Source organism: Aegilops tauschii, chromosome 2 (genome assembly GCF_002575655.3).
Source record: "Aegilops tauschii subsp. strangulata cultivar AL8/78 chromosome 2, Aet v6.0, whole genome shotgun sequence".
Lineage (NCBI taxonomy): Eukaryota > Viridiplantae > Streptophyta > Magnoliopsida > Poales > Poaceae > Aegilops > Aegilops tauschii.
Window position 1 is genome coordinate 81,581,492 of NC_053036.3, and position 72,089 is coordinate 81,653,580.

The following is a 72,089-nucleotide window of genomic DNA, read 5'->3' on the forward strand; positions in this document are numbered from 1 at the left end:
TTCCGGCAGAGAACTGTTTGCGTTAGGCCACCTTGCACAAACGTTTTCACACAAAAAACTGTGTGTGATATACATACAAACGGAAATGTTTTTCTGGGATTCACCGTGTGGGATGTACATATGAACGGAAACGATTGGGTTTCGATGCCTCGCCAGATCGCACATGAGCTCATTTTGCCCCAGCCAGTGTGCCAGGAAGGCCTATCCCCAGCGGTTTCTGGGTTGTGTGGGAAGGACCCCCCCTATCGCCCACACTCACTTGGCGACGGTTCCAAACGCCGTCGCGGAAAGGGGTTAAAAACCGTTTGTATAGCAGGTCTCTGCACTAGTGTTAGTATACACGTGTGCTTCAAGGTAGCACCACATCATGCATTGTCAAGCAGAAAGTTTCATGAGCTTCATATGTTTCATACTAGTGGGGAACTCACACTATAGAACTTGGCTTGTATATTCCGATGACGAGCATCCTCAAAAGCTTGAGGTCTTCATGAGCAAGCAAGTTGGATGCACCCCCACTTAGTCCGTAGGAGAGCTTTCACATATTCATAGCTCTATGTGCATCCTAGTTGCATGGCGATCACTACTCCTTACATTAACATCGATCATACGGCCTTCTCCATTGCCCAGTGGTCAGCTGCGTTGATGCAATACTTTCTTTGTTTTTGACTTCTCAAAACCCCAACCATTTTTTATTATTCCCTTAAGTGCGAGGGATAGGCTTGCTCTCAGTGTTGCATAGGTAGTTGAGCGGTTGAATAACACGGACATATGATCTTGCTATTGTACCTGGTATGCCTCGGGTTGGAGTTTTCAAGCGATCATTGACGCAATATTTTTTTGTCTATGGTTGTCATGGATGTGTTCCTAACATAATATTGACCTCCTCTCTAAACCGTTGGCAATGGGAATTTGGGCTCCAAAAATATTTTCCTCTTTCTCAACCTCCAAGGCAATGGAACTAAGAGGATAGCTTGTGTTACTCCCTTGCTGGTTGACTTTTGCATACTTGCACGATGAACATGGATATCACTTTTCGGTTTGGTTTAATGTATGCTTTAGAGTTGGTAGCATTGAGATTTTTGTAGTCCACCTTCTTACTCGAGGACGAGTAAGGTTTAAGCGTGGGGAGGTTGACGACTCTATATTTTACGCATTTTTAGAGCTCATTTGTTGCATGTTATCTTTATATATCATGTCCCATTGAACTAAATAGTTGTCCATTATGCATGATTACCGGTATTTACACTAATCATTGTGAGCATTGCACATTTAGTATTTTATTTATTGTTATTAGTTTTCTTTGTTTTCTTGTGTCTATAGGTGTTTTGGAGCAACCTAGGACCAAGCACGATGAAAGGACCAAGGATGGGATCGATGCGAAGTCATTCAGGGGTCAGACTTAGCCATTTCGAAGGTTGGAAAAAGTCATTTTTTCAAAGTCCTACAAATCAGGATCTAAGACCATAAATGGATCAATGTTGTTCATATGAATCTAACGAGCCCAAGAACGTCAAATTCTGAGTTCATATGAAGATTTTGGTGGCCTTTTTACTAGAGGAGGACAGATTGAAAGACGGCGTTCCGAACGACCGCATGTGGTCGTTTCAGCAGTCGTTTGACGTGCACACAGCTCCAAAAGTTCCCCTTCCATATGGAATGCTTCACCGATTTCGTCCCCGCTCGATCCCACGAGAACCTTGGCTCATAAAGAAGAGATTGGGAAAGGATTTGGCTCATTGAGAGCCCTTGGATGAAGCCCATCAAGAGAGGAGGCTAGGGAGGCTCTCTATATATGTCTCCCTCAACCCTAGCCGCCGCATACACCACGCAATTCACCAAGAACACATCCATCTCATCTCCGTTGCCGCTCCACCATCAAGAGAAGGAGCGACAACGTCAAGGAAGGAAGGAGGAGGCACCACCACCATGAGCACCAGCCTTCGGGCCGGTGCCCTCGCACCAGCGCCGCCACCACCGGTGGCGCCCCCATCTCCATCACCATCATCATCATCACCACCACGCTGCCGCCATCACCGCTATGCCTTCTCCCTTCACCGGCTTGTAACTTGTCCCTAGCCTTCATGTGTCTGATTGAGTAGTTGTACTAGCTCTTGAGGATATGGTTGAACCCTTTATGGTATTTGTTGTGATCCAATATTAGGTGTGGAGTACATGTACGAAGAGAAGAGGTGCATGCACATACTCCTTTTCTCATACACATGCGCTGGTACACGGGGGAGCACATTTCCATAAGAAAAGGTCGCCCGCGTGATAAAAGCAAAACCAACCCAGGCTAGACTAGCATGTTGGCATTTTTTTAAGAAGAAAGCCCCGTGAGCACCAAGCGCTCGAGCCGAGACTCGAACATTGATGGGCTGGCTGCAAACCCCGTGAGCTGTGATAAATTTGACGCGTGTAGAAAGGCTTTAGATGATGTGGCACTCGTACTTTCGGTATGTGCAAAGCACGTAAGTTGGAATTCCAATTACACGACACTACTTCACAGAAAAAAATACGAGCAAGATCTTGTTTCCGGTGATGTCTCTCTTTTTCCGGTCAATATTTTTATGATTAGAATGATGTAGGGGCACCCATGAGGCCACATGGCACATGTGGAGGTGTTTTGCGGGCTTCTTGTGTGGGTTGATCGCACTGATGTGCTGCTGGTTTCAGAAGAATGTAGACACAACTGGGTACAATTAGGTTACTGTAGATGTGAATCCCAACCACCTAGACCATTGGATCAACATTAATGAACGGCTGATAGCACGTCACACGTGAACGATTGAAAATTTCAAAACTGATTTATAGAAATAGCCAGCAACGGGATCCTCTGTTAACCTTGCTCTGAGAGCTTGCAGGCGTCCGACTCCACCACGTACGCCTTCGACAACGTAGGCCCACATACGCCTCGGACAAACGTATGCACATCGTAGGACAAACTCCCACGCCTCCCAACCACGTGACACATGTGGTGAGAAATCAAAACAATTCAAAAAAAAACTCCCACGCCTCCCGCGTGGGAAAAAAATCCGCCCTCTCCTTTCTAATCGGGATTTCTATCGACCAATCTCGTCAAGGAGCCAAACCAAGTGTTACACTTTACAAGTTATAAGTTAGGCGGTAAACTAACAGCATGTCACGTTCGCTTCACATGAACACACGCTCAGTCTGGTCCGCCGCTCACCGAAGGGACGCCCATCGACTTGTTACATCATTGACATGTGCGACCGCATGTGAACAGTAGCAAACCAAGAGGCCAAGCTCCCCTCGCTTACCGTGCGCCAAAAGCCCGGCCTTTTTAATAAGATTACTCCAAGGAGCTGAACATGGCACTTACGAACATTCGTGTGGCAGTTTCATGTGTAGGGTGAGGGGCGTGGTGTGGCAGTTTTGTGAAATGCCATGGAATTTCTTTTAAACTATTGTTTGCATCCAATAACTGCCACCGCGAGATGCAGATCTTACGGTTATTGGGGCGAACGACGGGAATAGGCTCGTGGCGAACTATTGACTAGTCTCTTTTTCACACGCATTACATAGATACGCCTTGAATGCAAATGATGGAGAAGGTAGCAGTTCCCGAAACGTTGAACGGTCAATGATGCATCCTCCTTCAATTAGCATGCAGAGGGAAGTAATGCGAGAAGCTGCATGGAGCCAGCATGATATGAATGCAACGCAGTTTGCACTCTCATATGAAGGCTCCCCTCCACTCCAATCCATCTACCAAATCATACGCAACTAGACTAAGCGCAACACTGCCCACTCCAATCCTAAGATCAAGTGACCAGAAGCCAGACTCACCCATGAAGGCGATGCACATGAGCGGCAAGCGACTGTGGCTGCGTCTCCAGACAGTTCTGGTGACCGCCGGCGTCATAGCCCTTGTCGACGTTGGTTTCACCTCTCACATGGACGAGATGATCGTCCGCTCCATCCGCAGGCTCACCGTCGTCAAGCGCACGGATGACCTTGTCATACTCCTATAGCCCACGTGCCTAGGCTCCTCGTTGCCTACCACCCTCATCGGCCTCCATGGTGACAATCTCTTTCACGCACTGGTGGCCCTGCAACTGCTCGATGTCGCGACGAAGAATGTCCACCTCGAGGTCGTGCTCGCAGCGCAGTGCCTCGCCCGGCAAGAAACCGTTGACCTACACATCCATGTCTACGAGGGAATCGTCTACATAGGCCACTACAGGGCCAGGAACGACGCTAGGCCATTGGCCTTCTTTGACCGGCTAGAAGCCTTGGACGCCTTTATTTACAAGCACGTTGACCTCGCCACAAAAGCTGTTGCTCCTCAGTCGGCGGTCGGCGGCCCGGCGCACCGAGTCGAGAAGGAGGAGGTAGTCGATTGATGCACCTTTCTTTTGCCTCCTGTAAGCACCACTGTATCGCGTCGTCCTGGCCTTAATTGTTACTATATCTCATTATTATTCCAGTCGTTAAAGACATGTTTGATCCTTTGCTCACATTTGGCGTCAATTATATGTATCACTTTGTCCTGGTTTATTGGTCACCTTCGTGTTTTGTACAAAAATTTGACTTTAGATTTAACCAACAATATGTTAATGCATGTCACAAAAAATAATATCATTGGAAACTATGTTCAAATACGAATCCAACGATATAATTTTTTATGACATTCATTAATATTTTGTTAATTAAAATCTATGGTCAAAATTTAGCACAAAGGGACCAACAAACCAGGTCAGAGGTAGTACTTACCTTTTGCATCAACTTCGTAATTTACGTACGATGCATGCATGACCCAACCTACCAAGCTACTCCTCCATTCCTAAATATAAGTCTTTTTAGAGATTCCTATACAGACTACATATAAAGCAAAATGGTTGAATTTACACTTCAAAATATGTCTATATATATTCGTATGTAGTTCATATTAAAATATCTAAAAAAGCTTATATTTAGGAAAGGGGAGTATATATGGGCGTGACGACTAAACTTATAAATTCAAAACTAAGTGTTACACTTCACAAGTTCAAAACAAGAAACTCGAACACGTACAACACAGCTGTCCCATTCGCGTCGCACCCCACACGGTCGTTCCGGCCCGTCGGTCAACGCGCATTGGCTTGACATAGATCACTAACATGTGGTACTGATGTGAGCAAACCGATGATGCACCAAACTGGCAAACTCCTCGCTTATCGCGCGGGAAAAGCCTCGCCCTAGCGATTTTAATCTATCGATCGCGCCAACTCTAAAATATTTTTATCTATCAATCGCGCCAAGGAGCAGAACCAAATGTTACAATTTCTACAAGTTCAAAAGAAAAAGTCTGTCGCGTTCGCATCGCACCCCCACACGGCCGGGAGTACTCCATGATCGGTCCGTACGACGCTCGAGCTAGCGAACGCGTGTTGTCTAGCATTTTCACTGTCATGTGAGACCATAGTTGAGCAAACCGACTATCAGCAAATCTCCATCCCGGTCGCCACACGTCGGTTGAGTTAGAATTATAAGAGATGAACGAGTAGGGAGAAGAACTAGTTGTAGCACGGACACCAAAAAAATTGTTCTCAGATGGGACTCGTGTTAATAGAGTAGGAGCACTCCGTAAATGTTTGTACTACCAGTGTACTACTACTCCTACTCTACTAGTACAACTAATACTCTACTGTACGTACTAAATTTGTAGAGTACCAGTACTCCGGCACGTGCAAAGCACGTAAGTTGGAATTCCAATTACATGACACAACTTCGTAAGAACAAAATACGGGCAAGATCTTGTTTCGGGTGATCTTCTTTTTTCTGTCAACGTGTAGTGATGCGTGCATGAAGGTTTTACGTTAATTTATTATAAAATATTTTGGCAACTGATTGATTTGGTAGGTATGAACGTGCTATTTACGGTTGAGCATGTTATTTTGGCAACTAATTTGGTAGGTTTGGTATGTATGGCTATGCGTGTGTTTGGCCAGTGATTAAAAGAGGGAGGGGATAGGGCCAAGAGGGAGGTGGAGGGGTGGAGGTGAATGTACGATGACCAACTCCCCTTTAATAGTATAGGTTGATCTTTTTTTTTTCAAAGGTTCAATCTAGCCCATTACAACCAATATCATTTAAACCTCATATATCTACCACTTCTCGGAAGCTTGTCATTTGCGCAACATCCCTCTCATTTGGTTCCATTTGCTTCTCTCGGCGCATAACCCCACTAAAGTCTCCTATACATACCCACGACAAAGTTTATTCTCCCATCAATCTTGTCATTATGTCCCATGTTTTTGCCTCTCCATAAAAACAAAGTCAACCTCTAGTGTTCCTTCCCCGTTCCCGCTAGCATCAATGTGGTACCGAGAAAAGTTCTTCACACAATTTTTTTAAACCACGCCGCTAAAAACACTCCAATACCCCTCCTTCTACCATTCGCTACAACAAAGCCACCTTCAAAGCCCAACATCACCGTCAAGCCCTCCACACTTTGTCTAAACAACTGAGTCTCCACAATATATACCACCTACGGCGCACTATGTCGAATGAGCTCATGGAGCTCATGAATCGTCCTGGGATCACCAATCTCGCGGTAGTTCCATCATAATATTCTCATTGGCCTTGGCGGCCCTCCTCCCGGGAGCTCGCTCCTTTGTAAGCTCGTTAGCATCTCCCCCTTCTCCTCCCCCTGTCTCCTTCCCTTTACTATCGACTCCTTCCTTAGTATGGTTGTGACATTGGCATCTGGTAAAACTGAATGGGACCCTCAATCTGAAGTACCTTACCTGAAATAGTACCTAGAGGAACAACCAACTGCCCCAAGAATTAACAGTACCATCTTGCAAACGCTTTTGTGGACCCCTCGGTATAATTTCACTTCCTGATCGGGCGTCCCGTGCAAGAAATCTGAGTTATTCGTATTGTTTGTGTCTGGATCAACATCATTTGGGTTTCACGCACCTTCTCCTCCCCCTTCCTCCTCTGCCACTTGCACTTCGGCTGCCTCTCTCACCTCCGCCCTTCCTTGATTCTGCCCCATTGCCAGACCATAAAACTTCACATTAGCCACACATCCCATTCAAATTTACTTGGATCATGAATTCCATCTCCACACTCTTCAACCACATGTCCCATTAGGCCACAAAAATAGCAAAAGTTTGAAAGTTTTTTCATAGAACACCGAATACTTTTTCTTCCCCTCTAAGGCTATAAGCACAAATCTAATCAAAGGAACTTGAACATCCAGAAAAACTCTTGCCCTCAAATATTTCGAGGTGTTGATGATACCCTCATCAACTCAATTGTAATTGGAGGTTCCCCCCACTTTCCTCGTTACTCTATCCGCTAGCTCTTTCTTCCTCATCAAACCACCGGGAACATCCTTAGACTCTAGCCCAAAATGGAATTTTGTCTAACTTATAATCACTGACATTGCTAAAACCATCGCACTATTGAATTACCACAAACCGCCATCCATCACCCTCTTCCAATCCCCCCAAACATCTAAACTGAACTATGAACAAATTGCACCCATTGTTCTAAATGCGATCTGCCAGGCCAACGACCAGGCTGTACACATCGTGTTGAACAACACGGAGTGTCTGAACAAGCGGGTGGTATGGGCCCTAAAGATTGCCAGCCATCCGACTTCTTTCACCAAGTTCCTCTTAAATCAAAGTTTGCCCCTTCTTCCGAGTACAAGTTGAGGCCCTCAAATTCGTCTTCAAGGTTTGGGATCGGCCCCATGCATGATCCGCCCATTCCTCTTCCTTACGACCCTCACCTCCACTTCCTTCTCCTTCACCCGACACTCCCTTCCCATGATCTGCTGCCGATGTCTTTCCTGCATCTCCATCCGCTTCCTTCCCTAGTTCACCCGCTTCTACCTCCTTCAGTCCACCCCCTCCACCGCCACCATCAAGGAGCGGTGGTTCTCCCATGCAACACGCCCAGATAACGCCCCTAACCTACAAGACTCCTGCCCGTCGGGGAGAACTCTCGCCGAACGTGAGGATTTTGGTGGACTCTGGCGGAATCGCCGGTGGATGGTGAAACCCTAGAAAACCCTAGGGGACAAAAAGTAGGGGAGGACTAGGTACATACATAAGTGGAAGCCCTAGCACATCCACTTATGCCTACCCAATGAGGGAAAACTCCTTCCAACTCGCTCCGTGCCCATGGGCCATGGCGCAGAAAGGCCATCAACAGTTCGCACGGACGGCAGCGCTGCACTAACACACGCAACCCCACACACACGCGCATCCCGCCTCCCCCGCAGACACTGACAAGGCGGTCCACCACTCCTGGGCCCCATCACCCCTCCTACGGACTACGCGTCGCTGCCCGATTGGCCCCACGCACGGCGGCCATCGACGAGCCCCCGGAGGCCCGAAATACCCCAAACAAAAACGCAAACGCAGCAGAGAGGAGAGAAGAGAGAGGAAAAAACTTATCTGCCCCTCTAATCTCCCTTACCCCCCGTCTCGTGATAGATAACCACCCCTCTCTCTCCGCGCCGCCGCCGCCGCCGCCGCGGCGCCCGCGCGACCCCTCGCCGCCCGCACCTCTCCGGTGATCGCCGCAGCCTAGCACCCCACCTCCCCCGCCTCCGATCCGATTTTCTCCCCGGAAAAATCACCGAAATACGGCAAAAAATCCCCAGCAATCCGCCGTGTTCCCACTTTTGAATAAATCGCACGGGTGTTTTCCGCTGCCCCGCCCGACCGCCGCGCCCCCCGCGCGGCCGCCGGCGCCGGCGATCGCATCTGGCGATAACCGTCCCCGTCGGGCCACCCCCCGCCTCCCCGCGGTCCAAACCTCCGCGTCCTGCCGGGAAGACCACGGCGCGCGGCCTCCTCCTCGCCCGCCGCGGCACGAGGTGCGTCTCCTCGCTGCCCCTCGCGGGTTTTGGAGGGGATTTGTGAAGTTTTTTTGGTTATAAGGCGTGGGCACGCATCACGCACACCGGTTCGGGCGCCCCGCACCCGATCCGCGCCGTGGCCGGCTCGATCTGGCTGCCGCCGGCGCCGATCTATCGGGCGGCGCGCGAATCGGTCGGGATTTAGGGTTTCGGAATCCAATTCGAAGCTCGCGCGCTCGAGGCTGCTCAGCGCCTTGCTGCGCTGCTTCCACTGCTCGATTTCGATTAGAGCTCCGCACACTTGTTTCTTCCCCGCCATAGTTTGGTTCATTTGGTGCTTTACAAAACGACCAACCCCTAGCAAAAGCTTACTAAAACAATAGCATCCGAGTTCCGATGCTCGTTTAGGGCATCAGACTTTGGCCATGAGCTACCCAACTGAGGTTCTAAATCAGCTTCATTTTATAAACTGCAGGGAGCAATAGACTGCTGAAGCGTTCCCAGTTTCTTCATGTTGTGTTGTCATAAATTGTGATGGCATTCTTCAGTAATTCTGGGAGCAGGGCTGATTCGGGGGGGTACAACTTGAACGAGAAGGCTGATGACGAAGGCGCGTATGAGTCAGTCAGGGATAGGGATGCTGACTTGAACTCGGGCCAGTTGAACTTGAATGAGAAGGCTGATGATGCCTACCACAGTGAGGAGGAGCAATACGAAGCTGGCCAGTCAAGTCTGAGCCCTTCTGAGATTAAATCAGGGCAGAATGCCCCGAGAGTAGGTGGCCCTTCTGGCCCATGGGGTACAAACTTTTTGAAGGACTGCAGATCCACGGAAGGGGAAGAACCGTCAAATAGTGATAGGGGAATGGAAGACGGGTCTGCGGCTAGCTCACATGATGACATGGATGGTAGTGGAGAGGATGATGAGCTAAACAGAGGGCACGGGGATGTGCCCGCTGAGGAAATGCTTTCTGATGACTATTATGAGCAGGACAGAGAGGAGCAGAGTGATTCATTGAATCGTCGTGGGATGAGCCACCCAAGCTGTTCCACTTCTGGGGTCGCATCAAAATCTGTACCCTCAAGACAAAAGAAGTCGACAAAGGGCAGTGCTTATGACGACGATGACGATGCGTATAATGATGAGAATGACAATGACGACGATGATGACGATGACGCAGATGGTAATATTTATACGTGCAGCCTTGTTCTCAGCCAAATTTTCTGTTGCATTTGCTAATTTTCTCCATTCGCAGAAGATGGTCCAGCTCATTGTTGACTCAAAATTTGCTTCTTCCTTTTTTGCAGAAGATGATCCAGATGATGTGGATTTTGAGCCAGACAGTGAAACCGACAAGGCTGCTGTTAAGGTCATTTACCAACTGGAATTTTTATTATCGCACGCGTAACTTCAGCAATTTATTGTATTGTCTACACATTATGCTACATGTTATTATTTAGGTTAGCTGGTGCAGTGGAAGTTTGTTGCCGATGTTTTTTAGAACTACATGACACTGCCGCTAACTTCTAAGTTGTATGGTTCATAATTTATTTTGTGAAGATGAACTGACCAGCATCTGTTTAATTGGCATGGTGAAAAGAGTGCCCTAGCTGATCCAACTTGCACAAAATCGATCGATTCTTCAAAAGAGGAAATACATAAAAGTACTCCAAATTATAACCTGAAGATCAAATAAGTATTCTTTGAGAAATTTGGAGACAGAAGAACTACAGTAAATAGAGTCATGTTTAAACCAGAGTTACCGGATTCGCTGGGCGAGGCCTTGAACTTCGATCCAGATCCAGATCCAGATTGGGGTTCGATCCAGATCGGAAATCACTGCCCAATTCGCCGAACTAGAACTGATCTCAAGTTTCCTCCCGATTCGTGGATCTCAATTGAACCCATCGATTCAGCAGCCATTACGGGCTAGATACTACTGCAGCTCCTCTCTTGCCAGGGCTGTCCAGGTGACGATGGTGGTGGAGACATGGCTGTCGGCCCGTCGCAGCTCCTCATGTGCAGCGGCGATACATGCCTGCAGGCTCCTCTCCATCCACCAGAGCACGAGCGGCACGGGAGAGAGAGCAGGGAGGGGGGCGTGTATTAAGGTGGAGACGAACTAGCATTAGAACAGAGGAAAGATGCGTGCCTGAAGCGAGGTAGAAGAAAGATGTGTGCGTGTGTGGCGGCTGGGGTCACAAGGACTAGGACGTCAGGATGTGAACCCAGCAGGTTAGGTTTTCATTCTCCGGTGGGCCTAATGGGCTGTTCCTTTTATTACGTATGGATCAGATGTATAATTAGATATGTGGCCCACCTAGTCCGTACATCCCCATAAAGAGAAAAATACACTGTATAATAGAGGTGGCGAATCATAATCGCCGGGTTCACGAACCCCTTCTCCGATTCGCAAATTAGAGATGTGTACCCTCCATTGAATCCGATCGGCAGATGTAGCGAATCCCGAATCGCGAACCAAGCGAATTGCGAATCAGGGTCTATGGTACAAACAAGAACCAAATATGGTGCAAATGCACAGAAGCTTGGAAGAAGCATATGCTTTTGTCTTCCATATTTTTAAAGAAAGTAATAATAGAAGACAGTTGCCTGTGGCAGCTGCATTAATGCATTCATTCATAAACTTCTAACCAAATCCTTGAGTTGTTCAATTCAATACATTTCTGTAGTTGAATGTCATGGTTGCAGTTCATGTACTTCGCATTTTCTTGGGTGACATTATGGCTAATAGCACATCATTGTAGCAATGTTCTGGGGTGTATATTCCTTGTGTACTGTGAACATACGAGGACACATGCATATTCTTGCTCCTCTAGTCATGCTTTTCTTAATCAGTTTAGTCTTTAGGGTTTTTTGTTGGAAATTTTGAACTCATTCAACAGTTGTGTAGATTTTCTTCTTCTGCAATGCTGATTTTTTTGTGGTTTGTGGTCATGATAGCTTTCACACTGTTCTTTTATTAGTATTCCAGTTTAGCTATATGACCTTTTTGTTCGTTATTATTTAAGCTGACCTTGTGAAACTCGAATTTCAGGAGAAGCTTGTGGACAGTGAGAACTCAGGCGAAGAAGAAGAAGATGATGAGCTTGAGCTCTCGGATGATGATGATGATTTTATTGATAGTAGGAGGCAATCGAAACGACTTAAGGTCGGAGGAACTAAAACTTCCCAGCGAAAAAAGCTTCCTATGCAGGCTCCACGCAAACGAGGTGTATCTTTCACAGACGAAGAATATTCTTCAGGAAAAGACTCAGATGCACCCAACAGTCCTGATTTTAGTCATCGACCGAAAAAACCTGTCAGGTTGCATCTGAAAACTGTGGGCCATAATGATGTTTTCTCAAATGTCAATTCCCATAATGAATCCCGAACTTCGGGGAGGAGGAGGACACAGAGAAATATCTCATATGCTGAAAGTGACAGTGACGATAGTGAGGAGAAGTCAACTAAACAACAAAAGGTTAGAGTTCAGTTTGAATTATGTATCGAATTATTTATGTCACCGATATGTCTGAGGTTTAAATTAGATGAAATTTGATTACTTTTTCCATGTGCTGGAGTAGAGTAGTTGGTGACTACAAAATGCCTAAACTTTTGCAATATCCTTTTTGTTTCAGTCCTTCCTTAAGGGTTACCCCCACTATTAGTTGGCATTGACTGTTTATAAATCTATTTTATGTATGCTGTGTGCACCTTTATAAATTTTGATCTCAGATCACTAACATATTTCCAATGTATCTAGATCTTGAAGGAGGATCAAGATGAAGAAGATGGAGAAACAATTGAAAGGGTCATTTGGTATCAGCCAAAGGGTGTCGCTGAGGATGCACTGAGGAATGTTCAATCGACTCAACCTACTGTTATGAGCATGCCATTAGATTTTGATCAACAATGGGATGATGTAGAGTTCTACATAAAATGGAAAGGGCAGTCTTACTTACATTGTCAGTGGAAGACATTATCCGAGCTTCGTAGTGTAAGAGCTCACCTGGATATATTCTGCTTACAATTTCTGTTTGTAATATTTGCTGTTTGTGTTTTATCTCTTTAGCCTATTTCTTTAGATATGTGTTCACTTTACCTTTAAAATGACAGGTTAGTGGATTTAAAAAAGTTCTAAATTACATGAAAAGAGTATCCGAGGAGCAGAGGTACAAGAGGTCACTATCGCGCGAAGAGGTAACAAAAAACTTTTGGCTTTTGCACTTTTGCGTTTTAACTCTTTGACATGAAGCAAAGCACGGTAACTGTCAGTTGTACTTCTTATCCAGACAATAAATAGTAACCAAACATTTGTCTTGAAGAGTGGAAAAGAAATGTATGTGCATGCTTAGGAAAATAATATTCACCATGATATGTTAACTACTATCAAGTACACCCTCCGTTCCAAAATATAAGGCGTATTAATTTTTTCAAAAAAGTACTTCTATAACTTCAACCAAGTTTGTAGAGAAAAATATCAACGTCTACAATACCAGATCCTTATCATTAGATTCGTCATGGAGTATATTTTTGTATTTTATTTATTTAGTATTGTAGATGTTGATATATTTTGCTATAAACTTGGTCAAATGTAGATACATTTTACTTATGGGAAAAGTAACACACCTTATATTTTGGAACAGAAGGAGTAACAATTAATGGATAGCATGTCACTGCATTTTTATAAATATCGAGATCTGTATTATGTGGTTCATAAATGACTGAAGTGTTTAATATTTCTAGTCTTGAACAAAATGTCGACTATTTGATATATTTATTCATCAACTCTATGCCTCTTCATCTATCAGGTTGAGGTGCATGATGTGGGCAAGGAAATGGAGTTGGACCTTATTAAGCAATATAGCCAGGTTTCACATTAATCCCAACTTTAGGCTATTAATAAACACACTTATTTTTGTATTTGTACTCTGTCTTAAGTATCAATCTCCAGGTTGAACGGGTATTTGCTGATAGGGCAACCAAAGTGGATGGGGATGTTGTGGTGCCAGAATATTTAGTCAAATGGCAGGGACTTCCTTACGCAGAATCAACCTGGTAATTTTTATGACTTGATTCTGGGTTAGTCATTTTCATAGCTATGATAATACTTTGCATGTGGATGTTTATTTGCGCTGACCCATTGAATGGAATGTCCATGGATATGTTAGAAGTGATAAGATATCCATATATAAATTGTTTTGTTGACCCTGTACAGCTGTATCCATGCTTTTCTGTTGTATTCGTGTTGCCCACATTATCTGTCGCCTTGCAGGGAAAAAGATACGGATATTGATTTTGCTCAAGAAGCAATAGATGAATACAGGGTAGGCATTCTATGTATCTAATCCACCGGTATTTCATAGCTACATAAGTTTGTATGTTAATTGGGTTTACACTAAACAACAGGCCCGTGAAGTTGCCACTGCCATACTGGGGAAAACAGTTGATTTCCAAAGGAAGAAAAGCAAAGGTAGCTTTTCTATGCATAATCTGTGCTTGCATACTTGATGACTGAACTTGATAGTTTTTTTGGCTTTGAGGACTAGTGTCTTCCCTGTGGATTGGAATTTTTCTCCCTTGTTGACCTAGAAAGCATAAATAATTTTAGAGATATATTCATTGTAAAATGGCATTTCCACCTTGTTTCCCATAAGTTACCAAATATTTATAGGTACTGTGTCATGTGATGCAATGAATGCTATCTATTTAGACTTTGCATTTCTTTTGTGGATTTTGACTTCCTGAGCACCATCACAAATTGACATTGTTGAATTATGTACTTATACTTCGGCGATCCATGGTCTGGTCTTGAGTTATCCGTTTCCTTGCGTTGCTGTATCACTATTCTTGAACTTCATCTAATACTAAGTTTATGTTACTCAGCTAGTTTGAGAAGGCTTGATGATCAACCAGAATGGCTAAAAGGAGGTAAACTTCGCGATTATCAGCTTGAAGGCCTAAACTTTCTCGTTAATGGGTATGTAAAATCTATAGATATGCATAACAAAAGCACCTTGCTTGCCAATCCATGCTCATTGATTGATTTGTAAAACAGGTGGAGAAATGATACTAATGTTATTCTTGCCGATGAGATGGGTCTGGGAAAAACCATTCAATCAGTTTCCATGCTTGGCTTCCTTCATGTAATTTTTTCACATGATCCTTGTTTTGCATGGTACCAGGATCTTTTTACTGATTAACAATACTTGGTATGTATCTTGCAGAATGCTCAAGAAATTAATGGCCCATTTCTTGTCGTTGTGCCGCTCTCAACATTGTCAAATTGGGCAAAAGAATTTCGGAAGTGGCTACCTGACATGAATGTTGTAATTTATGTCGGAAATCGTGCTAGCAGAGAGGTAAAGCTCAGTAAATTTCTTACATGTCTTGCTTCTTTTGAGGTTTGTATGCAACTAAATGCCATTTTCATATTTTGGCAACCCTTTTTTATTTATGACACCTAATGTTTCTAATTGTTGAATGTAAACATTATCACATACCGTCAATTCATGTAATTATTTAAGTTGCTGCTGGTTATAAAACATACTGGTTGTCCTTTAAACTCCTATATTATGTAAACTTGAAAGGAGCTTATTGTTATTTGTTTGAGCAAGCTTTTCTTGCATTGTGTTGCTGGTCATGTACTTGTCAGTTGTTCCACTTTGAAGGTACCGAGCTTTGCTATTCTGCTAGTTTGCCATCCGATGGGCTCACTGAACACTGTGATTGTGGCGCACACTTTATTTTAGACACTGTTTTCATACAACCTTTGTTCTTCTTTTATACTCAATCCTAAGCAGTTGTGAGCGCTTCTTTTGATTAGTAGCTGCACATAATTATTTGTAAGGAGCACAATTTGTTAATGGAAAACAGCAGGGACATACAGGTTGCCGCTGAGCATAGTTTAAATATTTTAAATACCAAGAACACATGCTCATCAATCCTATCTTCTTTGTAACAATTAATTTAGCTTACATGGTCATAAGTAAATGACCAGGTAGTCCGTGGTGCTCGATCTGCTGATTAAGGGCTTGTTCGGTTGCAACAAAATTGAAGGGGATTGGGGTGGATTAAATCCCATACAAGTCAAAATCTCACTCAATCCCCTCCAAACCTCTCCAATCCCCTTCAGGAGAGGTTTAACCGAACAAGGCCTAAGGCAGAATCACAGGCTCACAGCAGCGAAGGGGCATCTACTACCTAGTGGTTACCTAGACCATTTTTTCTTTTACAATTTCATTTTCAAGTCGCAAAGTATGTACCTTGGTGATTTGGACACCACGGTAAAAATCAGATGTACTCAGTATTGAGTGTAGCACAAGGTCTTAATTTTCTTCCATGCTTTAGAAACAAGCAAAGATAAAGGAATAAGTGGGTAAAAATGATCAGTGTTTACAGCGAAAATTTAGGGAACCAACACTTAAATCCTGGTTTTCGTAGGGAGGACCCCAAAATCTATAATGTCTCTAATTATTTCAAAATCACAGTTTTAGCGCCTTGTTTATTGTTAGGATCCTAAAATGGGATAGTTGAGCTATCGCTAGCTTTTTAGAACCTACTGAAACTTATATTTGCAGACTTCTGCAGAAGATGAGTATATCCTGTTACTATACCGAGCTTCATGAATGGTATAATTCATCTTTGTTGCGGTATATATCACATCGTGTGTGGGATGAATCCGTCTGCTAATCATGGATCTTGAGCAGATCAGAGCTCTGCATAATTTAGAACCATTGCACATCATGTTTTGGCTACTATGTTTATATATATCTGCCAGGTTGTTTTTAGGCTATGTTACTTTGTTTGCTCATTTGGTTCCTGCTTTTCTTCCTATTTTCTGGACTTTGCATTCAAAAATGTCAATTACCAATAAATATGCTTTTTTAAAGGGCATGTTCTTAGTTCCACACTTCCTAACGAGTTGTGTTCACCTTGCATTGTGCTTGACATTCTTCCTAATCCATTGGCGGCAGATGTGTCAGCAGCATGAGTTTTTTACAAATAAGAAGGGTGGGCGGCATGTAAAATTCCATACTTTGATTACTACTTACGAGGTGATACTTAAGGACAAAGCCGTCCTTTCAAAAATCAAATGGAATTATCTTATGGTTGATGAAGCCCACCGTTTGAAGAATTCTGAAGCATCACTGTATATTGCTCTTTTGGTACGGATATTCTCTTGAACTAAACGTAACAGCCTATGTATTGGGTAATTACCGCAAAAAGATAAAACTGTATTTGTTCTCTGTCAGGAGTTCAGCACCAAAAATAAGCTGCTAATAACTGGGACCCCTTTGCAGAACAGTGTTGAAGAGCTGTGGTATGTCCTTTTCTTATGCAGACTTGAGCTAGACATTTTTTTTATATAAGTTTGCATTGTTGCTAGGTACTTGTAATTTGATACTGCAATATGTGAGTGTAATTCAGAAGTGAAATGGGTTGCTTCAACTACTTGAAAAATAGTTAACTTTTTTGAGAAGAAACATGGATGTTCATCGTAATATAAAATGCACAGTTCTAAAGTTTGTGATAAAAATATGACCATGCATCCAGCACAAAAATTAATATGATTTTGCAGGCGCAGAATATGCCTTTTTTTGGTGCAAGAAGCATGTTAATTTTTTCACCATATTTGGAAGTGCATGTCATATCATGACTACCCATGATTATTTTATTTAGAAAATCAACTTCTTGAAGTGGATGAAAAAGAGAAAATACATAGTTTGCGTACAACCATGTGCGCAAAATTCAGGTTCCAAGTATGCTCATAATTTTCTCCTTTTTTTTTGTTTGCAGGGCACTACTTCATTTCCTTGATCCAGTCAAATTTAACAGCAAGGATACTTTTGTTGAGAGATACAAAAATTTGAGTTCGTTTAATGAAACTGAGGTATTAATTTGTGAACGATGGTTTTGTATTGACCTGGATTGTATTCACAATTGTCCTATACTATTTGATAATCATTAACTCTCTTTGTTTTGATCTTTTTGTAGCTTGCAAATCTTCACATGGAATTGAGGCCCCATATTTTAAGGCGAGTTATAAAAGATGTCGAGAAGTCTCTACCTCCAAAAATTGAGCGAATTCTTCGTATCGAAATGTCTCCCCTACAGAAACAGTATGTTCTTGTATTAACTTACTTCCTCCGTTCCAGAATATAAGGTGTATTAGTTTCCGTGCAAGTCAACCATTTGAAAGTTTGACCAAGATTATAGAACAAAACAGAAACATCTGCAACACCTAATATATAAAATATGAAACTACCTTTCATGATCGATCAAATGATATAAATTTCATATTGTGGACATTGATATATTCTTCTTAAAACTTGGTCAAACATGCACTTGTTTGACTTCTGAAAAAACAAATACACCTTATATAAAGGAACGGAGGGAGTATAAGTTCAATACATTTCATTCCTCCTTGAAATGAACCTTTTTTATTTTTTTGCTAGATATTACAAGTGGATTCTAGAGCGAAATTTTCAGAATCTGAATAAAGGAGTTCGCGGGAATCAGGTATTAATTCATGAGTGTAAATTTTTTATCAGTTTGTTTATTTATCCAGTTGGTATCAACAATTCATTTTTCTACCAGTTTGTGCTGTTAAAGTGTTATAAACAAATGGTTTGTTTCGATATATTTTGTGAAGAACCGCCACTTCACAGAACTGCTTGCATAGGTTGCTCATTATATTAGTCTAACATGTAGGTTGGCCAATGTTGAAGATCCTGTATCTGCGAAATGAGAAACATTTGATAAATAGGGGTCTTGGACCAGTGTTTCTTGAGCAATGCTGTAATGCTTGATTATTATGAGAACCACATCTTGGTAGGATGGTTGTTAGTATATTTAAAATAGTAAATAATAGGGCTTTGAAAAATCCGTTGCAATATCAAAAGGAAGGCTTGACCCCTCTGTGCATTATATTGCCCCTCTTATAGACAGAACTTAACTCAATTAGTGTGTTTATGCTGTGGAATTACTGAGCACTAAGTGTCTATCATCAGGTGTCACGGCGTCGGCCAAAGAAGGGCAATCTATGAATATCAGCCTCTTGTTATCTAGGAATCTATGTTATTGTGTGTTTTTAAGAGGCATTTTTTCTTATTCTACATATACTCCCTCCGTCCCATAATATAAGAACGTTTTTGTCACTAGTGTAGTGGCAAAAACGTTCTTATATTATGGGACGGAGGGAGTAATTAATTGTAATAGCCTGTCTAGGGTTGCATATGCAAAGTATAATCTTTTTTAGACAGCTCTAGTTGCTTGGATATCATGTACTATTATTTTTTGTTTTTTGATGTTCATCATTTATTCTGTAAACAATAGCTCTTCTTGTTCAGCATATTTGAGTTGCTATTTATACTAATTTGTCTGGCTGGCTGGATCATGATATATGCAGGTCTCGCTTTTGAATGTTGTCGTCGAGTTAAAAAAGTGTTGCAACCATCCATTCTTGTTTGAAAGTGCTGATCATGGTTATGGTGGAGATAGCATTGGTGATCGCAATAAAGTTGAACGTATTGTTATGAGTAGTGGGAAGTTAGTTTTGTTGGACAAGCTACTGCTGAGACTGCGGGAGACTAATCATCGCGTGCTTATATTCTCTCAGGTTATTTATTATTTGCTTTCAAATGATGTAATTTTTCAGTTTTAGTTAGCAGAGCTATTATTAGTTTTTGATATATTATTCTAGTATCGGTACTGATAAAACCACCAATTCTTCTATTAACTATGTAATCCAACTGAGGAAAATAACCAGCTTACAGATGTCAGTTGGATTAGTTGGCAGTGGACAGAATGTATTGTGTTACCATTTCAGGAACCACATTCTTATAGCGCCAACATCAGTATATTGGACAATACATGTATAAATGATTTCTGAATTTTCATCTTTCCAGATGGTGAGGATGCTGGACATCCTTTCTGAGTACCTATCCCTTCGAGGCTTCCAGTTTCAGAGGCTTGATGGCAGTACAAGAGCGGATCTTCGTCACCAGGCCATGGAACATTTTAATGCTCCTGGAAGCGATGATTTTTGTTTCCTTCTGTCTACACGTGCTGGTGGACTTGGTATTAATCTTGCAACAGCAGATACAGTGATAATTTTTGATTCAGATTGGAATCCTCAAAATGATCTACAGGTCCTCTAATCTATCTGTGACTATGATGTTATGGATGTTTTAATTGTTAAATAGCATTTTCTTATCTTCCCTCTGTTTTTTTGTGCATCCTGATGTGATGCTAGGCAATGAGTAGGGCACATAGGATTGGGCAACAAGATACTGTCAACATCTATCGTTTTGTCACCTGCAAAAGTGTTGAAGAGGATATATTGGAGCGGGCAAAGAAAAAAATGGTGCAGACACCGAATATCTTCATATAGTGTTCAAATGAAAATACATGAGATGTGTTTAACTTATTTTAGTTATTTATTTCAGGTTCTTGATCACTTGGTGATTCAGAAGCTGAATGCTGAGGGCAGGCTTGAGAAGAAAGAAACCAAAAAGGGTGGCTCCATGTTTGATAAGGTAGTATTTTGCCTAAGCTGTCTTGTTTTCGTGGGTTAGTTTGGATGACAACTTGTCTAGTATATGTTGGTGTAGAAATTCTCTTAGTTACTTGTTAACTAGATATGTTTTAATTTTGTTTATGCTTTAATGTTTTACATGCACTTGCATTGTTGTTTTTGTTGCGATATAGCTTGTAGTCTTAGTGCAGGTTCATTGACTTCCATTATAGCATGCATTTGGCTTCTGCCCTAGTGTACACATTCCCTAGGAAGTATATAAAATGGACATCCGATCTGCAAAATTCAGTGGGGAAAACATTTTACCTTGAATTGTTGAGTCTCTTACTAGTGGACACATTTGGAGTATTTCTTTCTTCTTGCGCTAGTGATGAAATCCATATCATTTGGCAGAATGAACTTTCAGCCATACTGAGGTTTGGGGCAGAGGAGTTGTTCAAAGAAGAGAAGACTGATGAAGAGACCAAGAGGAAGCTTGAAAGCATGGACATTGATGAAATACTTGAGAGAGCTGAGAAAGTTGAAACAAAGGCTGCTGAAGGGGAAGAAGGAAATGAGCTTCTTAGTGCTTTCAAGGCATGTCACAGCGCACAACCATAAACTGATGCAGAGCACATAAATTATTGTGCATTAATGTTTCTTAGTATTTTGGATATGTTATTAATTGTTTCAAGTATTTTGGTTAGGTTGCTAATTTTTCCAGCGGTGAGGATGATGCCTCATTCTGGAGTAGACTAATACAACCAGATCCTGCAGATATGGGTCAGGTATTTATTTGGACATCTGATTCAGTTCTTGCTTGCCATCAACTTAACCAGAGAGTAATAGAATGTGTTCTGCAGGAAACTTTAGCACCTCGTGCTGCACGGAATAAAAAGAGCTATGTTGAGGATCACCAACTCGACAAAAATAGCAGCAGGAAAAGGCGAGCGGTTGACTCACAAGAAAAGCCAAGAAGGCGTTCCAGCAGAACAGTCGACACAATGGTTTCGTTACCATTTATTGATGGAGCAGTCGCTCAAGTACGGAGCTGGTCATTTGGAAATATGCCTAAGAAGGATGCCTCCCGCTTTGTTCGAGCGGTAATCTGCGCCCACTACCAGCATATTTGATTCTTCTGCTTTTCTGACTGGTTATATTTGCACATATCCTGAAGTATGCATTATATATCTTAGTTCCACGGTTATTATAACAATATGATCATGAGATCTGTTACATTATAGGTTCTCATCTTGTTTTATTAGAGATGTTCTGCAACTAGATAATTTTAGTTATTAACGTGTCAGTGTGCGACCATCAAATTATATTTGCCTCTGTTTTTTCCTGCTACCGTTGTCTTTAACTCCTACTTAGTTACTTGTTATTGAATGGAATGGTCATAATTTTAGTACAAATGGTGCGTATAATTACATGGTCACTGCAAGTTTTGGTACCAGTACTATGTTTTTTCTGTTCAGTTTTCTGAAATTTCTATGACAATTTGTATGCAAAATTTGTAGATTGCATTGTATTGTTTCAGGAGCTATATATGTGGTTGGCGTATTTTCTCCAGCTTCATCTATCTAATTCTCATGGTGAACTTCAGGTTAAAAAGTTTGGAAATCCAAGCCAAATTGGCTTAATTGTGGATGATGTTGGTGGTGCAATAGCAAAGGCTCCATGTGAAGCACAAATTGAGCTGTATGAGTCGCTCATTGATGGCTGTCAGGAAGCTGTGAAAGAGAACACAGACATCAAGGTATATTTCATTGTGATACCTTGGAGAAAATGGTCCTCCTTCCGATCCATATGTAGTCGTTTCCTTGTGCGTTATCTTCCTTTATTGAGTTCAGTTCATTGTACTTCAAATATAGGGCACAGTGTTGGATTTTTTTGGTGTACCAGTGAAGGCCTATGAGTTGTTGGCTCGTGTTGAAGAGCTTCAATGCTTGGCAAAGCGCATCGCACGTTACAAAGATCCAGTTAGACAATACCGGATCCAATCACCTTACAAAAAGCCACAGTGGTCAGCAAGCTGTGGATGGATTGAAAGTAATTGCTGTTTGACTTAGCTTCTGTAAAAATGTTTGAGAATATAAGCTCATAAATCTTTTTATATCTTTAGCTGATGATGCAAGATTGCTGCTTGGAATTCACTGGTATGGTTATGGAAACTGGGAGAAGATACGATTGGATCCAAAGCTTGGTCTGACAACAAAAATTGCACCAGCAACACTTGGAGAGAGAGAAACATTTTTACCACGCGCACCAAATTTGGATAATCGTGCTAGTGCTCTCCTGCAAAAGGTACTCTCCCTGACCTTTCATCCTCTTCCTTGTGCGCGCTTGTGCTTGTTTGTATGCTGTTTATGTGCAAGTGCATCTTACGTTGCATATTCTGTATGTGAAGCGCACATCTGCAATTTCTAGAGCTAATATAAAATCAGAAGGTTGAGGTTGTCTCATGTTTGGATGTCGAGTCAGATGTGATTAATTAATTATTGATGTTAAGCTAGCATCTGAACCTCTTTATGCCCTGACTATCCATGCTTTTGAAGTTTTCTGGTTCCACCAAGATTAGTGGTACCATTCTGCTCACAATATCCCTGTACACATACTTACTGATATGATTTCTCAAGCAACTCATGAGCTTTTTTTTTGCTTCACTATCAGTTGTTCTTCTGATCGACAGCCATTTTTTTTTGAAAAATATAAATCAAAGCTTGATTTGAATTCTGTATCTTTTTTTATATGCAATAGTTATATCTTTTGCATGTGTCCAGCTTTGATAATTTAATCCATTGACAAGAAAATTCTGCTTTTCTAGGAATATGCCAATCTGAGTGGAAAGAGCTCAAAAGCCAAAGGAGGTGCTAGCCAAAAAGTCAATAATGAAAATGGTGGTGCTCGATCGTTTAAAGGCCGGCAAAAAGATTTAAAACCACAAGAGGATATTAAGTCGAACAAAGATGACATTAAGAAACGCAAGGTGGTGGAAGAAGCTGAAGCAAGAGAAGAGGGTGAAATTTCAGAGTCTGAAGAACAGATTAAATATCGTTTGGAAAAGGAGGAAAAGTGGCTGGAATGGTGCTCTGAAGCTTTGGATGAAGAGCAGGACATATTGAAACGCCTTGATAGGTTACAGAATACAAGTTTAAATCTTCCGAAGGAAAAGGTTTCTGCTTTATATCTTGATATTGACAATCTATTCTTAAAATGCTCTACTGCCACTCTAACCTTATAAGCATGTGTGCAGGTTCTTTCAAGAATTCGCCGGTACCTCCAGATAATCGGTGAAAAGATTGGAAAAGTCGCTGCCCAACATGTAGAATCGTACAAGCAGTCCCGTAAGTGTTGGTAGCTCCTACCTTTTTGTAGGAAGCATATGTGATGAATAATTTGGTTTTTTTTTTTGAGAAAACGCAAAGGACCTTTGCGCTTTAACATTGAAAAGATAGGGGTACAATTATAATCCTTCTAGGATTTGAGTTTTACAAAACCAACAGTCTAATCAGTGGACATCCCAGGATGGGGTCAAACAACCCTGAGCCCTTGAGCCCCAGCCTTTGCCCAGCATTGGACCTTGTCCTTGATCTTGTCCAGTAGCCCATCGACCGAAGGTCTCGCATTGTCGAAGACACTCGTTCCTGTGCTTCCAGATCATCCACATTCTTGAGACATTCATATTCATGAACATTCTAGAGACATTCTTTCATGAACACTGATATTCCTTTTTTTTTTGCGGAACTTATATATACTGTCAAAAGATACCTATCTAAACAATTGCATTGTTTGCAGGTATGACCACAAGATTATGGAATTATGTGGCAAGATTTTCAAATATGTCTGGGGAGCAATTGTGCGATCTCTATTTAAAAGTTTGTCAGGACCAAATGGAAGCTGGAGTCGGCCCCTCACATGGTGGCAATTTTGCACCCGCTCCTAACAGAGGTTCTTCAAATCAGCCTCATCCTCCTAGAAACCAAAGGTCAACAAGGTCTTTCCAGCACACTCCAGAGCCTCTTAATAATGGTGAAAACACTGGGAATTCGGAAGCCTGGAAGCGCCGGAGGAGAGCTGATCAGGATAATCAGTTTGACACCCAAACGATGTATCAACCTCCTCCATTTATGGCAAATGGTAACAGGTCGCAGGAATCTAGCAGTTCTGCTGGTATTCTTGGTTGGGGTCCAGTTGAAATGAGACGATATGGCACTGAAAGATCAAAGAGAGGTGTTCATCCCAGTCGTTTCCCTGCCGGGCATGGGCCTTTGCTTTAGCTGAAGTAGTCAGCTTTGTCAATTCCTAGGAGTCTTCAGCTTCTACGCAGGTAGAAGTGGAGAATTGAAATTCTTTTTAGGCAAGACAAAAGAATAAGCTGTCAATATCTTGTCTGGATCACAGCTTGGAGTCTGTGCCTCGAAGAAACGGCTGATGTGCACAGAAGATTCCTGACACTGAAACAAATACATGGGTCTTGTAAACCGCCAAGAGGAAGAGTCTCGAAAATTTTGTCGGTCCAGTTTTGTGGTCTAATAGAAGAAGAAAATTTCCGTTGGGGTCTTTAAGAAGGTTCATCTCAAACAAATGATCTATAGTTCAGCCTCAATACATGTACGGTCTTTTACAGCGCATTATATATAATGAAAATTTGGTTTAGTTGGACATTCTCTCTCTCTCTCTCTCTCTCTCTTTCTCTCTTCCCCGTGTGCTCACATGTTCCAGATTTTTCTGCAAATATGATTTTGTTGTTGTTGATGTAACAAATCAACTATCACCAAAGAACTAGCCATGGACCGGGGTGCGTGGAAGTTAGCTATCCACATGCCTGCCAGAACCATGAGTTGGTTTTGAGATCTTATGGATTTCAGATCTAGCTGTCATGCTCTGTACAGAGTAACTGCATTTCCATCTTCTGTCCCAGGTCCTGTGGTACAGGTGAACTGAGGAAAGCTTGCCGTACTTGTTGGTAACCTGGCTGGTTGGGTTATCGTACAATTTTTCTGACTTGTATTTCCTCGAAGCTGTAGGTTTCTTGGACATTCTCTATCATAAAACGCACACATCTTTTATCATCAGTGTACGCTGCAAATCATTCAGCATGCAGCCGTTTTGAAATTATGGAGTTTGTGGGCACTGGCTCTCTTTTCTAATATTGTGCTTGCACTGTAAACCTGGAATTTTGTGTAAATGGCAGAAGTATATTATTATTCGGCAACATGTCATTGTAATTTCTCGTAACTTCCATCCGAGCGTCCTCATTTGCTTGGGTCACAGCATTGTAATACTCCGTATGCAGCAGGGAGTCCAAATTTGAAGTTGATAGCACTACAGAGACGGAAATCCAATTAGACTCAAAAATGTTTTTTCTGCGCCCCCTTCCGTCAACGCCGCTTGCTGCCGGAGGATGGCAGCCTCTCGTTGCCTTTTTCTGGTCGTGATCTCGTTGTCGCCTTTGACCACCGGTGCTGGGAGGGAGCTGTGTGGATCCTTGTGTCCGTGGCTTGGGTGATTCTCTCGTTCTCCCTTGTTGCATGATCCGATGCTCCTTCGGAGCTGGCGCATCTCGTCGTGGTCGTTGTTAGTTCTGGGGGCAATCCCGTACCTCCTCCAAGCTCCCATGCTTAGGATCCTCTTGTAGACCTTGCTCCTGCATTTGGTACCTTCATCAAGTTGCTCCCGCGGCGGGCGGTGCCCTTCGTGCGTTGGATGTGTTCGTTGGTTCGCTCCGGGTTTTGGTTGGCTTGGATTCTTTGTTCGTAGTTTGGTTACGAGTTACCCGGCTCGTCGGCATTCGCCAGATGGGTATGGGTTCCTCTCTGTATCTGCGTTTCATGCTTTGCTCGAGTAATAGTAGTAGCAAGGAGATTCCCCCAAAATCATTCATGATTAAAAAAGCCCGCGACGCCGAGGCACGAGACCAACGGCTCTGTTATTCTTTGGCACATGCCGTGTGCGCACACTGCCAAAGCTCCGGACAAACGGCACGCAGCGGTAGCCGCTACGGAACAGAGAGGCCAATACCCTACACTGCCACAGTGCCACTGTTGCTCGCGGGGAAAAACCATAATAAACTAACTAAAGAACTGAACCTTGGGATCGAATCGTGCAGTTTGTTCGGATCAATCTCGATCTACTCCATGCCCTGTTTGCGGCTGCTGCTTCAGCTTCAAGCAGGGCTGCAGGACTCTGCTCGATCCACCTGTTCGTGATCGCACACTCGCGCAGATGAGCTCCCTCGCAAGTAAGTACTACTTACTGTACTTTTCTCACCCGTCCCCATGCATGTTGCTGCATAGCTACATCAGCATTGCTACATTGCTACTGCAAGAGCTGGGAAATCTCACTGCGACGCAACGCTCTGTGATTTACGCCTCAGGTTCCTGGGCGACGATGATGAACTTGTGTGGGAGCCCGGCTTGTTGCGGCCAGGGCGTCCTCAGACAAGTATTCGACGGCTCCACCTGCACCAACCACCTGGTGGAAACCGGCATCGTCGCGCCGCTCGCGCTCACGCTCCTGCTCCAGTTCCTCGTCAGACTCCCCGAGAGCAGAGCGTCCTCCGCACGCCGGCGGCTTCTCAGGCCCAGCTCACCGCTGCATCTTGCCACCGTGCTCTTCAATGGCTGCTTGGGGTTGTTCCATCTCGTCCTGGGACTGTGGATGCTGCTGGGGAGCAACTTCAGCAGTCAGGACGCCTCTAGGACTTACCTGCCGCACTGGTGGCTCGTGACACTGTCCCAGGGGTTCAGCTTGGTCCTCGCCGGCTTTGCTTTCGCCGCCGGGACCCAGTTTCTCGGGCCGGCATTCGCTCGACTATGGTCGGTGTCGCTGACCGTCTACGCGGCGTTCGTCTGCTGTTCCTCGGCTGTCACCATTATCGCGGAGAAGGCGGTCACCGTCAAGGCCTGTTTGGACCTCCTGTCCCTGCCAGGCGCAGTTATGTTTCTCATCTACAGCATGCAGAGCAGCCATGACGAAGAGGGACATGAAGATGAAGGATTATACAAGCCACTGAAGACGGATGATACAGCTGACAGTCAAGAGGTAGCTGCTGATTCTTCAGAGAGCACCCACCAGAAGGTGACTCCCTTTGCCAGAGCTGGCATTTTGAGCCAGATGACATTCTGGTGGCTGAACCCTCTGATGAAGACGGGCTACCAGAAGCCCCTCGACGACAAAGACATGCCGCTGTTAGGCGCCGCAGACCGGGCACAGAGCCAGTACTCAATGTTCTTGGAGAAGCTGAACAAGAACAAAAACAAGCAGACGTCACATGATGCCACACCACCATCAATCCTGTGGGCTATTGTTTCTCAACACAAGTGTGGGATCATGGTCTCAGGTCTCTTCGCCCTGCTCAAGGTGCTCACCTTGTCCACAGGCCCGCTGCTTCTGAGGGCATTCATCAACCTGTCAACCGGGAAAGTGACCTCCGATTCCAAGCATGAAGGCTATATGCTGGCTGCGCTCATGTTCATCTGCAAATTGTGCGAGTCGCTGTCGCAGAGGCAGTGGTACTTCCGCACCCGGAGGCTGGGGCTCCAGGTGAGGTCGCTCCTCTCGGCGGCCATCTACAGGAAGCAGCAGAAGCTATCAAGCTCGGCGAAGATGGCGCACTCCTCGGGACAGATCATGAACTACCTCACCGTGGACGCGTACCGGGTCGGGGAGTTCCCGTACTGGTTCCACCAGACATGGACGACGGTCGTCCAGCTCTGCATCGCTCTGGTGATCCTTTACAGCGCGGTCGGCGCCGCCATGGTCTCGTCCTTGGTCGTCGTCGTCATCACCGTGCTCTGCAACGCTCCGCTGGCCAAGCTGCAGCACAGGTTCCAGAGCAAGCTGATGGAGGCGACCGACGCGAGGCTGAAGGCCATGTCAGAGTCACTGGTCCACATGAAGGTGTTGAAGCTCTACGCGTGGGAAGGTCACTTCAAGAAGGCCATTGAGGAGCTGAGGGAGGTCGAGTACAGGTGGCTGTCGGCGTTCCAGCTGAGCAGGGCGTACAACAGCGTCCTCTTCTGGTCGTCGCCTGTCTGGGTCTCGGCGGTGACATTTCTGACATGCTACTTTCTGGAGATCCCTCTTGATGCCAGCAACGTCTTCACCTTCATCGCAACCCTGCGTCTGGTGCAGGACCCGATTCGGGCGATACCAGAGGTTCTTGGCGTCGTGGTGCAGGCTAAGGTGGCTTTCACTCGGATAGAGAAGTTTCTAGGTGCACCTGAGCTGAATGGACGAGCTAAGGAGAAATGCTCCTCCGTGGCCATCAGTTACCCGGTAGCGATGAACTCGTGTGGCTTCTCGTGGTGCGAAGATCCATTGAAGCCTAATCTGAAGGACATAAGTTTGGTGGTAAAAGCCGGGGAGAAGGTTGCCATTTGCGGAGAGGTTGGGTCAGGAAAGTCGACGCTTTTGGCTGCGATGCTCGGAGAGGTCCCGAGAACTCAAGGCACGGTAATAATGCTTTCCAACAACATTGTCTTCATTTTGTTATCTTCAGTTGAGGACCTAAGTTTATCAAATGAACAAAAAAAAACATTTATCAGTTCTTAAGGTTATGATTGATGTGACAACAAGCTTTAATCATGTGTAAAATGTTCATCCATCAGATTCAAGTCTGCGGAAAAATAGCATATGTGTCACAGAACGCATGGATCCAAACCGGAACCGTGCAGGAGAACATCCTCTTCGGGTCTCGTATGGACAGCCAAAGGTACCAGGAAACACTCGCGAGGTGCTCGCTGGTGAAGGACCTTGAGATGTTGCCGTACGGAGACGATACTGAAATCGGGGAGAGGGGAGTGAATCTGAGTGGCGGTCAGAAGCAGCGCCTTCAGCTTGCTCGTGCGTTGTACCAAGACGCAGACATATATCTCCTCGACGACCCTTTCAGCGCCGTCGATGCCCATACAGCAACTAGCCTCTTCAATGTAAAGATCACAATTATCAGCAGCTTTGCAGAGTGCTTAATGATTTTAGTTGGAAACTGTTGTTTAAATTAAGTTACTATTGATTTATCTGACATGCAGGAATATGTCATGGGCGCCCTTTCAGACAAGACTGTTCTTTTGGTCACCCACCAAGTCGATTTTCTACCCGTCTTCGACTCCATTTTGGTCTCTCTCTCACAAACACATATCTATAATGGCCTGTAAGTTTTTGTTCATGTTATCATCTAAACTAGTGGTAATTTTTAACAGCTGATGTCAGATGGGGAGGTTATTCGGTCGGCACCTTATCGAGATCTATTCGCGGACTGTCAAGAATTCAAAGACCTTGTAAATGCCCATAAGGATACCATTGAGATTTCAGATGTTGATAACAATGTTGCTCCTCACAGAGCAAACGGAACATCAACAAAGGAGAAGCATCATATCAATGGAAGTGGATACACGAAGTCTGAGAAGCCATCACCAGCACACCAACTGATCAAGGAAGAGGAAAGAGAGACAGGAGACACTGGACTTAAGCCCTACATGATTTACCTACGCCAGAACAGAGGCTTCATGTATGCCTCTCTGTGTGTCATTTCTCACATGATCTTCATAGTGGGGCAAATAGCGCAGAACTCTTGGATGGCGGCGAATGTCCAAGATCCGCGTGTCAGTACACTGAGGCTAATCACGGTGTACATTGTTATCGGACTTTGCACGGTGTTGTTTTTGCTATCAAGATGTCTATCGGTTGTTGTTCTCGGGGTCCAGACATCGAGATCCTTGTTTTCCCAGTTACTTGACTCGTTGTTCCGTGCACCGATGTCCTTTTATGATTCTACTCCTCTAGGAAGGGTCCTTAGCCGGGTAAGAATTCTTGAATAGATGGCAAATATGATAATAAATTTGAAATTCTGTTTCACATTCTGACGTTTTTAATGACGGGCCAGCTCTGTTTTCCCTTGTAATGCAGGTCTCTTCCGATTTGAGTACTGTCGACCTTGATGTCCCATTCGCGTTCATGTTTAGCCTTAGTGCCAGCTTGAATGGATACAGCAATCTGGGGGTATTGGCTGTTGTTACATGGCAAGTTCTATTTGTGTCCGTGCCAATGATAGTTTTGTCAGTTAGGCTACAGGTAACTGGTTTTGTTACAGTTATATTTGGCAGTAATTATTCCATTCACCAGCAGATGTATTCTGTTGCTTTTTTTCATCCAACGGTGAATTAGTTAACCGTTTTCCATTGACGATTTCCGATGATCTGTCATGTTTTTTCCTTTTTTTGCCATGCAGAGGTATTACTTAGCCTCTGCTAAGGAACTTATGCGGATCAATGGCACTACCAAGTCTGCTCTAGCAAATCACCTAGGCGAATCAATTTCAGGGGCTATAACCATAAGGGCCTTCGAGGAAGAAGATCGTTTCTTTGATAAAAATTCTGATCTTGTTGACAAGAATGCTATCCCATACTTCTACAACTTTGCAGCAACGGAATGGCTGATTCAGCGCCTTGAAATAATGAGTGCTGCAGTCCTTTCTTTTTCTGCATTTCTCATAGTTCTTCTTCCTCCAGGAACTTTTAGCCCTGGTGAGTAGCTTATGCTAGCACAAGCACCAAAATCATTTGTTATGAAGAGACCAACATTACGATCGAGAAACTAATTACTTTTGTTCCTGCAGGTTTTGTGGGAATGGCATTGTCGTATGGTCTTTCCATAAATATGTCTTTTGTTTCCTCTATTAGAAAGCAATGCACCTTTGCGAATCAAATAATATCCGTGGAACGGGTGAACCAGTACATGGACATAAAAAGTGAAGCAGCAGAAGTCATCGAAGAAAACCGGCCGGCACCGGATTGGCCTCAAATTGGTAGTGTGGAGATTAGAGATTTGAAGGTAATGAATCAAAAATATAAATATATACATGTATGCCTTAAGAGGTGAAAACCTTTAGGATTAATTGTAACAGATTGTGGTATAAACATTTTGTTTGACAGATTAGGTACAGAAAGGATGCTCCCCTTGTACTGCATGGAATCAGTTGCAAGTTTGAAGGTGGAGATAAAATTGGTATAGTTGGTCGAACAGGAAGTGGGAAGACAACCTTAATTGGCGCATTGTTTCGCCTTGTTGAACCATCTGGAGGGAAAATAATTATTGACTCTTTGGACATCACTTCTATCGGCTTACATGACCTGCGTTCACGTTTGGGCATCATCCCACAAGACCCGACACTTTTTCAGGGCACTGTAAGATATAATCTAGATCCACTCGGGCAATTCTCAGACCAACAAATATGGGAGGTAATATATGTAATGATACATATTTTTTTATGTTGTTTTTCTCTTCTTATTCCATCATCAGACGATTTAACCATGGCAATTTAGCTCAGTTATCAAGATAATATATATTACAGTTTCAGAAAGTTCACCACGCTATCAAACTGAATTAAGGGCATCTCAGATGACAAGTTACCTTTCTCCTTTTATGTCCCTTGCACATCTTAAAAGGAATCACCATTGTTATCTCACCTTCTATCCTGTTGCAGGTTCTGGATAAATGTCAACTTTTCGAAGCTGTCCAGGAGAAAGAACAGGGGTTGGATTCACTTGGTAGGAAATTCCATCTGCATATGCACTTTAGTTTCTGGAGTTCATTTTTTCTGTTCCTAAGAAACTGCGAAAACAGTAAGTTATACCTCAGTCATTTCAAAGTTCAAAATAGGGTGAACATACTCGTGCTACTCAATTTGTCAAGCCGTGAGTAGTCCTAGGCGCACTAGATATATCTGTTTTAGAGCGCAATTTCTGAAACTGTGTAATGGTCATATTACTAATCAAGATAATTGTCATGCAGTTGCGGAAGACGGATCGAACTGGAGCATGGGCCAGAGGCAGCTCTTCTGCTTGGGACGCGCACTTTTGAGAAGGTGTCACATCTTAGTTCTTGATGAAGCCACGGCCTCTATAGACAATGGAACAGATGTTGTCCTTCAGAAGACTATTCGAACAGAATTCACACATTGCACCGTTATTATGGTCGCGCACCGTATACCGACAGTTATGGACTGCAATATGGTACTTGCAATGAGCGATGGTATGCTTCCTAATTTCCTATCCCCAACATAATATAACTACAGCGATTCGCTTATTGTTAGCCTTATTGAACAGCACAAAATTAATACGGAATATGAATCATACTCAGGAACCCAAAGGCAATGTGGATCTGTTCTCTAGTTCCAGTAAACCCGCCTTTTTCCATTGTATTATTTTAGTCTTACAAAATCCTTTGTATAAGATAGGACTACATCATATATTTTCATAGTCCATACTAATGAGCTATATACTCTTTCAGGGAAAATAATGGAGTATGACAAACCTACAAACCTAATGGAAACCGAAGGATCCTTCTTCCGCGAGCTGGTCAGGGAGTACTGGTCATACACATCAAACAGAAATATATAGATCATTTTTTTTATTCACAAAATTACTGTAGCAAGGCAATAATAAGAAAGCCAACAGAATTTGACAGGAATTCATGTACGTAGAAAACAGAGGAATCCAAGCAATGATGTATTGAGGCAACATACTTCTAGTGCTAAATATATGCGACCTTACACTGACACCGTATCACGCTTTTAGTAGGAACAAAAAAAGGAGCTGTTGGTAGGACATTGATTTTCACAAGTTTTTGCTATGGAAGGGGAGACAAGGGAAACTTGCAAACTTTGCTAATCCCTCCGTTTCTAAATATATGCCCTTTTAGAGATTTCAATATGGACTATATACGGAGCAAAATGAGTGAATCTACACTCTAAAATATTTCTATATACATCCGTATGTAGTCCCTAGTGAAATCTCTAAAAGGTACTCTCTCCGTAACCAGATCAAGGATGCTGTAGTAACCAGATCCATAGGAATTAGAATCCAAATAAAAAATTGGAAAAGCTATTTGTTCTTTCAGAATACCGACAATTAAGAGCTGCCACAACTCATGGTTCCATGAGCAAAAGTCTGTCGAATTAGACCCTTCTAATAAAGTCTTTCGGTGCTGGTTGCGAGCTACTCCAGTAATTAACTACTGCAGGTATTAGTTTCTGACCGAGTGACTCTTTAAGACCACATGTGAAATTTAGTCCGTAGAGTGAGGAGATTTTCTACTATAGCAGTTGGTAGCGAAGCATACCATCGATGAAGTGTCCGGGGAGGAAGGAGCTCCAGAAAAGAGTTCTCACCGGAGAGGTCTGCAACGAGGTCAGAGCCCCAGGTCTACACGAGGATGTTGGAGAAGGCTTCCGTGGGGGAGGTCCGCACGTAGCGGCGGAGACGCATGGGGTGGGGGGCGGGCGGCGCCGCCGGCTACCTGCTAGGACTCGGTGCCTGCTCCAGCGCTTCGCCCACCATGGACACCGCGGTACAGCTGCTGCCGTCTGCCTGCCAGAGGGCCGGAGTGTTTTTTTTTTTTGAGAGCCAGAGGGCCGGAGCTATGGTCGCTCGTACCGAGACGTATTATGTCTCGCCTACAGCGCCGACTAAAACACTATAGCTGCGCGCGACTTTTTCCTGTGATTTTAATCGGGTTTTCACTGTTTTGCATCTGTTTCTTTGTTTTTGGAGTTTCCTATTATTTTTTTCATGTTTTCCTTTTACTTTTTATTTCGTTTTTAGATTCTCTCGTATTTCTTTCTTAGGTTTTCTTTGGATTTTTCTTTTTCTTTTTTTAACACATGTCTAATTTTTTCATTTGCACTGGAAATATTTTTTTACACACGTTTGAACATTTTCCAAATACATGATCAGTAAAAAGTATATTCAAATACATGTTTTCATGTCTATTTTTTGATACACATTGTATATTTTTGGTATACATATAAAATATTTTTTTGAGGGATGTTAAACATTTTTAAATACACGTCGAAGCATCTTTAAGACCATTTTTACATTGTATAAATATTTTTTTTAAAATGTAAAATTTTAATGCGTGTTTTTTAAATGTAACATACATTTTTTGAATGGCCCAAAACATTTTTAAAAATGTCATGCACATTTTTTGAACGCGTGAACATTCTTTTGAATGCTATCAACATTTTTGTGAAATTACACTAACAAAACTTTTACACTGTTAATATTTTATAGTTTGTGATTTTTAATTTTCGTTAAGTAAATATAAGTTTTTGAATATATGTATTCAGATTTTTTTTCCGAAAATATGAGCAAAAGAAAAAAAAGTGAATGCTCGCGGTAGGCGAGTGCCTACTCTGTCTTGCGCAAACGCGATACATAGCTACGCCCCTGCCACAGTGCCAGACCCCCATACCCCCGTATCACGGTTGACCTGTTTGGGCCTCCCAGGCCTAGATAAACATGGCAAAGAGGGAATGGGCCCGTAGCACTAACCTTCACGAACATGCCAACCCCCGGTTTCCATATAAGGGGTCCTCAGGAGTAAGAGTACAAGGACTTCGAGGAGAAGGCAAATACGAACGAGACCAAGACGAAGACGACCAGAACAACCAACCAATTAACCAACAATAAATAGGCAATCCCCACGAGTCAAAGGACATCTTCGATTGGAGCCAAAAGCACCTGAAGTCCCAAGATCCACCGGATTAACCTAGCAGATTAGATCCGATGTAGACATCTCCTCTAGACCGTCCATCTTTCAGCTCATCGAGTTCACTTCGAATTCAATGAGTTACATCTTGTACTTGATCATTGTAATTCTTTGACGATCTAATTTTAGACATGCATGATTAGGGTTGCTACTCGCCACACGACAGCTTGAACTTTTGACTAAAACATGTGCTTATGTCCATTTGATAACCTGTCATATAAATAAGGCATGGTTCCCACATCGTTGGTATGCACTTGACGAGAAACACCTTGGCCATAAATGAGTACTTTCTTCTCGGCAAAGTCATGCAAACATGCATTGGTGAGAAGAGTAGCAAATTGGCCGTAACTTCCCGAACTATGTAAGAAGGAAACATTCACCCACTTCGTCGGTTTCATTTCATTGTAGACGTCTTGTAGTAGAAACTTTCTTGGCCTCAGTCTTGACGAGGTGTGGTGGGGCTGTGATTTTTTTTTTTTTTTTTTTTTTGCAAAAGTGGGCGGGGCTGTGCTCATGGAAGCCATTGTCTCTCACTCTATCTCTCCGTGAATGAGAAAGTGACTCTTCAACTTGTGATCCATTTTACACGTATTTTGTTTTTAAATGCATACAATAATAATATTATCCAATAAAAGTGCAGGAAACACTTATATGATCATACTAGCAATCAAATTAACTCAAAACACTCTAAAATTTGACGTGCCCACTTAAAATCTAGGACACCAATAAACAAAATTCTAATTGGAGGAACGGAGGATAAACATAACAATGATCAATTCCGCGAAGGAATCAGAAGCGGTCGGAGGAGTAGGGAGATCCAAGGGGGAGGAGGTTGCTGGAAAATTTCTTTTAACCACTAAATGTAATTAATATCTCCTAAACCGCAAATCCACTAAATGACATGAATCCATTTTTTATATAAATTCATCATAAATCAAAACCTATCCAACTGTAGCATTTTTAATAACATTAGGGTTTCTACGGATTATTGGGTATTTATTGAGTTGTTTTATTACTTTTTTGGCGATTATAAAACAATGACTAGGAGGAATTTCTCAGGAACAGAATATTTGGATGACTTTCCTGAGCCAGGTAAGCACCTACTTTGACCATGTTGATCTTATATTTGCATTATCTACATTTGTTTGAATGAAACATGCATTATTACTTTTCTAGGAAATACTATATAAAGATAGAAATTAGATAAGGCCTATATCCTTCGTAGAAAAATCTTGATGATTGATATTACCATGCTTTGTCACACTAGGAAATAATTTGAGTTTTCTATTCAATTAGGCAGTCTTCTGAGGAGGTTGGAGTGAGTTCAGTTCTGGACATGTTTATTTCTTCACATACTAGCAAAAGAGCCCGTGCGTTGCAACGGGAGGAAAAATAACACACGCTCTTAACCCAATAACAAGACTCTAATAGGTCCACATCATTTATTTTCACATGGCATCACATTTGTATTGTCGACGGTGGCCTCAGTATTCACACAACGAAAATGTGTTTGAATGTGGTTAGTTCTAAGGCGCCTTTCTCTCTCTCTCTCTCTCTCACACACACACACACACACACATGGTGAGAAATTAAGCAATTGTTCGATTAATTTAATCCAATAATAAATCATGAACATGACATACTAGGCAGATAGTAGAAATATCTACGCAAACCAGTAGTACTGCACACATTAAAATAAACAGGAGCGGGGTAAATGTGTTATACCCTCCAGTAGGCCAGTCGGCCGTAGCAGCAGCGGAGGCGTTGGCCTCGTCGGCGATTGTCTTGTCAGCAGCGGCCTTCTCGGCAGCCACGCGATCGACGTCAGTGCTCATGGTGAAGACGAAGGTGACGCGGTAGTAGTCGAATAGAGGCGAGCAGTCGCGTAGGAGACGCTCCCCAAAAACCTAACCGCCTCTCTCCCGTACAAGATCTGGAGAAGCGGGGTTTTGGATGCCTGCTCTCCTGTCAGCCGTGTACGCGGTAGACGGGATGGGATCATCCAGTCGCGTAGGAGACGCGGGGCGGCGAAGGAGGAGGAGGAGCGCGCGTGTGGAACACCTCTCCTTCCTTCACACCAACTCATACTAGTGGGAGAAGAGCTCACCTTATAAGTTGGTGTACATCTCTCTCAACTAGCCATGTGGGACTAAACTTCCCACCACTCCCTTGACAGCATGGGCCTTTAGGGATTTTCTGAAATTGTTAAATGGGCATATAGCCCAACTAATATTCATCAACACACTCGCTCGAAATAAGATAAGAAATATGTTACTTTTCCCCACGTGATTTTTCAGAGGTGTGCATGCATGGTTATCGGTATTTTCTTTTCTCTCAATCTGGTTTTAATGGATGTTTATTTACGATTCGGATTGCCTCCGGTACGAAAGAAAAACCGACCATGCACTATAGATTAAGTTTGTACCTAACAAAATATTTAAGAACTAAAAATAATATCATATTTAGATTCTATAAATTTTTGTAATCAAATTTCATATATGACATGTTAAAACCATAGTTACGGTTTAAAAAATACAGATACTTTTGTTTTAGATAAATTGTGGATTGATTAACCGAAAAGTAAGGGGGGTTTCTGTTAAAATGAAAAGAAGCGATCCGGCTGACTTAAATATGGACGGCGGGTTGATTAGTTGAAACGTCAGGGGTTTTTCTAAGAAAATGCAAAAAAAACGGTTCGGTTGTGACTTAAACGTGCACTGTGGGTTAATTTACAGAAAATAGAGGTTTTTTTTTAATAAAATGGCGTGACAGTGAGCGGGCAGAAACACTCTGTGCTTTGTTATTAGGTAGAGAAGTATTACTTCCCAGATCAAATAATTAAATTTGTTCTCTTTATCAGGACAAAATAGTAGGTGCTTTGAACAAGTTCATAGCAAGATATTTTGACATCCTTATGGCTTATTTGCATTGAAATGGCGAGCCTTGGACTTGATATTCAAGGAGTTGATGTGGTTATCAATTATGATATTCCAATGAGTTCTAGGGTTTTCTACCTTATTTATGCCAGTACCTGTACTGATCAACGTATATTGCTTTTATTGTTGAGAGGATTATGTATTTATATTTTTGTCATTGATTTTAAATCTTATACTGCACCAAATTCATGATTATGTACATCAGGTCCAGAGAACTGCATGTGCAAGACCATCAAATACGTTGTATCTTTGGTGAATCAGTATGTGGCTTAGTGGTTTAAGATGACCGAGGAGCTCCTTGGTAATAGTTTTCCTTGTTGCTTGTCTGCCTTGCACATAATTTGAAAGTAAGATATGTGATATACACAATTTTTCATGTTGCTCTTCTCATCTTACTTAATCATCATATGACTTAGCCATGGCAATTTAGCCCAGTTACCAAGATAACATATATAAACTCTGCGAACCAATCTGTGGTTGGATGGTTAGAGAGACTGTGGTATCCCCAGCCCATCAGGATTCAAATGCTAGTGCTCGCATTTATTTCAGGATTTCCGGCGATGCGCATTCAGTGGGAGGAGACGTTCCCGTCGATGACGAGGTGCCTACGGTGACTTCGTAAATTTCAAGATGATATGCCGGCTCAGTCCTTCGGAGGTGCTCATAGGGGTAAGGTGTGCGTATGTGCGTTCATAGGGGTTAGTGTATGCATGTGTATATGAGCGTTTGCGTCTATACTGTGTTAAAAAAACATATATAAACTCTATTCGTCATATCTTACTTCATAATATGGTAATTTTATCTCACACGCACATCATAATATAACCTCACCGGCATAATCTTACCTCACATGTATTGAATTCTCACATGCATGTTATAATCTTACCTCACCTCACATGCGTGTCATAATCTTACCTCACATGCATGATGCATTTGTTTCTCATGGTGGATGGTAAGGAGCCATTAACTACGCACCGTCGCATGCATTTTGGTTTTTACAGTGACTACAGGGTGCGTGGGGAGGTGGGTGAGGAATAAGAATTCTTCACCCTGCATGCCACTGCCTTCATTTACACCGTGAGTTATGCCATGTGGCGCTATGTTTCCGCTCCCTGTATTTGTTGAGAAACGTAGCATGCAATTTCAAAAGAATTCTACGCTTATGCAAGATCTATCTAGGAGATGCATAACAACAAGAGGGGGAGAGTGTGTCCACGTATCCTCGTAGACTGAAAGTGGAAGCGTTTGATAATGCGGTTGATGTAGTCGAACTTCTTCTCGTTCCGACCGATCAAGCACCGAACGTACGACAACTCCGAGTTCTGCACACGTCCAGCTCGATGACGTCTCTCGAACTCTTGATCCAGCAAAGTGCTGAGGGAGAGTTTCGTCAGCACGGCGGCGTGGTGACGGTGATGGTGGAGTGATCCGCGCAGAGCTTCGCCTAAGCACTACGACAATATGACCGGAGGCGTAAACTGTGGAGGGGGGCGCCGCAAACGGCTAGGAATCAATGTTGTGTGTTCTAGCGGTGCCCCCCCTCATATATATAGGTTGGAGGGGAGGAGAGGCAGTCAAGGGGGCGCCCCAAGTAGGAGGAATCCTACTTGGGCGCCACCCAATTCGGCCTCCCCCCTTCCATGTTCATCCGGAGGGGGAAGGAAGGAGGAGGGAGGAGAGAAGGAAGGGGGAGGCCGAATCCCTCCCCTTCCTTTCCCTCTTCTCCTCTTTCCTTCCCCCCTATTTCGGCCTACATGGGGTGCACCAGCCCCCTAGGGCTGGTCTGTTCCCTTCTTGGCCCATTAGGCCCATGTAGTTGCCGGGGGATGCCCGGAACCGCTTTCGGTGACCCGATACGTACCTGGTACCCCTGGAACACTTCCGGTGTCCGAATACTATCGTCCTATATATGAATTTTTACCTCTCGGCCATTTCGAGACTCCTCGTCATGTCCGTGATCTCATACGGGACTCCGAACAACATTCGGTCACCAAATCACATAACTCATATAATACAAAATCGTCATCGAACGTTAAGCGTGCGGACCCTACGGGTTCGAGAACTATGTAGACATGACTGAGACACCTCTCTGGCCAATAACCAACAACGGAACATGGATGCTCATATTGGTTCCTACTTATTCTACGAAGATCTTTATCGGTCGTACCGTAATGACAACATACGTTATTCCCTTTGTCATCGGTATGTTACTTGCCCGAGATTCGATCGTCGGTATCTTCATACCTAGTTCAATCTCGTTACTGCCAAGTCTCTTTACTTATTCCGTAATACATCATCCCGTGGCTAACTCATTAGTCTTTTGCTTGCAAGGCTTATTATGATGTGTATTACCGAGAGGGCCCAGAGATATCTCTCCGATACTCGGAGTTACAAATCCTAATCTCGATCTATGCCAAACCAACAAACACCTTCGGAGATACCTGTAGAGCATCTTTATAATCACCCAGTTACGTTGTGACGTTTGATAGCACACAAGGCATTCCTCCGGTATCCGGGAGTTGCATAATCTCATAGTCAAAGGAATATGTATATGTCATGAAGAAAGCAATAGCAATAAAACTGAACGCTCAATATGCTAAGCTAACGGATGGGTCATGTCCATCACATCATTCTCCTAATGATGAGATCCCGTTCATCAAATGACAACACATGTCTATGGTTAGGAAACTTATCCATCTTTGATTAACGAGATAGTCTAGTAGAGGCTTATTAGGGACACGGTGTTTTGTCTATGTATTTACACATGTATCAAGTTTCCGGTTAATACAATTCTAGCATGAATAATAAACATTTATCATGATATAAGGAAATATAAAATAACAACTTTATTATTTCCTCTAGGGCATATTTCCCTTTTTGAAGTTTCCCTTTCATTCCCTTGCCATTTTTCTTGAAACTAGTGGTCTTGTTAACCATCAACACTTGATGCTATTTCTTGATTTCTACCTTCTTGATTTCAGCATCGCGAAGAGCTTGGGAATCGTTTTTGTCATCCCTTGCATATTATAGTTCATCATGAAGTTCTAGTAACTTGGTGATGGTGACTAGAGAACTGTGTCAATCACTATCTTATCTGGAATATTAACTCCCACTTGATTCAAGCGATTGTAGTAGCCAGACATTTCGAGCACATGCTCACTAGCTGAGCTATTCTCCTCCATCTTGTAGGCAAAATACTTGTCAGAGGTCTTATACCTCTTAACACGGGCATGAGTCTGAAATATCATTTCCAGCTTCTTGGAACATCTCATATGCTCCATGGCATTCAAAACATTTTTGAACTCCTGGTTCTAAGCCGTAAAGCATGGTGCACTAAACTATCAAGTAGTCATCATACCGAGCTTGCAAAACATTCATAACGTCTGCATTTGCTCCTGCAACAGGTCTGTCACCTAGCGGTGCATCAAGGACATAATTATTTTGTGCAGCAATGAGGATAATCCTCAGATCACGGACCCAGTCCACATCATTATTACTATCATCTTTCAACTTAGTTTTCTCTAGGAACATATCAAAAAACATAGGGGAGCTACAACGCGAGCTATTGATCTACAACATAGATATGCAAATACTATTAGGACTAAGTTCATGATAAATTAAGTTCAATTAATCATATTACTTAAGAACTCCCACTTAGATAGACATCCCTCGAGTCATCTAAATGATCACGTGATCCAAATCAACTAAACCATGTCCAATCATCACGTGAAATGGAGTAGTCATCAATGGTGAACATCTCTATGTTGATCATATCTACTATATGATTCACGTTTGACCTTTCGGTCTCCAGTGTTCCGAGGCCATGTCTGCACATGCTAGGCTCATCAAGTTTAACCTGCGTATTCCGCATGTGCAAAACTCTCTTGCACCCGTTGCATGTGAACGTAGAGCCAATCACACCCGATCATCACGTGGTGTCTCAGCACGACGAACTCTCGCAACGGTGCATACTCAGGGAGAACACTTATAAGTTGAAATTTTAGTAAGGGATCATCTTATAATGCTACCGCCATACTAAGCAAAATTAGATGCATAAAAGCTAAACATCACATGCAATCAAAATATGTGACATGATATGGCCATCACCATCTTGTGCTTTTGATCTCCATCTCCAAAGCACCGTCATGATCTCCATCGTCACCGACTTGACACCTTGATCTCCATCGTAGCGTCGTGGTCGTCTCGCCAACTATTGCTTCTACAACTATCGCTAACGCATAGTGATAAAGTAAATCAATTACATGGCATTTGCATTTCATACAATAAAGCGACAACCATAAGGCTCCTGCCAGTTGCCGATAACTTTTATAAAAATATGATCATCTCATACAACAACGTATATCACATCATGTCTTGACCATATCACATCACAACATGCCGTGCAAAAACAAGTTAGACGTCCTCTACTTTGTTGTTACAAGTTTTACGTGGCTGCTACGGGCTTCTAGCAAGAACCGTTCTTACCTACGCATCAAAACCACAACGATGATTTATCAAGTTTGCCGTTTTAACCTTCAACAAGGACCGGCCACAGTCAAATTCGATTCAACTAAAGTTGGAGAAACAGACACCTGCTAGCCACCTTTATGCAAAACTAGTTGCATGTCTGTCGGTGGAACCGGTCTCATGAACATGGTCATGTAAGGTTGGTCCGGGCCGCTTCATCCAACAATACCGCCGAAACAAAATAAGACATTGGTGGTAAGCAGTATGACGATCACCGCCCACAACTCTTTGTGTTCTACTCGTGCATATCATCTACGCATAAACCTGGCTCGGATGCCACTGTTGGGAAACGTAGCATGCAATTTCAAAAAAATTCCTACGCTCACGCAAGATCTATCTAGGAGATGCATAACAACGAGAGGGGGAGAGTGTGTCCATGTACCCTCGTAGACTGAAAGCGGAAGCATTTGACAATGCAGTTGATGTAGTCGAACTTCTTCTCGTTCCGACCGATCAAGCACCGAACGTACGGCACCTCCGAGTTCTACACATGTTCAGCTTGATGACGTCACTCGAACTTTTGATCCAGCAGAGTGTCGAGGGAGAGTTTCGTCAGCACGACAGCGTGGTGACGGTGATGGTGAAATGATCCGCACAGAGCTTCGCCTAAGCACTACGACAATATGGCCGGAGGCGTAAACTGTGGAGGGGGGTGCCGCACACGGCTAGGAATCAATGTTGTGTGTTCTAGTGGTGCCCCCCCTCATATATATAGGTTGGAGGGGAGGAGAGGCAGCCAAGGGGGCGCCCCAAGTAGGAGGAATCCTACTTGGGCGCCACCCAATTCGGCCTCCCCCCTTCCATATTCATCCGGAGGGGGAAGGAAGGAGGAGGGAGGAGAGAAGGAAGGGGGAGGCCAAATCCCTCCCCTTCCTTTCCCTCTTCTCCTCTTTCCTTCCCCCCTATTTCGGCCTACATCGGGTGCACCAGCCCCCTAGGGGCTGGTCTGTCCCCTTCTTGGCCCATTAGGCCCATGTAGTTGCCGGGGGGATGCCCGGAACCCCTTCCGCTGACCCGATACATACCCGGTACCCCCGGAACACTTCCGGTGTCCGAATACTATCGTCCTATATATGAATCTTTACCTCTCGACCATTTCGAGACTCCTCGTCATGTCCGTGATCTCATCCGGGACTCCGAACAACATTCGGTCACCAAATCACATAACTCATATAATACAAAATCGTCATCGAACGTTAAGCGTGCGGACCCTACGGGTTCGAGAACTATGTAGACATGACCGAGACACCTCTCCGGCCAATAACCAACAGCGGAACATGGATGCTCATATTGGTTCCTACATATTCTACGAAGATCTTTATCGGTCGTACCGTAATCAAAACATACGTTATTCCTTTTGTCATCAGTATGTTACTTGCCCGAGATTCGATCGTCGGTATCTTCAGACCTAGTTCAATCTCATTACCGGCAAGTCTCTTTACTTGTTCCGTAATGAAGGAAATATGCCCTAGAGGCAATAATAATGTTGTTATTTATATTTCCTTATATCATGATAAATGTTTATTATTCATGCTAGAACTGTATTAACCGGAAACTTAGTACATGTGTGAATACATAGACAAAACAAAGTGTCCCTAGTATGCCTCTACTTGACTAGATCGTTTATCGAAGATGGTTATGTTTCCTAACCATAGACATGTGTTGTCATTTGATGAACGGGATCACATAATTAGGAGAATGATGTGATGGACAAGACCCATTCGTTAGCTTAGCATTATGATCGTTACAGTTTCATTGCTACTGCTTTCTTCATGACTTGTACATGTTCCTCTGACTATGAGATTATGCAACTCCCGAATACCGGAGGAACACCTTGTGTACTATCAAACGTCACAACGTAACTGGGTGATTATAAAGATGCTCTACAGGTGTCTCCGAAGGTGTTTGTTGGGTTGGCATAGATCGAGATTAGGATTTGTCACTCCGTGTATCGGAGAGGTATCTCTGGGCCCTCTCAGTAATGCTCATCACTATAAGCCTTGCAAGCAATGTGACTAATGAGTTAGTTGTGGGATGAAGTATTACGGAACGAGTAAAGAGACTTACCGGTAACGAGATTGAACTAGCTATAGTGATACCGACGATTGAATCTCAGGCAAGTAACATACCGATGACAAAGGGAACAACGTATGTTGTTATGGGTTTGACCGATAAAGATCTTCGTAGAATATGTGGGAGCCAATATGAGCATCCAGGTTCCGCTATTGGTTATTGACTGGAAACGAGTCTCAGTCATGTCTACATAGTTCTCGAACCCGTAGGGTCCGCACGCTTAACGTTCGATGACGATCGGTATTACGAGTTTATGTGTTTTGATGTACCGAAGGTAGTTCAGAGTCTCGGATGTGATCAAGGACATGACAAGGAGTCTCGAAATGGTCGAGACATAAAGAATGATATATTGGACGATGTTATTCGGACACTGGATGAGTTCCGGGGGTCACCAGATAAATATCGGAGTGCCGGAAGGGTTATCGGAACCACCGGAGAAGTAATGGGCCTTATTGGGCCTAGGGGAGAGAGAGGGGCAGCCTAGGGCTGGCCGCGCGCCCCCCATGGGCCTAGTCCGAATTGGACTAGGGGGAGGGGCGGCGCCCCCTCCTTCCTTCTCTTTTCCCTCTCCTTCCTTCTTCTCCTAGTAGGACTAGGAAAGGGGGGATCCAACTCCTACTTGGAGTGGGATTGCCCCCTTGGGTGTGCCCTATGACGGCCGGCCGGCCTACCCTTGCTCCTTTATATACGAGGGCAGGGGGGCACCCATAGACACACAAGTTGATTGTTTAGCCGTGTGCAGTGCCCCCTTCCACAGTTTTCCACCTCGGTCATATCGTTGTAGTGCTTAGGCGAAGCTCTGCGTCGGTAACTTCATCATCACCGTCATCACGCCGTCGTGCTGACGAAACTCTCCCTCGGCCTCAGCTGGATCAAGAGTTCGAGGGACGTCACCGAGCTGAACGTGTGCAGATCGCGGAGGTGTCATGCGTTCGGTACTTGATCGGTTGGATCACGAAGACGTTCGACTACATCAACCACGTTACATAATGCTTCCGCTTTCGGTCTACGAGGGTACGTGGACACACTCTCCCACTCGTTGCTATGCATCACATAGATATATCTTGCGTGATCATTGGTAATTTTTTTAAAATACTGCGTTCCCCAACAGTGGCATCAGAGCCAGGTCTATGCGTAGATGTTATATGCATGAGTAGAACACAAAGAGTTGTGGGCGATAATAGTCATACTGCTTACCAGCATGTCATACTTTGATTCGGCGGTATTGTTGGATGAAGCGGCCCAGACCGACATTACATGAACGCGTTCATGAGACTGGTTCTACCGCCGTGCTTCGCACATAGGTGGCTAGTGGGTGTCTGTTTCTCCAGCTTTAGTTGAATCGAGTGTGACTATGCCCGGTCCTTGTTGAAGGTTAAAACAACACACTTGACGAAAAATCGTTGTGGTTTTGATGCGTAGGTAAGAACGGTTTTTGCTAGAAGCCCGTGGCAGCCACATAAAACTTGCAACAACAAAGTAGATGACGTCTAACTTGTTTTTGCAGGGCTTGCTGTGATGTGATATGGTCAGGACGTGATGATATATAATTTGTTGTATGAGATGATCATGTTTTGTAACAGTTATCGGCAACTGGCAGGAGCCATATGGTTGTCGCTTTATTGTATGAAATGCAATCGCCATGTAATTGCTTTACTTTATCACTAAGCGGCAGCGATAGTCGTAGAAGCAATAGTTGGCGAGACGACAACGATGCTTCGATGGAGATCAAGGTGTCAAGCCGGTGACTATGGTGATCATGACGGTGCTTTGGAGATGGAGATCAATGGCAGAAGATGATGATGGCCATATCATATCACTTATTTGATTGCATGTGATGTTTATTCTTTATGCATCTTATTTTGCTTAGTACGACGGTAGCATTATAAGATGATCTCTCACTAAATTTCAAGGTACAAGTGTTCTCCCTGAGTATGCACTGTTGCGACAGTCCGTCGTGCCGAGACACCACATGATGATCGGGTGTGATAAGCTCTACGTTCACATACAACGGGTGCAAGCCAATTTTGCACACGCAGAATACTCGGGTTAAACTTGACGAGCCTAGCATATGCAGACATGGCCTCGGAACACTGGAGACCGAAAGGTCGAGCGTGAATCATATAGTAGGTATGATGAACATAGTGATGTTCACCATTGAAAACTACTCCATCTCACGTGATGATTGGACATGGTTTAGTTGATATGGATCACATGATCATTTAGATGACTAGAGAGATGTCTATCTAAGTGGGAGTTCTTAAGTAATATGATTAATTGAACTTTAATTTATCATGAACTTAGTCCTGGTAGTATTTGCACTATGTTGTAGATCAATAGCTCGCGATGTAGCTCCCCGTTTATTTTTGATATGTTCCTAGAGAAATACTATGTTGAAAGATGATAGTAGCAATGATGCGGACTAGGTCCGTGATCTGAGGATTATCCTCATTGCCGCACAGAAGAATTATATCCTTGATGCACCGCTAGGTGACGGACCTATTGCAGGAGCAGATGCAGACATTATGAACGTTTGGCAAGCTAGGTATGATAACTACTTGATAGTTTAGTGCGTCATGCTTTGCGGCTTAGAACCAGGACTTCAAAAACGTTTTGAACGCCTCGGAGCATATAAAATGTTCCAAGAGCTGAAATTGGTATTTCAGACTCATGCCCAAGTCGAGAGGTATGAGACCTCTGATAAGTACTTTGCCTACAAAATGTAGGAGAATAGCTCAACCAGTGAGCATGTGCTCAGATTGTCTGAGTACTACAATCGCTTAATCAAGTGGGAGTTAATCTTCCAGATAAAATAGTGATTGACAGAGTTCTCTAGTCACTATCACCAAGTTACTGGAACTTCGTGATGAACTATAATATGCAAGGGATGATGAAAACGATTCCCGAGCTCTTCGTGATGCTGAAATCGACGAAGGTAGAAATCAAGAAAAGCATCAAATGTTGATGGTTGACAAGACCACTAGTTTCAAGTAAAAGGGCAAGGGAAAGAAAGTGAACTTCAAGAAGAATGGCAAGCAAGTTGCCAAGAAACCCAAAACTAGACACAAGCCTAAAACTGAGTGCTTCTACTGCAAAGGAAAAGGTCACTGGAAGCAGAACTGCCCCAAATACTTGGCGGACAAGAAGGATGACAAAGTGAACAAAAGTATATATGATATACATGTTATTGATGTGTACTTTACTAGTGTTCATAGTAGCCCCTGGGTATTTGATGCTGGTTCAGTTGCTATGATTAGTAACTCGAAACAGGAGTTACAAAATGAACAAAGACTAGTTGAGGGCAAGGTGACGATGTGTGTTGGAAGTGATTCCAAGGTTGATAAGATCACCATCGCACATCGCTATTGTTTATTGACCGGAAATGAGTCTCGGTCATGTCTACATAGTTTTTGAACCCGTAGGATCCGCACGCTTAACGTTCGATGACGATCGGTATTAGGAGTTTATGTGTTTTGATGTACCGAAGGTAGTTCGGAGTCCCGGATTTTATCACAGACATGACGAGGAGTCTCAAAATGGTTGATACATAAAGAATGATATATTGGACGATGTTATTCGGACACCGGATGAGTTCCGGGGGTCACCGGATAAATATCGGTGTGCCGGAAGGGTTATCGGAACCACTAGAGAAGTAATGGGCCTTATTGGTCCTAGGGGAGAGAGAGAGGGGCAGCCAAGGGCTGGCCGCGCGCCCCCATGGTCCTAGTCCGAATTGGACTAGGGGGAGGGGCGGCGCCCCCTCCTTCCTTCTCTTTCCCTTCTCCTTCCTTCTTCTCCTAGTAGGACTAGGAAAGGGGGGATCCAACTCCTACTTGGAATAGGATTGCCCCCCTTGGGCGCGCCCTATGAGGGCCGGCCGGCCTCCCCCTTGCTCCTTTATATACGGGGGCAGGGGGCACCCACAGACACACAAGTTGATTGTTTAGCCGTGTGCGGTGCCCCCCTCCACAGTTTTTCAACTCGGTCATATTGTTTTAGTGCTTAGGCGAAGCCCTGCGTCGGTAACTTCATCATCACCGTCATCACGCCGTCGTGCTGACGAAACTCTCCCTCGGCCTCAGCTGGATCAAGAGTTCGAGGGACGTCACCGAGATGAACGTGTGCAGATCGCGGAGGTGCCGTGCGTTCGGTACTTGATCGGTTGGATCGTGAAGACGTACGACTACATCAACCGCGTTACATAACGCTTCCGCTTCCGGTCTACGAGGGTTCGTGGACACGCTCTCCCGCTCGTTGCTATGCATCACATAGATAGATCTTGCGTGATCGTAGATAATTTTTTTGAAATACTGTGTTCCCCAACATGTAATACATCATCCTGTGGCTAACTCATTAGTCTTTTGCTTGCAAGGCTTATTATGATGTGTATTACCGAGAGGGCCCAAAGATATCTCTCCGATACCCGGAGTGACAAATCCTAATCTCGATCTATGCCAACCCAACAAACACCTTCGGAGATACCTATAGAGCACCATTATAATCACCCAGTTACGTTGTGACGTTTGATAGCACACAAGGCATTCCTCCGGTATCCAGGAGTTGCATAATCTCATAGTCAAAGGAATATATATATATATGACATGAAGAAAGCAATAGCAATAAAACTGAACGATCAATATGCTAAGCTAACGGATGGGTCATGTCCATCGCACCATTCTCCTAATGATGTGATCCCGTTCATCAAATGACAACACATGTCTATGGTTAGGAAACTTAACCATCTTTGATTAACGAGATAGTCTAGTAGAGGCTTACTAGGGACACGGTGTTTTGTCTATGTATTCACACATGTATCAAGTTTCCGGTTAATACAATTCTAGCATGAATAATAAACATTTACCATGATATAAGGAAATATAACTTTATTATTTTCTATAGGGCATATTTCTTTCAGTATTTCGGTGACGTGACAAATGTAATAAGGGTTTATATTCAACGGTGGCACTCAACAACCGAGCTATGTGTGTCTTTGAGGCATGGGGGAGGGGGGCAGTGCCCCTCACAACAGGCTTGGTATAATCACAGAAGAAGAAAATATTAGGGTCTGAAATAGCAACGGCAATCCAAAGAGACGATTGAACTAGCAATGGGCTAATATGTGCGGGCACCTTAATCGCTGAAACTTGTTGCTCACCAACGCATGGGCCGATGAGCCAATGGACGAGGTCGTGCAGCTCCGAGCTCCGCCACCCTTCCATCCACCACTAGCCGGAGCCGGTGCACCACCTCACGGGAGCAGAGAATGTTGGCATAGGTATCGATGTGTCAGTGCTCACAATCGCCGCTTTTCCGCTGCTCGTGTATTGCTGCACCACCGGCGGCCACCCACACGCGCCACACGTCGTGGTGCCGAGGCGCGCTGAAATCGTGGTGCAGAAGCCGCCTCCTGATGTGCGCATGGCATGAGGTTACGTTTGATAATATCTCATCGCGGCAGGCCATGGCGACGGTGGTGGAGTGCATCAAAGCTGACTGGAGTCTTTGGTTGCTAGCTTGGAATAGAAGTCATTGCATACTAGTGGTAGAATCACATCAGTTATATAATAGAATATGTTTCGATAAACTTTTTTGTGTGCAATTTATTCCCCGTTTGATGCAACTGTCTAGAAGTCGATGTGCAACTACCTGATAGTTGATGTGCAATTTTCTATCTATCAGTGGACGTGTGGGTTTTAATGATGCAAACAAATGTGAACACATTCAATTTGAGTTTTCATTTTTCTACAAAAAGTTATAACTCTTGAACTAAACATCAAAATTAAGACCCCCTTTCACCATAGGAGTCCTCACAACACGCTCTTTGAAATTAGATCCCACATGGTTATGTTTCGACAAACTATTTTAGGTGCAACTTAGTTCCCGTTTGCTGCTACTGTCTAGCAGTCGATGTGTAACTACCTGACAGCTGATGTGCAACTTTCCCCCTATCCGTGGACTTGCGGTTTTCACTGATAGTACCTTCGGCCCCAAACTACCCCTACCAGTAAGATGTGCAACTTTGTCTACTGCCCCGACCAACTGCCTAATAAAATGTGCAGCTTTGCGGTCCCACGCGTGTGACTGTGTCACGGCGCGTGTGCAACTCCCACAGTCATGCATGAGCTACTATACCAATGAGAGTGTGCACCTCCACGACCGCGCGTGTGACTATGCCAACGAGAGTCTGCAACCCATAGTTAGGTGTGTGCGACTATGCGAACAACGGTGTGCAACTCTGCGGAGATGTGCATATGAAGGAAGATGCACCTCCACCCCAATCTACCCCTTAACAGCGAGATGTGCAACTTCTCTGTTGCCTAGACCAACTGACTAGTAATTGATGTGCAACTTTTTCCCTGCTCGTGGATGTGCATATTTCACTATTTGTTGCCTCGGCCAACTGACTAGCAGTGGACGTGTAACTTTGTATGCTGCCCCGGGCAACTGCCTAACAGTGATGTGCAACTTCCCCCGTATCCCCCTTGATGTGTGATTTTCCCTGCTAGCACCCCGTCTGAACCACCCATGCTAATGAGATGTGGAACTTTAGCGCCTTGTCTATATGCAAAATTTCGGTGTCCACCATGGATGTGTAGTTTTCACCATAACTATCCCTGCCAGCGAGATGTGCAAGTTCATCAATTTGCCGCGGCCAACAGCTTAGCAGACTATGTGTAACTCTGTATGTTGCCTCTGCCAACTAAAAGTACACATCCATAAATAGGAAGGCGAAGGAGTTGCACATTGACTACTAGGCGGTTGGCTGGAACAACCGACTAAACTGCACATATCCATGGTAGGGTAGATGGGGTAGGGTGTGTCAACAGTGAAAAGCACCACGCGTAGGGGGATTGCACATACACTACTAGGTAGTAGGTCGGGACAATAGACTAGTTGCACAACGCAAAAAGTTGTTGTCGTGAATGGTAGGTTACAACCTCATAAGAAGTTGGATCATGAAAAGTCTACAATTGGTTTTGGAAATAGTTGCACCATTCTAAAATTGCAACATGTAGTAATAGACCTCATCATATAGCACCAAAGTTGACATCAATTTTTTTGTCGAAACATACCCATGCGGGATCTAGTTTTAAAGATCTCGTCACGAGGATTCTAATGGTAAAAATGGATCTGAATTTCGAGGCGCGGTTTAAAAAATATAACTTCTAAAAAGTTTCTAAACCCGAATAAATGTCTGTGCACATCCATCATTGCCATAACGTATAGTACTATTACTACCAGGCAAACAAAAAGTGCTGTAGTGTTGCATTATTCTTTCACATGCACGCGGCTATCGAGTGGCAGACTTGTAGCGCGGCCGCTCGCGACTGTCAAATAGCACGTGCGCACTTTCAAATATTTAGGGAAAGTTAATTAGGGTACCTAAAAACATTACGTAGGTCTATCATTTTTGTTTGATTCCTAACTAGGGCAACTCGGTTTCGAAAAAAAATGAGGGTAACGAGCCACACTGATGCTTCGTTTCTTCTCCCCCTCGTTGTTGTTATTTCCTTATAAATCTAAAGAAACTGTTAATGGTGATCCAGTCACCTCTCACATGCAATTTCAGCGATTTGCTGCAATTAAGGAAAGACCCAGATTCGGTTGAATTCCAGCAAATCTCTCCTCAATTTGGAATAGTTATTGTGACCTCGTTAGTAAAGTCGGGTGCAGTTCATGTGAAGCTGTAAAGTCGCTTTCGTTCGTGAACATGCCTTATGCGCAGGGAGGTTGCAACAGTCGGTCGGCAAGGGCTGCAAATTAGTCCATCGTCCACGCTCTCCGGACTCCAGCTTTCAATCCAGTTCCCCGTGCCTTGATCTTGAGTACTACACATTTTTGTGTGCTAAAATGTTTGATCTTTTTACCATGCTTAAGTACTACACATTTTTGTGGGAACGATGGCCCCTCTTTGTGGTCTTGTGTAAGGGCCCCTGGCATGACAAGGCTGGCCCTAACGAACGTGGATTTATAAAGCACGGGTTTTTGGACACCTCTTATCCTTACCCTTCAATACTGCTTTGAGATCCGTGCTCAAAACTAACTTACAACACAATTTTTTTTTGTTCCTTCAAAACAAAACAACATATAAACTTCAAACTTTGCAGGGCAACAAAACATTCTTACTACAATGTAGGAAAAAACTTTCAGAAATTTTTATCCGACATAAATATACAAAATGAGATTTTTTGAGTAAAACCATTATTTTTTTTATATATGATCCATGAAAAAATTTGAAAGTTTTTTTCCCACATTCTAGTTAGAATGTTTTGTTGTACTACAAAGTTTCAACTTCATATGTTGTTCTATTTAGAAGAAACAAGAAAGACAAAAGTTGCTCGCACGAAAAAATGAAGACTAAATAAAGGGGTGTAGGAAAGCCTATGCTTTCTCAAATGTTAACCCTTCTGGAACCGCGCCGCTCCGGCGAGCCACCATTCGCCGGACAGATCCGCCACTGTCTCCTCCTCCCTTTCCTTCCATTCTCCTTATTTTCCTCCCTCCAATCTCTCTCTCTCTCTCTCAACAAAGCACCGCCACCATGGCTCAGCTCGAGCTCGGCTCTGGCCAGATACGGAGACCGTGGAGCCCAGCAGTGGCGGAGCTACCAAGATAATACTGGGCGGGCCGGATAGTGTAAAGAGTGGTAACAAAGTAAAAAACCAATATTATTATGGGCTAGACTTCATATAAAACATTTTTTTGCCCCAGCCAAGGGCGGGCCATGGCCCTTTCAGCCTTGCTGAAGCTCCGCCGGTGGAGCCCAGCCTGCCTTGTCGTTCCCCGCCTCTGGCACGGACCTATCAACAAGAGCAGGTAAACCACCCTCATATCCTCCGTTCTGGCAAGAAAACCTCATCAAAACTCTCTGGTTGCGACACTTAGCACACATGCGTTGCGCCACAAGTTGCCACCAGAGACATTTAGGAGTAACCTTTGCAAGGGGTACTCATAATATTAGTTTTCAAAAAAGTCTCACTCGTCGCGGGGGTGCTCACGAAGCTGGCTGGCTGGCCTCTTTCCGCGGGCATACATGTTATGTACCATTAGTGATTGCAGGACTGATTTCCCTTTATTCTTTGTTCATCTTTTTTTTGTTTCAAGATTGTTATCTTCTTCATGTTCCGATGGAATGAGTTATCAGGGCGCATGATCATAAAATTTGTGCGGACATATGCATCAACAAACTAGACTCCTTGTTCTCACTTTAGGAACTCTTGGTTTTAAAGCTCTCTCTATCACTGGCTAGATGAGTTAGGTTACTTTCTCGTCTTTTCTATCAAGAGAGACAATTTTTTTTGACAATGAGGTAGTGTTTTGAAGAGGTTGAAGGGAGTTCTATTCTGGACATGTTTATTTTTTATAACAAAAATACTACTTCCCATATCAAATAACTAAATTTCTTCTCTTCATGGGGACAAAAGACTATGCTTTAAACAAGTTGAAAAGCAAGAGATTTCAACATCCTTATGGTGTATTTGCACTGATGTGGCGAGTCGTGGTGTTGACATTCAAGGACTTGGTGTGGTTACCAATTATGATATTCTAATGTTTTCTACCTTATTTATTTCAGTAAAGGTTGCCGATCAACATATATTGCTTTTATTGTTGAAGGGGTCATGTTTTTACTGTCGAGTCCTCTGGATCGGTTAGGGTTAAGGATTCACGGTAGTCTTTACCTTTTCCTTGGATTGATAAGCCCGATGGGTGGCCATGGTGAGATGGTGGCGGCTGCGGTGGCAGAGAGTGGGTGAAGTGGTGACGGCGCTTCCCGTCAGCACTGCACTAACCCTAGATCGGTAGGGATGTAGGTGGGGTGTACGGCGTTGCGACGAACCTCGTAATGCGAGCCGCTGTCCCCCACCTCTTTATATAGTGCAGGTGACAGGGGCCCGTCACCCATAGTGGGCTGAGCGCCCCCGATCAGGGCGCGGATCTAAGGGCCCGGTGGGCCGTTGGGCCCACACGGTGGAGATCATCCTAACATTCTCCCCCTTGATCTCAACTTTTACTTTTGACCTTTATACTTTGAAATAACTCTTTTCAAAGTACTTGTTCCATCACAGATTTGCATGTAGAGCATGTCTCATCATCACGGTTCATTCCCGATAGAATCAACACCTACAACACACTCCTCTGTTTTGAAATAGATTCTTTAACCTTGGGCCCTTTTATTGTCCGGAAATCTTAGACTATACCATAAAACCCATGTCGACTGTGTGTTCTCCGAACACACTGGGCGGCAAGCCTTTAATAAGCAGATCTGCAAACACTTGTCTGTTGCTTTTATGCTTCAAGCATTTCTACATGATTCCGGACTTTCTCCTTTACAACGCATAACTCTGTGTCAGTGTGTTTGGCATCAACACTTGACTCGTTGTCATAGGAGCGAAAAACTCAAAATGGTTATAGTTGTTGTCAACCATTATCAATTCCGGGTACTTGTTTCTTTAACCTTTTTGCCTGTCCCTCAGCCTCATATCATGTTGTACATTATCTTTACATCATATTAATGATAATTGATTCATTCTTTAGAGTTTTTCCACCCAAAAACTTCAAGTGTGAAAGTCAGCGACAATTGTGGATTTCGCTGTATATTTCACGAGTCCTGTCTTTGTACTCACAATCTTTTGAGAGCACTTATTTCTTTCAGCATGAGGCCGATATCCTTGACTCCATTCCAGTGATCTATATCTGGACTGGACATTACCAAAACAACCCGGTTACGTGAACTGTGTCACGGTAATGTTATACTTTTGCATTCATAAAGCTTCCAACAGCTGAAGCATATGGTAGCATATTCATTTGGTCTATTTCACATTGACTCTTGGAACACTAAAGTTCCTAAAATCATTACCCTTTACTATAAGAACAGGCGTAGGTTTTCTCGCTTGCATACTTTAGAAACTTTCCTTAGCATGCCCATGCGACACACCTAATACCCCTTTTATTCTTTTCTCGGTGAATCTCGATCCTTATAACGAGAGACATTCTTTTAAACTTTGAGGACAAGAACTTCTTTTCCTCCTGCAGTCGAATTAACATCACTACTAACAAGCAGAATGTTATCCGCATGTACAAGATATAGGAAATGAAATTCCCATTCTATAACTTTATACAAACACAATTGTCCTCTCATTTTCTTTAACCCAAAACAACATTTGATTTCTTTAGTCCATAAAAGACTTCTTCAGGCAGTATCCCCTGTGTTCTTTACTTTCATCTGATGTAACTCAGATCATAATATCTTTCATCTGATGTAACTCAGATCATGATGTGCTACTAACACACATTGTAATCTATTCAGTGTAAAATGCGCAAAAAACCTTTCGATTTTAGTCGTGTTTTACACCTTTACATATTTCCTTTGGAGTCACATTGACCTTGTAGACTTTTTACAGCCTACTGTTTTGGCTCCATTGAAAATTACTCACGAGTCCCGAACATCATCAGTTCACCAATTTCATTTCATCTCACATAGTCTCTTATCATTTAGATAAGCAGACACTTCTCAAAACTCGATTGAGCGCTTTAAATGAGGTGGGATCAACCTCCATTTGAATTTCACTACCATAGACTTTATAGTAATCAGAAGTATCTAAGTTTCTCATTCCTTGAGACCATCTGTGTCTCAGGTACTGGCACTTTTTTCATATGGGGCTGTTATTGCTCTGTCATTGCCAAGAGGCAAATTAATTGTAGTCTTTCACTTCCAAGAGGCAATAGGTTTTACAGGACCTGTATCACAAGATCCATGTTTACTCATTCCTCCTTTATGGAGCTAACAACAGGTGTCGTATAAGTCATACAACATGCACCCCAGATACAATCTATTCGAGTCTTAGGTATTTTCATACCATGCTCCCCCAGATTACTCCATCTTTACTAAAAATGGGGTATCTTTAAACTTTATTATTTGGATTTATTCTGTTAAAATTTTCTTCTTTATGGCACTTTAAGCACCGTCTTAGTATTCCTTAGTCTGCTTTCGGAACTGTAAAAGATCCAGGAATACATCTATTTCTTTTCTTTAGGGGTATTATTATGATCGTCGTACTCCCCCAGATGATCACATTCTTCATTAATGGATATCTCATATTTCTTTCTCCCCTCGAAATGTGGCAAGAACTTTTCTGCCACAATTTCGAAAAACCATTCACAACTCTTGTGAATTGAGGAAACTTTGAGTATCTACTTCATGTATCTGATTACTTCATATGTAATGAAGTTATCTGTTAACGGTATGGGAGTACTATTTCCTATTCCTCATTCCATTTCAGAAACTCAAAATAGTTCTTTATCATTAGTACTTTTGCAAGTCACACTTGCATATCATTCTTATCTTTAGGTTCGTCTGTAACTTTTATTCTTTTTGGATTTATTGAGTGCTTAATGACCGTTACACATAAGGTGTACGGTCGATACTAGGAAAGCATAATAGCTACTCCATACTTTTCTCCCAGAGTGGGACACATTAAACGCACATGAGTCATCATATCTTTCTCCTGTCACACAGGATAAGTCTTAGCCAAAATTTCTCCTGACGTATAGGATTTTTGACATAATACTATGTCAACTTTACCCAGTTACGCAGGTATTTTCCCAGACTTTCCCCGCCATGCAGGTTTTATCATAATCCTCTTTTCCCGCTATGCGGGTAATTCCTTGTAAGGAACATAAATGCCAGAATTGGCTTTTTTTTGACTGCATATGCAATCATGAAATTCAGAAATAAATCCGAACGCTCTTTGACACACATGCTTAATCCGACGTTGGTCAAATTAAACACGCATGTTGCTTGTTTCAACTCAAATCGTGTTGACTGAAAAATCTTCTTCATAGAGAGCACATGAAAGACATTCGTCAACCAAGACTCTCAATGATCTACCTCTTTTCTTTTGAGGCCATTCTTTAGAGAGAACATACTCCCTCATGTTATGACCTTTCTTGGTCATCTTTCGGGTCATAAGTACCCAGGCATTCGCTTTCACGAATGAAGGCATGGAAAACTTTTAGTCGGGGAAAAATTAGCCAATAATCAACAATAATGAGCATAAAAATAACCCCATGTTGATATAGTTAAAAAATATGCACATTAAACTTTTAATTCTTTCTTTTATATTCTAAATCACCGTTGGGCAGAATTAGAACACAACATCATCCTTTTACATTAATTTCATATCACCGTTGGGCAGAAATGGAAATAACGCATATAACTCGTAAATAATGTGATGATAAAATTTCTATTACGCAACTTTGCTAAGAAAATAATCATCATTATCAACTTTATTGCAGCGGAAAACTAACAATATACATTTCTCACTCTTTATCAAATGCTTCAAAAATTGGTCACTTTGATACAAAACTTATCAGAGATTTCAACTTTTAACTATAAGACTCATTGAATTATAATATTGTCATCTTCAACGTTGGTCAGAAAATAACAATACCATAATTAAACTTTAATCAAATATACTTCTACTGTCATAGCAGAAGCTATCTGAATCTGATTTCACCCACAAGTGAAAAAACTTCTCTCAAAAAACTGTTCATCCAATTAAATTTTCCCGTTGGTTCAAATTTAATTGGAGGATAATACTTTTTCTTTCTTTGTAAAAGAGTACTATTAATTATTACGCAGCGGAAAAACATGAATAAAAAATTCATGAACTTTTTACTGTTTACAGAAACTTTTCTTTACTAATTTTTTTTTCATAAACTTTATTATTTTCTTTATAAATTCACGAACATTTCTTTTTCTGTAAAGTTTCTATTTTCATTTTTTTAGAAACTTTTCTATTTTCTATTTTCTAAACAACAAGTTTCGTTGGGAAAACAATTTGCATAGAAAATCTATATGAAATTTGCCCAAAACTGGACAAAAAACTATTACTTCAGCTTCTGGAAAAAAGAAAACCAGAAAAAACAGACGAAAACTTGGCCTGGCCCACGGCTCGGACCGCGGTCTTTACTGCGCGCGGCAGCTGGCCTGCTGGCCTGGTCCGCCACGCGCCCTCCTTTTTTTTTCGGCCCAGGGCGCACGGCCTCCTCCTGTGGCCGAAAACGGCCCACGGCCCGGTCGGGGCGCTTGCGTGGCTGCCGCCGCCCTCCACTTTCGGCCCAAAAGCCCGCACTAGCGCGCTAGGGTTAATCACGGCCGTCCGCGGGGATCCAACGGCCACGCGCGCATCTAGGTCGAACAAAACCGGCCAGCGCTGCCGCTCCCAACCCTAGCCTCATTCTCTCCTCCCCCCGCGCGCCTCTCCTTTCTCTCTTGCTCCCGCGGCGACGGAGCTGCTCCAGCGGTCCAGCCGCGCTGCCGGCGAGCAGGCGACGGCGTCGGCCGTCACTGCGCCGTGCGCCACCTCTTCTTCCCTTTCTCCTTCTCGCTCACGACCAAGGCCTCTGTCCAGGTCGCCGGGCCACCGTGCCGCTCCCAGTCGTCGGCCACGGCCACCGCGCTACGAGCCTTTCTTTCCCTCTTCTTTTCTGTCTCTCCCTTCCGCCAATACTTACCAGAGAGAGAGTGAGAAGCTCGACGGCCTTCTCTGCCCCGTTGAGCTCGACGACGGCAAAGCGGTCGACGGTGGCGCCGTTGCCATTCCTTTCGCCGGTCGCGCGTTCCCTTACGGCGAGCGCGCCGCCGTCGAAACGTTTGGCCGCGGTGCCCTTTGCCCCTCTCGGGGTGGTTCTTCGTCCGGCGCCTCGGCTTGCCGATGCGCGCCCGGATCGAGAGGAACAGGCGCGGCCATATGCAGCGGCGCTCTTTGCCGGCGAGCACTGGGCCCTCTCCGGTGATGTCTTTGCCCTGTCACTTTGGGGTTCTAAGGGAGGGGATGATTCTTTTGATTTGCACCGAAATCCTCAACCGAAACATGGCTGATACCATTGTCGAGTCCTCTGGATCGGTTAGGGTTAAGGATTCACGGTAGTCTTTACCTTTTCCTTGGATTGATGAGCCCGATGGGTGGCCATGGTGAGATGGTGGCGGCTGCGGTGGCAGAGAGTGGGTGAAGTGGTGACGGCGCTTCCCGTCAGCACTGCACTAACCCTAGATCGGTAGGGATGTAGGTGGGGTGTACGGCGTTGCGACGAACCTCGTAATGCGAGCCGCCGTCCCCCACCTCTTTATATAGTGCAGGTGACAGGGGCCCGTCACCCATAGTGGGCTGAGCGCCCCCGATCAGGGCGCGGATCTAAGGGCCCGGTGGGCCGTTGGGCCCACACGGTGGAGATCATCCTAACATTTACAGCTATCATCGATTTTAAATCTTATACCACACCATATGCAGCATCATGTACATCGGATCGGTAGAACTGCCTGTGCAGGGCAATCGGGATATGCTGAGACTGAGTGGTTTAAGATGATGTCGAGCTCCTTGCTAATAGTAGTTTTCTTTGTTGCTTGTCTACCTTGCACGCGTAACTGTATATGGAAATGATGGTCTGAAGAGGTAGATCAAGGGACCAATGACAATGACGGGCCTTCAGTTCATCAGTTTCTTGCGTGGTGTTAAGTCAATTAAGCGTGGAACGAACATGCTGAATGGATCCTTCGGTTATTGGGAAATAACTCTGGTGTTGATGATAAGTTGAAACTGTGAATAGAATAAACGGGACAAAGAGAAGAAGATGCGGCAGCCAAGCGTTTATGTATGTTTCTTAGGGGAGTTATTTTAGGGAGTTTATGTTACATAGGTGCGGGAGGAGGAGGAAGAAGATGCTTCGATCGTAGGCGCGGGAGTTTATGTTATGTGGCATGTAGGTAATGAGGATAGAGATGTTTTTTTAGAGAAAAGGCGACGGCCGAGCCTAAGAAAGGCTCGAACCTAGCCCGGCTTTGAATTAACAAAGTCATCAACCGACCAGAATCACATACACACAACTTACAAGGAAGAAAAACAAGAAAACGCAAAGATACAAATTAAGTGCTAGAACAGCCTCGGCCGATCAGCAATACAGGCAAACGAAAAATAGAAGAAGGAGCTCAGCCTGAATTACCACAGCCAAACATCTAGAATAGCGGCTACACCAGCATCGGGTGAGAATCAACAAGCAGCACAAGCAACGGTGGCCAACGCCATCGCCTACTCCCGTGGAACCTGCCAGCAAGCCATCCGATCCCACCTCCCAAGAAGACCACAATCCTCTCGCCCTGGCTCGAAGGGCGCCGCACCGTCAGAAGGCAGGTAGCTCACCATGAGCCGCATGGACAATACGAACAGAGCACCAAAGGCATGAGGGACTAGAGCTCGAACCACATCAGCTGAGCTCCCGCGACCTCGCCACCAAGCATAGCTAACCGCCCATCCGAACGTGAGATGAAGAACGATACCGCAAGACGATGACCGGCGGAAGAAGATGCACAAGAAGCCGCCACCATCCGCACCCAAACCAGCAGCAAGCGCCGACCTTCCTTCAACACACACCCCGGACGACGCCTTCAGGAAGGGACCGTCGTCCGCAAGGGGAGCAGGGGCTTTCGCCACAAGCAAGAAAGGCGGAGAGGGAGGGGACCTCGACAAGGCCTCCAAGGAAGGAGCCGACGCCAAACAATGGCGCCGTCAATCTTGTGGCCGCCACCGATGGCCAAGGGTTTCCCTTGGTCCCGCTCCACACCCCGACCACGAGGCCATAGACTAACCATAGGGGCGCAAGCCAATGGAGAGGGACGGAGGTCTTCGTCAAAAGCAGGAGCGTCGGCCAACGGGGCGCCCCGCCATCGCAGTACACGTCCGCCACAACCTCACCGCCCGCACGGTCGAAGTCGTGGACTAGCACCCACGCCGCCGCTTGCCGCAGAGCCGACGACATTCGCCAAGCCCGGGGCCGCCGCCCCGGCATCCACCAACCAGGCGCATCACATCCACCACCAGCCAACAACCCCGCCACGCCACCAGGTTCACCTCCAAAGCCACCGAACACACCCCGCGAAACATAAGAGCGTCTGCGGCGATCCCATCGACCAGATCCGGCCGGAATCAAGGGCCAGCAGCCGCCCGAGCACCGGATCCGGCGACTAGGGGACAGCTGCGGCCAGCCTAAGCAGGCGTAGGGCCGCCACCCTGGCCCATGGCGAGGAGGCCGGATCGAGCAGGTCGCAGCCTCAGGGACCACCACCAGCCCCAGATCCGGCGGATGGGCGACTCCAGGAGCAGCTGACAAGGTCCATCGTGGCCAGAGACGGGGGAGAGTGCCGCTGCAGAAGAGGGGATCGGAGGACCAAGGCCCGAGAAGATGGCGCAAGGGGACGCCCCGCCGCCGCCCACCACCGCGCGGGCCAGGCCCGGCGACGACGGGGGGGGGGGGGGAGCAGAAGTAGGCCTCGACGCGGTGGCTAGGGTTTCGCCCCCGAGTCGCCCAGAGAGGACGACGCGGGGAGGGGGGAGGGCTCCTCCGATTTCACCAGGATAGAGATGTTTAGAGTAACATAACACAACCCAAAGCAAAATGAGTCTATAATCTAATAAATGCAATCATCTATGATACTACTACTACATTACTTTGCACTATAAAGATAGTAATATGGACTAGTGTTATATGCATGACACTAGTCTAAGTTCCTCCCCACTATGACTAGCCTAAGGCAAAGAACATGCCTATTTGTCCAAGATCAAATGAAAGAAGAGAGAGAATCAATATAATGTAATATTGATTTTCGGAAGCCATTTTACTACACAAGACATAATACCAAATGACTTCGGAAAAATCCAGAAAATCCACGTAAGAGAAATAAACAAGAAGGACTCAAATAAAATGCTACCAACGAGTAAAATGAACTCAGGAAATTACAGAACTTATATTCCTCCTGTCATATGCTAAATCAATTCCCAACTCCTTGGTATTAATTTGAGCAACTCCAAATAAAATACATTACTCATATAAGCTTATGTTGCAACATCCTTAGCTTTAGAGAAAAATTAACTCCCGGAAAAAAAATCAGGACGTCACAAGTCGAAGTAGAAGTAGCAACCACTCCATGTCATGAACCTTCTCCATCTGATTCAGTAAGGGAGAACTAGCATCCTTCTCGAATGGCTACAAAGGGTACCGTTTATAGTTTAGTGTGTTCTATTAATAACTGAATTTGAAATGACACAAGGCATCCTCAAGTATCCATAGTATTGAAGTTGCTATACAAAAGCAACACGCCACATACCCAATAGAAATTTCTGGGAGGGGGCGAAGTAGTAGCTAAAAGGAAGAAGAGTAGTACGGGAGTGACTTACATCTACTTCTGCCCTAGAAGGTTAGTTTCTTAGTCGCCAAGCCTTTTTCCTTCTCATTGTAGAAATGAGCATTTTCCCTCTAGTGTTTTCCTTCCGTAGCGTGGAGGCCTATCACGGGGAGCATACCGACGGCGTCCAGATCCAATTTGCAGCCGGCTCAAAGCTTCTCTCTCTCTCTCTCTCTTTGTGCGTGCGTGCGTGTGCGTGTGTGTGTGTGTGTGTGTGTGTGTGTGTGTGTGTGTGTGTGTGTGTGTGTGTGTGTGAACAATTGCATTCTGCTGACGAGGACGGATTGCAGCCAGGCACACGACGCCGAGATTAGTGTGGCTATCTAACGGTCCTAGAGGCGTTCGCACGGGTTTGCTAAAAATCTGACGTCAGATTTCTAATGATTTTGTTTATTTATCATATTGAAAGGAGTACAAGGATCAGCCAGCTAGTTTTTATCATACATAATGTTATTTCTTAATTTCCAAATAGTCCATAAAATGGCAGAGATCCCTACCACAAGTCCACAACTAGAATGTTTTCACTCTTATACTAAATCTCAACAGCCAAGTGTTGAACAGGCCGTGTACAATATCTCAGGCCATTCGGACGTCAAGAGGAGGCATTCGGACAACGATCTCGGCACGCCTGGGCTCCGCGGCGCGTGGCGGCTGCACGTGGCCGCCGGTGATGCAGCAGTACACCAGCAGCGCAACGGCGGCGACCGCGAGAGCCGACACGCCGACCGCTATCCAGGCTTTCTCTTCTCCGGTGAGGCCGTGGGCCGGCTCCGGCTGGTGGGTGGAGTGAGGGGGCGGGGGCGGCGGCGGCAGGAGCTGGAAGACCACGTCCGACGGCAGCACCTCGGCTGCGGCGTTGCCGAGCAGCAGGAGCAGGATGCACAGACGACCCATCGCCGACACCGCACTGAGCCCCACCTCCATGACGCTGCTTCTCCCTAGCTAACAAGGATCAGTCGAGTTGTGTTGCTGAGCTACAGAGTCGGGGGAAGGAGAAGAAGGGTATAAGAAGGATCACTCGAGTTGTATTGCTCAGGTGCAGAGTCAGGGGAAGGAGAAGAAGGGTATATATAGAAGGGGGAAGCGACCAGATAGAAACAGGGCCTCAACCTGAGCCGTTGGATTAGGTTGGATGACACAGATCTTGGTGGAGGAATCTGCACGCATAATTATTTTGTGAAGAGAAAAGGCTCACCCTTGCTGTGATCATTTACTCACTTGCTGAAACTATTGTATGAAAACATGACTCTTTTTAAGTAAATAGAAGATTTTTTTCTCTTATTAATTGTTGGCCCTAGATGATAACAACTACTCCAATTTATAACTGACATGTCTATTCATGCGAACAAGCATGCTCATACTAAATATTTGTTCATCAAGTACTACAGTAATTATGCCAAAATAGTGGTATAACAAAATAGCCAGATTCTGAAGCTTCTCCCTTTTCTCAAACTGTACAATGTCAATATGCATACTTCGAGAAGCAAAGCGCGTAGAACCGTGTTGTGGAAAATAAAACTCAGGGTGTAGAGGCAATAGCATGTATCAAAATGTGTGAAATATAGGATCCGTGCTGAACTGGAAAGGAAATAGCATTACCATGGTGGAAGAACTGTAGGAGGGGCAGTGCAACACTGGTCAGAAAACCAAAGAAAGAAACATATTCACATATCACCAGAATTACCCACCTGATGCGGCCGGGCCGTTAATACGACGCACGTCATTACATCTAGAGAAGATCCCCGACCCCCGCCCTAGCGCCGTCTCCCCGGGAGGCGGCCGGGGTGGCGCTCGCTCCCCCTCCCATCCGTCCCCCTCCTCCTCTCACTCCCCTCCGCCGCAGCTGGCGGGCGCCCCCGGATCTGGCCCGGGTGGTGTCGGCGATCATCTGTACCCGCGCGCGGGGCCCTCTTTTCCGGGACAAGGGGTCGGTGGTGGTGAGGCTCGGCTGACGGCGGTCCGGCGACCTGGTGGCGGTGGCCGACGGTAGGTGTGGTGGTGGCGCTGCTCCTTGGCGGGGGGGGGGGGGGGGGGGGGTGGCGGCCTAGTGGCACAGGGTGGCCGGTGACACGCCCTCGACCCAGATCTGGGTCCTAGCGGGTCGGCTCCAGTGCGGCCTCGCTGCCTTCTGGGCGGTGAAGAGGAGGAGCGGCTCGGACAGGGCGCGGCGACGCCGACGGCATGCCTTCTACAGCGCGACGGTGGGACCTTTACGTGCATCTCAGGCCCGGCCGGGCCTGTGGGCCCGTGGGCCTGGTATACTCTTGCTATTGCGTCCGGTCGGTTACCGTCTTTGACGGTATAGGTCGGGCCCTCCTGCGTGCCGACGGTGCTGCTGCCCCTAGCCCCGGCTCTTCTTCTTCGCTATGCAAGCCCCACTTCTCGGTATCGTGGTGAGACAACGTGGGTGGCTTCAAGACCGTGTTGGCGCAGGGTGGTGGACGGTATGGTGGCGTGCTTCGGAGTGCCCGGGTGATGGTTGGGATCGGGAGAAATCCCTGTCGGCATATCTGACACTCACGCAATGGCGCTTGACGGTGCCTCCGAACCTTCCTGGAAGGCGTCGGGTGCTACCCTCCCTTTCTCCTCACCGCGTATCGGGGGAAACCCTTGGCATCAACGTGGTCATCGTCGCCTCCCTTCTTGGTGTTGATGGATACCGACACTTCGGAGTCTAGGAGCTTTGTGGGAGATCTCTGGTGGGCGCAACGGTCACGAGGCTTCTTCGTTTTTGTTGATCCACCGCTGTCGGCATCCGTTCTTTTTGTATTTTCTCTCTTTTCTTTTGGGCGTGATTGTGCTGCTTCCGCCCCAGTATCTATCGTTGGCTGTATCGGATGTTTGCTTCATAATATAAAGCGGAGGAAACCCTTTATCGTTGAATTACCCACCTAAGTACAAGTAATAGCGACATAACTTACATCTTCTAGTCTTCATCAATGCATGAGATGCGGATATGGCATCACATTGTCACATCAACTCACCTGGAAATGTACAAGAGCAGCATGCTAACTTGAAAAGCAACAACAATGGAAGCTGCAATATATAACTGCATAGTCTATTATCGAGCAGCTAGTCCTCACCTCTGTCTACATTTCCGCAGCTACTAAAAAATACAGGATCTTTCAAATTCAGATCTGAGTGAGTACAGAGAACAAATGATAACTTCAACAGGCTTGAAAGATAAAGAAGGAAAGTTATGGCACTATAATTGTGATAAATCAGAAGGTAAACTGAACTAACACAAATATAGAAGCGATGACATAGTAGACTTGATTCAATGTTGCAACAATTCATGCATGACCTAAATCAACCACTATGATATGTCATATTACGGACAACAATTGATGACTTATTTTTAACACACTTTCAGTATGACGATAACGGGTTTCCCCCCGCTTTATATTATAAAGCATCCAACCGATACATCCAACACGCCGGGGCCACGGCACAATCAAGCCCAAAAGAAAAAAACAAGAGAAACAAATGCCGACACCGGCAAATCAACTAAGCAACGAAGACCGGCAACCGCCGCACCCTCCGAAGAAGTACCACCGCGTTCCTAGCATTCCGGAGCGTCCCGTACCAAGCAACACCTTCAAGAAGGACTGCGACGGCACCGCCGCTGTTGCCCGAAAAAGTCCTAGGGTTTCCCCCGGTACGCAGAGGGCAATGGGGAAGGGGTATACCCGACGCCCTTCAGGAAGGTCCGGCGGGGCCTGCAGGCGTTACCGCGCCGGAGCTGGACGAGCTGCCAGGGATTTCTCCCGACCCAAACAACCACCACCACCCCGGACTCTCTGTAATGCACCACCCAATCTATCGCCCACCAGCCTGTGCCACCACGGTCACTGAACCAACATCGCCGTCTCACTGGTGCCACCAACACGAGACCTGGATGGAGGGAAAGGAGACAACAGCCACGGGGGCAACCGCAACTCGACCGGTGGGAGGGGACAACCGCCATCGCTCTCGCGGAGCCGACCGGGCGCGGCGACAAGGACTTGCCAGCCCCCGACGCCCCGGCCGGACCTACATGGGTCCGGACAGTCCCTATCCCCATGCTGCAGCACGCCGGTCAACAAAGCCAGCACCGCCCGTAGACCATCGACACATCGCCACCACCAGGGAGCAACGCCGCCGGGCCACGCCAGCCCAGATCGGGCCCAAAGGGGCCTAGATCTGGGCCGAGCGGGTACCACCAGCAGCCAGTGCCACCGCGCCGCCCTCGACCAACGGCTGCGTCGCCGCGCCAAGGGCACCCGTGGCCCACATGATCGCCGCCGCCGAGCCGCACCGCTGCCGGCCTAGCAGCACCGCCGTCGTCAGGGGGCCCCCGCGCCCCCCAACGCGCGCGCGGGGAAGGAACGGCCCGCCGCCGCCAGCGCCGCACGAGCAGGGCCCGGCGGACCAAGCCGGTGGCGGCGGGGGGGAGGGGGAGAGAAGGATGGGGAGGGGCGGAGGAGAGGGGAGAAGTGGGGGGTTCGCCCGCCGCCGGGGGGGGGGGGGGGGGCGAGCGAGCGAACTGGGGCCGGGGGAGGGGGAAGGGGGGCCGGACAGGCTGGGGCGCGCGCGCCAGCGGCTTGCGGCGTCGGCCGGGGAACCCTGGCGGGAGGGAGCGGGAGCCACACACTTTCAGTTTGAGCTGTGACAATTGACTTCTTGCTGTACCTGTCTAGTAATAGTCCTCAACTTTAGTCTTTGCTAGGACAGCAGCCGAGAGAACATCCGATTGCTGCTTCTTTAATTGCCGAGGTTCACTAAGGTTGGTTGAATAAGGGGTAAAGGGGTAAATAGAACTTGCACGCGACAGCCAGCCTTGGTGCACAAACTTATAAAATACATGTTTCTGATCATCAAACTTGCAAGGGCATTCATATACGGTCATTTCTACCATATCCGACCATACCACATGCAATGCGTGGTGTGCCAACATGGAGGGGGTCCGCTGTCAGTGGTAGTAGGGGTCCTGTACTGGTCGCGCATTAGATTTTTCTGCAGAAAACACCCTTGCATTTTTTATTTGAGTAAAAGCCCTGCAAATAAAATAAAAAATGCTATTCACGGGCTGGCGCGCACTGGATATTTCACAAACAACCTTGCATTTTATTTATTTATGTAAGAAGCCGCTCAAATAAAATAAAAAAATACTAGGGTTTTTTTAGGGAAAAAAATACTAGGATTGGCAAGGTTCGAACAAACGATCTATTTCTATGTGCAGTATGGATAGCCACCAGACCAAACAATGGTAGATGTCTGTTACGCAGAGCTAAAGTTTATATCCCTCGAAAACGAACTGTACAAATTAAGTTGTTTAAGGAAAACCCATAGGCCAGGTTCGAACCTGTGAACTCATGGTCACTCGCCCTTGCGCGTGGGTTAACCATCCTCGCCATAAGGACAAAGGATGATATTGAAGGATAAACAACATTAATCTCTACCCAAAATAATATTTATGGATTTATTTTCTAAAGGTTTTTCTTTGAGAAAGTGAAACTTTCCTCAAGATAGTCATTTTTCAAATAAATGATTAATATTTTTGTATACACCAGCAACATTATTACAATGATTAATATTCTTTAAAAAAATATTACACGCTTAGCATTTTTCAAATACATCATACACATTATCCGTTTCAGATATACATCTAAAAACATTTTTAAACATGTGTAATATATTTAAATATAAAATTAACATTTTTTTCAAATACAAGTTTTTCAAACATTTTTCATATACATGTTAAAAAAATGGATGGTTCGATTTTTTTAAAACCACGCGAACATTTTTGTACATTGCATAAACATTTTTAAAAGTGTCATCAACAAATTTTTTATATGTGTGAACATTTTTACAATGCAACATACATTTCTTTATTACACAAATATATTTTAAAAGTTTAAACTTTTTTTAAATGTCACGTACCTTTTTTTGTAACACATGAATATTTTTTAAATGTCACAAACACAAGAATATAAGTTGTTTTTCTTACATAGAACAAGAAGAAATAACAACATGAAAAATGTTTATCTCCTCTGGACATGTTGTGTTGTCGTGGCCTGATGTTAATCTTAGTTAACGTTGACCACGAGGTCAGATGTTCAAGCCACGTCCCCTAAAAAAAGATGTTCAAGCCACGGTGCTCCCTATTTCCGGGTAATATTTTTGGACCCTGATAAGTGCCACACGTGTGGCACAAAGCAATTTCGCCATGACGTTTTTTGATGGCAACTTTAGTTATCCGGGATTGGCAAATTTTTGTTTGGATGGCAAGTTTCAGTTTTTCGGTGTTCGTTTTTTTTTCGGATGGCAAATTTAGTTGTAAAAACATGAGAGCGGTGTTGCTTCGTGTCACACGTGTGATACTTATCATTTGGGATATTTTTTAGAATTTATTTTTCGGTCCGTGCTTATATGATTTAGAGATTAGTTGTGCAATGCAAACTTCCATTGTTCTGGTGGTTGTCCAACTGAGCCTACTAAGGGATGTTTGTGGGTTCGAAACTGCACTCTCCTTTTTTGTTTGTATTTTATTTTAGGGGCTTAGTACGTAAATAAAAAACTAAGGGCTTTCTGCAAATCAACCATGTGACAGCGGGCCCTAGTCATTGTTGAGGAACGTAGCAATAATTCAAAATTTTCCTACGTGTCACCAAGATCAATCTAGGAGATTCTAGCAACGAGAGAGAGGCAGTGCATCTTCATACCCTTGAAGATCGCTAAGCGGAAGCGTTACAAGAACGCGGTTGATGGAGTCGTACTCGCGGCGATTCAAATCGCGGAAGATCCGATCTAGCGCCGAACGGACGACGCCTCCGCGTTCAACACACGTACAGCCCGGGGACGTCTCCTCCTTTTTGATCCAGCAAGGGGAGAGGAGAAGTTGAGGGAGAACTCCAGCAGCACGACGACATGGTGGCAATGGAGCTCGTGGTTCTCCGGCAGGGCTTCACCAAGCACTACGGAGGAGGAGGAGATGTATGAGGAGGAAGGGGCTGCGCCAAGGGAAGGGTTGTGGCTGCCCTCCCACCCCCTCACTATATAGGGGGGAAGGGGAGAGGGGGCCGGCCCCTCTAGATGGATCTAGAGGAGGAGGCGGCGGCCAGGGGAAACCCTAGATGGGTTTGGGCGCCCCCACCCCTAGGAAACTTGCCCCCCAAGCCGGGAGGGGCGGCTGCCCTAGGGGTGGCGCCCCCACCTCTCCTGGTTATGTCACGCCCCCGATTTGACCGTACACTAATCATGCACGCAAATGTGTACGATCAAGATCAGGGACTCACGGGAAGATATCACAACACAACTCTACAACATAAATAAGTCATACAAGCATCATAATACAAGCCAGGGGCCTCGAGGGCTCGAATACAAGTGCTCGATCATAGAAGAGTCAGTGGAAGCAACAATATCTGAGTACAGACATAAGTTAAACAAGTTTACCTTAAGAAGGCTAGCACAAACGTAGCAACGATCGAAAAGGCAAGGCCTCCTGCCTGGGACCTCCTAACTACTCCTCGAAGCCGAACTCCATGTAGAATCATCCTCAGGATCTCTAACTCCTGGACTCCAGCATCTGGTTGCGACAATCAGGTATAGAAAGGGAAAAAGAGGGAGAAAAGCAACCGTGAGTACTCATCCAAAGTACTCGCAAGCAAGGAGCTACACTACATATGCATGAGTATATGTGTAAAGAGTCATATCGGTGGACTGAACTGCAGAATGCCAGAATAAGAGGGGGAGAGCTAATCCTGTCGAAGACTACGCTTCTGGCAGCCTCCATCTTGCAGCATGTAGAAGAGAGTAGATTGAAGTCCTCCAAGTAGCATCGTATAGCATAATCCTACCCGGCGATCCCCTCCTCGTCGCCCTGTTAGAGAGCGATCACCGGGTTGTATCTGGCACTTGGAAGGGTGTATTTTATTCCGTATCCGGTTCTAGTTGTCATAAGGTCAAGGTACAACTCCGGGTCGTCCTTTTACCGAGGGACACGGCTATTCGAATAGATAAACTTCCCTGCAGGGGTGCACCACATAACCCAACACGCTCGATCCCATTTGGCCGGACACACTTTTCTGGGTCATGCCCGGCCTCGAAAGATCAACACGTCGCAGCCCCACCTAAGCACAACAGAGAGGTCAGCACGCCGGTCTAACCCTATGTGCGCAAGGGTCTGGGCCCATCGCCCTATGCACACCTGCACGTTGCGTACGCGGCCGGAAGCAGACCTAGCCTAGTGGCGTTCCAGTCCAATCCAGCGCGCGCCACTCAGTCGCTGACGTCACGAAGGTTTCGGCTGATACCACGACGCCGGGATACCCATAACTACTCCCGCGTAGATGGTTAGTGCGTATAGACCAAATGGCCAGACTCAGATCAAATACCAAGAACTCGTTAAGCGTGTTATGTATTTGCGAACGCCGACCAGGGCCAGGCCCACCTCTCTCCTAGGTGGTCTCAACCTGCCCTGTCGCTCCGCCACAAAGTAACAGTCGGAGGCCGTCAGGAACCCAGGCCCACCTCTACCGGGGTGGAGCCACCTGTCCTTTCAGCCCCCTCATCAGCATCACTTGCGGGTACTCAACGAGCCGACCCGACTTTAGTCACCACATGTGTCATGTATATAAGGTATATAGTATATACCCGTGATCACCTCCCGAAGTGATCACGGCCCAGTAGTATAGCATGGCAGACGGACAAGAGTGTAGGGCCACTGATGGAACACTAGTTGTAACACCCCGCATGTAACTTGCCATATTTGTAACTCCGACTCTTGCCATTTCCGGCTATGTGTTATGTTTTTCCCTCTGTTGTCGGGTTTTGTCTTTCGTTTTGTATTTTGTCTTGTCATGTATTTTCATATCATGTCATCATGTGCATTGCATTCGCATACGTGTTCGTCTCATGCATCCGAGCATTTTCCCCGTTGTCCGTTTTCCAATCTGGCGCTCCTATCTCCCCCGGTGCACCCCTCTAGTTTTCTTTCGTGTGCATGTGTCAAACTTTCTCGGAATGGACCGAGGCTTGCCAAGTGGTCTTAATATACCACCCGGAGACTACCGGTCAAGTTTCGTTCCATTCGGAGGTCGTTTAGTACTCCATCGGTTAACCGGGCATCCGCAAAGTCTATTTGAGTGTCCAGCAAAAACCCCCTCCAAAACCAGCCCAAAGCCCACCAAACTCTCTTCCATGCTCTAGGTCGTTCGATCACGATCGTGTGGGCGAAAATCGCACCTCATTTGGAGCCTCCTAGCTCCCTCTACCTATTTATAAGTGGGCATCCCGAAAAACGGAATCACAGTCTAACCCTAGCAAAAATCCCTCGCGCCGCCGGACAGCGTCCGCCCGCGCCGGACACGTCCGCCCGTGCCGGCGGACGAATCGCCCGTCGACACGTCAGCGTCCGCCGCCGCCGTTCCCCGCCGGCCC

The 72,089-nt window shown here is 44.8% G+C and overlaps 2 protein-coding genes and 1 long non-coding RNA gene across 6 annotated transcripts; 2 read left to right on the forward strand and 1 right to left on the reverse strand.

The window, feature by feature from the left end:
• Positions 1-8,387: 8,387 nt before the first annotated feature.
• On the forward strand, positions 8,388-25,007 carry LOC109767220 (protein CHROMATIN REMODELING 5). Of its 2 annotated transcripts, none has more exons than XM_020325981.4 (31): positions 8,388-8,842; positions 9,300-10,007; positions 10,132-10,193; positions 11,880-12,305; positions 12,588-12,821; positions 12,941-13,024; positions 13,636-13,695; positions 13,779-13,882; positions 14,100-14,151; positions 14,234-14,297; positions 14,711-14,804; positions 14,883-14,970; positions 15,052-15,186; positions 16,801-16,992; positions 17,080-17,147; positions 17,624-17,717; positions 17,822-17,946; positions 18,283-18,346; positions 19,236-19,445; positions 19,735-19,977; positions 20,082-20,192; positions 20,275-20,364; positions 20,757-20,939; positions 21,050-21,130; positions 21,206-21,445; positions 21,949-22,101; positions 22,217-22,394; positions 22,468-22,649; positions 23,170-23,517; positions 23,599-23,689; positions 24,141-25,007. In XM_020325981.4, the coding sequence occupies exons 2-31, from the start codon at positions 9,359-9,361 to the stop codon at positions 24,620-24,622; spliced, it is 5,187 nt and encodes a 1,728-aa protein (XP_020181570.1). In that variant the 5' UTR covers positions 8,388-8,842; positions 9,300-9,358; the 3' UTR covers positions 24,623-25,007. The 2 variants fall into 2 exon arrangements, with proteins under 2 accessions (XP_020181570.1, XP_073364127.1); XM_073508026.1 differs by having other exon boundaries at positions 8,388-8,535.
• Positions 25,008-26,212: 1,205 nt separating this feature from the next.
• Positions 26,213-34,179, reverse strand: LOC120974967 (uncharacterized). The gene is made up of 4 exons (XR_012201863.1): positions 33,517-34,179; positions 31,758-31,958; positions 28,005-28,856; positions 26,213-27,916 (listed from the first exon to the last, which is right to left on the reverse strand). It is a non-coding gene; the product is annotated as an uncharacterized lncRNA (long non-coding RNA).
• LOC109767221 (ABC transporter C family member 10) lies at positions 26,464-33,459 on the forward strand. Of its 3 annotated transcripts, XM_020325982.4 has the most exons (12): positions 26,464-26,586; positions 26,722-28,802; positions 28,958-29,278; positions 29,378-29,464; positions 29,549-30,148; positions 30,255-30,419; positions 30,577-30,871; positions 30,964-31,178; positions 31,280-31,585; positions 31,831-31,969; positions 32,139-32,378; positions 32,637-33,459. In XM_020325982.4, exons 1-12 carry the CDS (start codon positions 26,571-26,573, stop codon positions 32,744-32,746), a joined length of 4,575 nt encoding a protein of 1,524 aa, XP_020181571.1. In that variant the 5' UTR covers positions 26,464-26,570; the 3' UTR covers positions 32,747-33,459. The 3 variants fall into 3 exon arrangements, with proteins under 3 accessions (XP_020181571.1, XP_045088561.1, XP_040257607.1); XM_045232626.2 differs by having other exon boundaries at positions 26,571-28,802; XM_040401673.3 differs by having other exon boundaries at positions 26,571-28,802; positions 31,831-31,894.
• Positions 34,180-72,089: the final 37,910 nt, after the last annotated feature.

Bases quoted from the DNA above. Each gene is read 5' to 3' on its own strand.
- LOC109767221 (XM_045232626.2), top strand. From the start codon at position 26,571: ATGAGCTCCCTCGCAAGTAAGTACTACTTACTGTACTTTTCTCACCCG. The intron at 28,803-28,957 runs GTAATAATGCTT...TTCATCCATCAG, and splicing joins TCCCGAGAACTCAAGGCACG to ATTCAAGTCTGCGGAAAAAT. The intron at 30,420-30,576 runs GTAACTGGTTTT...TTTGCCATGCAG, and splicing joins TTTTGTCAGTTAGGCTACAG to AGGTATTACTTAGCCTCTGC.
- LOC109767220 (XM_020325981.4), top strand. From the start codon at position 9,359: ATGGCATTCTTCAGTAATTCTGGGAGCAGGGCTGATTCGGGGGGGTAC. The intron at 17,947-18,282 runs GTATGTTCTTGT...TTTTTTTGCTAG, and splicing joins ATGTCTCCCCTACAGAAACA to ATATTACAAGTGGATTCTAG. The intron at 20,193-20,274 runs GTGCAGACACCG...TATTTATTTCAG, and splicing joins AGCGGGCAAAGAAAAAAATG to GTTCTTGATCACTTGGTGAT.